This window comes from Sesamum indicum, linkage group LG1 (assembly GCF_000512975.1).
Source record: "Sesamum indicum cultivar Zhongzhi No. 13 linkage group LG1, S_indicum_v1.0, whole genome shotgun sequence".
Taxonomy (NCBI): domain Eukaryota; kingdom Viridiplantae; phylum Streptophyta; class Magnoliopsida; order Lamiales; family Pedaliaceae; genus Sesamum; species Sesamum indicum.
In genome coordinates, this window is record NC_026145.1 from 6,143,105 (window position 1) to 6,215,193 (window position 72,089).

General features: G+C 34.8%; 3 protein-coding genes and 1 non-coding gene across 4 annotated transcripts in view; 1 reads left to right on the plus strand and 3 right to left on the minus strand.

Annotated features, from left to right (window-relative positions):
• Nucleotides 25,827–27,877, plus strand: LOC105157346 (bifunctional dTDP-4-dehydrorhamnose 3,5-epimerase/dTDP-4-dehydrorhamnose reductase). Its single transcript, XM_011073753.2, has 2 exons — nucleotides 25,827–26,348; nucleotides 27,218–27,877. The coding sequence occupies exons 1-2, from the start codon at nucleotides 25,899–25,901 to the stop codon at nucleotides 27,668–27,670; spliced, it is 903 nt and encodes a 300-aa protein (XP_011072055.1). The 5' UTR covers nucleotides 25,827–25,898; the 3' UTR covers nucleotides 27,671–27,877.
• LOC105157353 (hydroxymethylglutaryl-CoA synthase) lies at nucleotides 29,699–34,674 on the minus strand. Its single transcript, XM_011073765.2, has 12 exons — nucleotides 34,294–34,674; nucleotides 33,642–33,748; nucleotides 32,885–33,017; nucleotides 32,355–32,498; nucleotides 31,874–32,032; nucleotides 31,630–31,703; nucleotides 31,473–31,548; nucleotides 31,301–31,356; nucleotides 31,131–31,218; nucleotides 30,857–30,997; nucleotides 30,608–30,757; nucleotides 29,699–30,122 (listed from the first exon to the last, which is right to left on the minus strand). Exons 1-12 carry the CDS (start codon nucleotides 34,366–34,368, stop codon nucleotides 29,931–29,933), a joined length of 1,395 nt encoding a protein of 464 aa, XP_011072067.1. The 5' UTR covers nucleotides 34,369–34,674; the 3' UTR covers nucleotides 29,699–29,930.
• Nucleotides 71,048–71,128, minus strand: TRNAL-AAG. Its single transcript has one exon. It is a non-coding gene; the product is annotated as a tRNA-Leu (tRNA).
• The window catches only part of LOC105157364 (protein HOTHEAD), a gene marked incomplete in the record, with an annotated part of 6,844 nt that continues 5,878 nt past the window's right edge, over nucleotides 71,124–72,089 (minus strand). The window contains 2 exon segments of the mRNA XM_011073776.2: nucleotides 71,124–71,300; nucleotides 71,987–72,089. The exon segment at nucleotides 71,987–72,089 is cut by the window's right edge and continues 463 nt beyond it. Of these exon segments, the coding sequence (XP_011072078.2) occupies nucleotides 71,246–71,300; nucleotides 71,987–72,089 (158 nt within the window).

The following is a 72,089-nucleotide window of genomic DNA, read 5'->3' on the forward strand; positions in this document are numbered from 1 at the left end:
CCACACTAATTTTTTTATAAAGTCAAAAATGTCTTCATAATAAAATAACCAACTTATTCAATTTTTCAGAAGTCATATTAATTGATAAAAGTATTATGTATGTATTTATTTATTTCTTTTTATTAATATATTGTATTGGTTTTTATATATTACTCTTATTTATAATATATTTTAAAACTTAAAAAATTATTTATTATATATATATAGGAACGACGTGCCACAACTTCTAGTAATAAAACTACCTCTATATAGTGGTTCTAATAAAAATTAGACAAAATATCAATTTTTTTTTGGAATTGAATGAGTTATTATTAGTTATTTAGGAAAATGTCTAGAAAATCATAGATTCTTATATTTCTTAATTTAAATCATGGTTTGCTTATGTTACAATATTGTCGGTAGAACACATGGTCACTTTATATATTTTATCTTTTATGTGTGTTGATACCTTTATGTGTGCTACTTACATAATATTTCTCTAACCACAGATACAAAATATCCCAAATTTTCAAAACTACATTTTTTTTTATGTTTTATTTCATTCATCAATTCATCCTTATTTTAAGTATCGTGCAATTTACCTTCAATATGTCCAACACAGCATATAACTATTATTAAAAGTGTGTGCCGTTGAAACCAAAATTAAAGCTACTTTATCAAGAACAGAAAGCGTGCCAAAAACTACACGGAAAATCAACATAAATGCAGCTTACATCCCACCATAGTTTACTCATTGTATTGCACATTTGATTTTTTATTTCATTTCACTCTTCCAGAATAAGAACCAAACACATCCCTGTAATAAAACTAACCATCAAAAGAAAACACACAGCAATCCAATATAAATGCAGCCCACATCCCACCATTGCACAAAATATTCCACTATAAACTTTCTGCTTCCTTGCATACTCGTAAACTTAGTAACTTTAACTTGAAAAATAAATCTGGAGAATCTGAGTTGATCAAATGTCTGAACCACAATTTCTTCACACCGCTCTCCATCTGTAATTTGCACTTGCTTATGATTATTTAAGTAAAACTAATAAAATAAATTGTACCATATATTAAAACCCAACATGCATGTGGAATTATGTTGCTCTTAAATCATTAATTACCTTATCAGAAATCTCAAGCAGAAATAACACACTTCAATTTATAAATTTTTCCACTTCCTTGTCCAAAATGATGAATTGGGCACTGATCCTGCTCGAAATCTTCGATCTAGGATGAGCAACCTCACTGCAGACGATCGACTCCAATCAGGACCAAGTTTGGGATTCCTGAGAATAAACAAGCAAGGTGAGCTCGTCGGGCACGTCCCCGACAATGACCCTCCAACGCTCAAGTTAGGCTAATCGAGGAAAAAGTGTGCGACCCGGTAGGTAGCTCGAATGAATTCAGCATTAATTACTTCGAAATCTGGCATCAGGAGATATTTATAAGGCATAGTGGGGCGCTGTTGCTGAGGCCACGTGGCCTCATCCCGCTAGCTTGCGTCTACGATCGGACGGCTGCAATTGTCTGGATTTTCGAGCGGGCGGTAGTATCCGATTCGGGTACGCTCCGACCCGACCGGCAGAAAAGCGCGAATCCCGAGTGAAAGGACCGAAATAGCCTTAATGAAGGGCATTTCGGGTATTTTCGCCGTATACCTAGCAGACACCACCACTGAAAATCTTAAACTCAATTGTGAGCTTATATCTAGAACAAAAAATAGATAAATCTTATACAATCCAAGAGCATTATAATTCTGGAATAATTGTGAAAACTCATCCATTTACACTATTTCTCCGCTCTAGCATATTAGGATTTGTCCCTATTTATTGTATATTAAATATTTTTTATTTTCTTTACGCCAAGTCATAAAAGATATGTGTTTAAAATTTATTAATAAAAAATTACAATGATTAAGAAAGCCTAAACGACAAGTTCGCCAGTTCACGGAAGATATGTATTTTTAATTAAATAACAAGTATATGTATGAATTTTATAAATTTTTAAATATAAAAATAAATTGACAATAAATAATCTAAAATTAAAGTTAAAGTAATAAATAAGCATAAAAATAGAAAATTGTGTTGAATATAAAATTAATTAAACTTAAACTTGTTTACTAACTAATTACCTAAAATAAGAACTACTTTTTCGAATATAGAAATACATACTTTAAAATAAATAAGGAACATGTGCTTCAAAAATAAATAAATAAGGTACATAATTACTAATAATAAATAAAAAATCATTTCATTTCATTAAGTCATAAAATAAAATTTAAAGAAGACTACACTAAAGCAAACATGTGTTTTAAGAATAAATACATAAAACTTATAGATAATTTTAAATTTTAAAACAGAATTAGTGTTTATAAATAATTCAAAGGTAGAATGAATGGAAAAAAAGAGACGACAAACGAGAGGGATTCATCAGTTTTGAAATACCTTGACAATATTCTTTATTGATACTTATTTTAATACAGTTTTTATTAAGTACAGAGAAAATTGTGAAGGTGGAAAGCGCATTTATCGTGCCAGTGTAGCGTAATTTATACTGGAGAAATCTTCAGCTAAAGATATTACAAATTTCATATTATTATATATAATAAATAATAACTGAATATATGTTATTGATATTTCGAAACAAATGAATTTTTATCTGTGCATCGCAATTTGTGCTGGAGAAATTTTTGGCGAAAGATATTATAGTTTTGTATTATTAGATAAAATGAATAATAACTAAATTTATATTAATGATATTTCGAATCAAAGGAATTTTAATTTGTTGGATAAATACATATATTCTGGATAAACATGTTCTTTTATATACTTAGAAAAAATAGATTATATTATTAAAAAAAAACCTGATTATATAAAAAGAATGATTAAAAATGAACACTTTAAGGTTTCCTTGTATACATTATTCGTGTTTCTCAAATACTTAATAAAATCATTTACCTTGATAAATATAAAGTGTACAAATATTTCAGTCGTCTAATATTATGAAACTCTTTGACGTCGGCTTTTTCATTGATGGCTTTACTTGATATCCCTTAGAAGAAGCAACAATGATTCCACCTGTTGTACTATTGCTGGTAATCCATTTATATGTGTCAATTTTCAGTGCATTGCTACATATACATGTAATTTGTCGTTCTTTTCCTGCAAATCACAAAATCACACATAATCATTGATAAAATCACAAAATTCAAGGAATAAAAAAGTAATCTCATTAAATCATTAAATGGAAGAAAACTACCAGATAAAATTAAATTAATAATATGATGTGTTCGTATTCAATCAATAAAATAAAAAAACAGGAATAATAAGAGAATTCTCAATGCTAGGGTAGATTCACAACTCTATGATTTGTTTTTGTAATTCATTTCTGCAGGCACATTATTTATAATGATACAAACGTCTTATTTTTTAAATTATTTTAAATTCAAATGACAAAGTAGTTAAGATTTGATATATATATAATGACTTGTGTTTTATACTATGTCACTTAACTTAAATCACTTAACTATCGAATATTATTGCTACACACAAAATATTATCACTATATGATAATAAAATATAAGTAACTTATTAACTTTTTTTCTCTCGGTAAAGATAAATTGCATTAAGAAAAAATCATAATGTACAGTTATATGACTGATATTGTATGCCATGAAATTTATCATAATCTATACAAGGCTATCGTACTAATTTTATTCGGCAACTCTACACTAAGTATACGTAATCTAATTTCGTCTAGAATAATCTTAGCCACTGCCGAAGGGTCTCGATCCAATTGCTGAAATTTCCTTCTATTGCGGTCCTGCCAAATGTGATATACTAGATATGCTAAAAGGTTGCGATAGGCGGCGTAACCACGTGCTTGCCCCTCCACTTTCGTGCAACAATCATCACATCAATCATCCATCCTCTGTTTGTCCATGAAAATAGGACCTCCCAGCATAAGATTCTAATACACTGTTTTGTGTAAGGGCACGAAAATAACAAATATTGGTGAGTCTCCAGTGTCTCCCTCGAGCAAAGAACACAATCCCTATTAAGATGTTGTAACCATGGACGTTCCATGGTGGATAGTCGTTCATGTAGAGCTAGTCATAAGATAAACGAATTCCTGGGAATTTTGAATGGGCCCATAAGGAGTGAATACCAACCTACCTTCGGGCCTGAAGAACGAAAAATGTCATACACCCTCTGATTGGTGTACGGGCCTCCCCTCAGAGTGATCGAGTCTTGTGTGCCTTGTAGTGGAGGCAAATTTTGGATGATGTCCAACATCATATTGTCCACCCGTGTGTGTGTGGGTGTGAGAGGCAATGGCCAATGCGATACTCCATTGTTAATAACCTCTTTAAGGAGCATGTCCGCCCATGTGCGGGTGTGATAGGGGTCATGTAGAAATATAGTCATTAAGATACTCATAGGATGCCAAGGATCCTGCCATATATATATTATTCCCCATTGTCGATCTTATAATGGATATGAGGCAGTAGTATATGTCATAGTCCAAGTAATTTGCGCCAACCCCATGCCCCGGAATTAGCCTCAACTGTCCATATAGATTTTTCATGAAGTCTCATGGTGCAAATCAATGTTACCCATATAGAACCGCTGGATCTGCTTACTATTCTCCAGATATGTCTACTCATAAGAGTTCGATTGAGGGCTGCTACATCCATGATTCCCTGTCCTCCTTCTTCCACCGGCGACACACTTGATTCCCAGAAACCTTCGGATATCTAGAGGTTGATGCACCTTTCCACAGGAACTGGTGGAATCGTTTCTCTATCTCCTTAATAATTCCTTTTGGCAAAATAAATGCCATAGCCCAATAAATTTTTAGTGACATGAGGACTGATTTAATGAGTTGAATTCTAGCTGCAAATGATAACTGAATGGAAGCCCAACCCTGCAATCTCTTATCAATCTTAATAAGAAAAGGATTACAATCAGAGATGGAAAGCCGAGAAGCCATAAGTGGTAATCCGAGATATGTAACTGGCAATTCTCCCTCCTGAAAATCGAGGATGCTTAGAATTGCATGTTTAAGCGGCTGAGCGGCTTTAGAGAAAATAACCTGGCTTTTAGCAGCATTAGTATGAAGACCAGATAAAGCAGAAAAGTCGTCCAAACCTTCTTTAAATACCCATATAGAGGACTCATCAGCACGACAGAAGAATAGCAAATCATCAGCAAATGATAGCTGGATGAGCCCTGTCTGCTCACATTGCCAATGATAAACAAATCCGCCTTGAACCTCAATTTTCTGTTGGATCATGAGGCCAAGAATTTCCATAACTAACACAAATAGATAAGGTCCCCTTGGGTTACAAGCATGTCCCCTTTTTTCCTCCGTTAACACATGCGTGGCCCTTGACCTCAAATGTTCTAGGTTGAGCTCCCTTTCTTGGCGAACACCACCTAATAAGGTCTCGAAATAGTGCACAAATTCCGCAACAATATCCTCCTGTTCGTTGGTCGTGTTATCATCAGGCATTTTTATTTGGTAGATCCGTTTTATTGCTCGTCGGGTGGCGACTTTGTGATTGAAGAACCTCGAGCATTGGTCACCCTCCTTCAGCTATTGCATTTTAGCCCGTTGCCGGAGCATGCTTTGCTCTAACTTCACAGCTTTCATGAGCACAATTTTACAACAGTGCTCTAATAACAACAATGTCTCATCATGTCTGTCGTGAGCAAGGAGTTCCTAGGTTGTAGCAAGGAATTCCTTGGCTTGTTGTACATTGAGAGAAAAATTCCCTTTTTGTTGCCGCATCAACCTAAAAATGGGCTTAAGAGCACGTAACTTTCTAGTAACCCCATACATACGAGTACCCTTGATTTCATGCATCCATACCGAGTTAACAACATCCAAAAATTGGGAAGATGATGCCAAGTAATTATCAAATCGGAAAGGACTTACGTAATTTAGTCGAGAGCCACCTTGCAACAATAGCGGAGAGTGATCAGAAGTAGCAGGGGCAAGGCACCTATAATACGCATTCGGCCACTTGTGTAACACCACATTGGCTAATACTCTGTCAAGTCTTTTCCTCAAGCTTCTACCATCTCTACTGCAATTATGCCAAGTAAATGTTTCTTCCTGCATAGGAAGTGTAATTAGACCCATCTCTATGACACATGATTGAAACTTCTCTATTACCTGCGTGATATCTCCCGAGGCACCACAGACCTCACTCATATCAAGTACCACATTAAAATCCCCCATCACAAACCACGCTTCCTCTGCAATTTCTTCTGATAGGTCACACAAATCACGCCACAACGTTCTCCTACTACTCACATCATTCATCCCATACACAATAGTAATCAAGTGTTGAACATGCATCATACAGTTAGTAACTCGGCAATGAATTAATTGGTCACTAACATTAAGAATTTCAACACCCACATCAGTTTCATTCCAAGTAAGCCAATACGATTGCTAATGGTACTATAATCAGTAAATCAGTTCCATCCTGGGTATATATTATTTTGAATATTTGCAATATTATGAACTGCTACACGAGTTTCCAGAATACCAAGAAATAATAATCTGTTTACCCGAATAAACTCCTTAACCGCCATTTGATGATCCCTACTGTTAAGTCCCCGTACATTCCATACACCTACTGGTATCATGAGCATCCCGTAGAAGGGCTGCATCTATTAGGGCCCTCAGGTTGCGCAACTGCACACATCTCATTATCAGTTAAAAGTGCAAAGGTATTATATAGAACTATCTCCTTACCCTTCCGACTTAGAGGTGACGTACTGCTCTCACCCCTTATTCTCGTCCTCCTTGTGATCCACCTACAGGGGAACACCTTATATCTTCTCTATCATTTAAAGCATTCCCACGGGAAGGAGGTGGTTCGACGTCATCAACCTCTTTCTCAATGACTTTTTCCTTCTGGGAACGTTGCACGAATATTTGAACATTTTGGGTCGATTTCTTGGTAGTTGGGCATGTTTTAGTATCATGACCTAAACTCATGCATGTACGGTACTTCAACGGTAACCATTCATACTCCACATCCACTTTACAAGGCACCTCAGATCCATCCTCCGTTGGCATAAGTAATACCAAGTGTTTCGGTAATTTGGAGGACACATCAAGCATTACACATACCCGAACGAAATCCAGTCTCGAACATGCGCGTGTGATAGCGTCCGGATATAAGGGTTTTCCCACGCCACTAGCGACTGCACTAAGTCCCTCGCTAGTCCAAAACTTAATCGGTAGATGCCGCAGTCGAATCCACACTGGAATCTTCGTATGTTTATGCTTACGTAGGGCCACCCTCAATAACTTCCTCCATTGCCGCCAATGTGTGAAATTGAAAGAAGTAAAACCCATTAGATGTAGCAATAACATCTTTCACTACATGCCATATAGATCGAACAAATTCATTAAGGTGATGAAAATACGATTTTTTACCCAGAAAGTAACCAACCGCAGTGTATTTCCATGGTCTTGAACCATCTCGTACCATATTCAACGTCGGACGAATTACCACTTCCTCATTTTGTGTGCAAGGTTCAATAAATTTCAATGTCCGACGATTGGAATTGTTGAATGCATCAGCAAATTTATCTATAAAAGACTCAGTTGTTTTCAAAGAGCGAAGGGGAACCGTATCGATAAATATCCCCGTATTTTGGTTGTCCATGCAAAGCTCAAAACTCCGGCCAAACTCCGATGAAATCACAGAAACCGGGGCTGTAAATTGCTGTTTTGGAGTGGCAATTCCCGACATATCAATCGGCCGAACATCAACAATTTCCATCGTCTCCGTCATGCCAAACTCATCGTTTATCTCTCCACGTCCATCCAGCAAACATGTCGGCTGATTTAGTGTACTGTGCAACAAGTTAACCATCGTTTCCGTCGACTTTTTGGCCCGAAATCCTTCATCAATACCTGCTGTATTTTTTACAGGAACCGCACACAGATGCTGATGTTTTGAGACAGATTCCGTTACCTGATTTTCCAATGGGTGATGCTGTACAATTTCCATGGTGATCCCTTGCCTTTCAGCAATCATCTCCAAGTTTTCAGTTGCCTGCATCACATTCTGCATCATATCATCTGAATTCTGCTGCAGCAATCTCGCTTCAGAAGTCCGGACCATAGAACTCGATTGCCTCCTAGCCGGCTCAAGATTTTCAGAAGAAGTTCCTGCGGCTAATAATCGTCGACAAGCTTTTCGCAAACTTCTCGCTAGAGGGTGGGTGGCGACGGGATTAATAACCGGCGGCGCTGGGGTACGGCCAATCTTGGCCTCCCGTCTACGTTTCAAATCTTCTAACGCATCCATGGCTACATCATCTCCTTCACCAACAACCCGATGTGCAAGATGGAGGAATTCACGCATATTGAAATCCTTCACACGCCGAATTTCTCCGTCACGATTCAATTCTCCGGCAATGGTCTCCACTAGTTCACCGATCACCGTCTGAACCCCCTCCACCGTAACCGCTTTGCAGCGTTCGCCTTCCTCTCGAACGGCCTCTCCTTGCCGTTCTCCATCTTCCACGTCATCATCTCCGCCATCCATCCCTTCGTCGGCATCTCCACTACCGGTTAGAGAATTATTTTTGTGTGTATGGAAAGGTGTGAAAGTATGTGAGAGAGAGGAGGGAGTTTCCTGAGAGTCCATCTTTTAGCAGCAACAATGTTAGTAACTTATTAACTTTTTAAAATATTCCCGTGTCTTTTAGAAATTTATTAAAAAAAGTTACACATTTATTTAACTTAATTGGTTAGGAATACAATATAAAATTCAAACTTACTTTCATATCTTTTAATATTTTTTTATCATTATCATATTAATTTAAATTCATTATTTCACAGCTTAAATTATACACATTTTTGTATTTGTCGTCTATAGAGATTTTTCCTACTCCGTGTTTGATTAGAATTTTTTTTGTAAAAATATTAATATTTTTTATTCTTTATTTAGAAAAACTTGATAGATAATATTGATAAGATTCTTTTTGATAAATTCAATATGTTTAATTTTTTTACCCAAGACGTTGTAGATAATATTGCTAAGATCTTTTTTGGATGAAATCTAATAGTTTTTTATATTTATCTAAAACATGTTTTAGCACCCAAAGTCAAGTGAGATCATTTGCGGGTTAATGAAGTAATTTTTTTTTTTTTCAAGTAGTAACTTTATTTCACCCATTAATTAACCTTAGATCCAACATGTTAGTCCTATCAATTGGTGGGCAATACCTAGATCCAAACTCATTTTGATAGTTATATGTACAAACTCATCCCTAATATTTTTTATATTAGATCCAAACACGAATACATACCTACTGTAATAATTATTTTGTGTATGAGTAGAGCCTATACCCTAAAGAACCCTTGGATAAAATTTTCATAATCAAAAACTACATTTTTATTCATCAATTTAAACTTATTGAATTTATAAACTTTTGCTAAATTAATACAATTATTTATACACTCAAATTTGAAATAAATTATTTGGTATATAATTAATTAATATTAATTCAGTTTATAGGTTTAACGCAAATTATCTCCTGTGATATCAAAAAATGGATAAATTACTCCCCTATGAAAAAAAAATACAAAATTACCTCTCCATATTTGTGAAAATAGAGCAATTTACCCCTCACGTAATTTCGTGTAGTGCACAAGATTTTTATTTGATTTTTAATTTTTAATTTATTTTTTTTAAAAATCGAATCTAAGTTGAATCAAAGGTCCAAATTCAATTTATAAATCAACAACTTAGGTCGTTATTAATTCAAAATCAACCGTCTAGATTTACAATTGTAAATTTACCTAATATATTTTACATAAACATTGATTTAAAATACATTATATGTAATGAATTTATATATAATTACAATTATATATATATAAATGTACATATATATAGAGAGAGAGAGAGAGAGAAAACTGACGACGACTGCAAGTTAGTGAAGGGGTTTGGGTGCGGGGACGGTGAGGTGGGGGAGGTGGTATGAGCACGCAATGGGGAAAGGTGTGGGGGAGGGAGGCGTGGCAAGGGGGAGTTGGAGAAGGAGGTTTGGGTACAGCGATGGGAAGTGGAAGGGGTAGTGGTTTGGGCGAGGCAACAACGACGCAACTAGTTTTGAAGGGGCGAGGTGACTGGTTTAGCAAGGCCGGCAACTGTTTTTTTTTTTTTTTGGGAGGGGAGGGTGGAGGCGACGCCAAGGTGTGAGTTGGGAAGGGGGAGGGGTGGCTATAGGCCTGGGAGTGGCGTGGTGGCGCAGGCGACGTTGGCTAGGGTGGAGGGAGGCAATGAGCGTAGAGGTTGAGTAGTGGACTGAGGGGGTAAAGGGCGTGGGCAGTGGTTTTCGATGAGGGGGATGGGGTTGGATTTCTCTTTTTTTTTAAAAAAAAAAATATGTACATTATTAATTTTATTCATAAAAAAATTATGTCTAGTCGCAAGAGGGCCGAGTGTACTACACACGCCCCTCTAAGAGGGTAAACTTCTTAATTTTAAAAAACATAAAAGTAATTTAATTTTTTTTTATTTCACAAGGGGGTATTTTGCAATTATCCATATTATAGGGAGATAGCTTATATTTTTTCCTTAATCTATATATATCGTAGTTGAATAAAATTTTCAAATGAATAGACATATTTAAATATAGAGGCTATTAAAATGAATATATCATATTATTAATAATAAAGAGTACTTTTGTTCATTCTCGTTTAATTTAAAAGATTAACTCAAAGATAAAGGGTATGTAAAAGTTTAGTTAGTTTAGGGGGTTAATTGATGAGGATTACGTACTTTAGCAATGTAAAACCTATTTAACCCTTTACAAATTATGAAACCTTGTGACGGTGTAACTGATAGAAAATAACGAGGATATATTTGGAATATCAAATGAAAACATACCAATAGGGAACCAGTACTTTATAAATAGTACAAATTTTATTTTTATTTTTTTCATTTGAAAAAAATGAAGGATAAATTACAGTTATTTCTTTTAAAATTTGTCATAATTTTGAATAGTCCATTGTTATTTTAAAAATTACAATACTCCATCAAATAAAAAATAATTATATAGCCCCTAGACGATGATGTGTGCATTACTACTTTACCATTTATGAAATTTATTAAAAAATAAAAATATGTATTCGAAAAAATATAAAAAAAAATTAAAAGTGGGTAAAATAAATAATCCATAGGGAATACTAGTACATAAGAGTACTTTAGAAAATGCTAAAAAATATATAAAATCATAATTCATCCAAAATGGAATTTTGGTTAGTTCACCAAAAAAAAAAATGATATATGGAAATCCAACGAAAGTAACGAAATGGTCTCGTTGTCAGAGGATCATTAAATGAGGGTTGTATTTGTAATTTTTTAAATAATAAGGAGTTATTTATAGTTATGCCAAATTTCAAAGAATGTGGTTGTAACTTACCTTAAAAAAAGAAATAGAAATAAAATAACGATGAATTACTGAAAACGGTAAATAACTTACAATAACGCATCTCTATACATTGAACAATTCATCAATATGACGAACAACGATAAAAAATTACAATAACTCACATAAAATGATAAAAGTACCACATATCCTATAGAACTCAAATCCATGAAATCAAACTTGCTCATGGGACCTCAAACTTAATCATAACCATGTTAATGAATGGAGTGGATAAGCCAGGGAAGTGCGACAGAAGCGCAAAAAAAATACGATTAAAGCGTGCAATATCTCGATAAAGGGGTGTACCCTTGATCTTTTATGGGCATTCAGTATACAAATAAAATAAATCATGGCCATAGAATCACAAGAAAAACAAAAGGATGAAAATATAAATATAAACTACCCTCGTTGTTTTTCTCGTAGGGCTACAAATGTTGATTCCTATCTCTGGATCCATTCACGGATAGATCTCAAGGATGAGACTCTCTAAAATCGTCTACACTCCAACTACAAGCATGTGGCCTTCTCTTGCTGGCAAGAATGACCACGAAAGAGTGGAGATCAAAACAACCGCTATCAATTAATGTATTTTAATCTTCTTACCATTTTTCTTTGATCTCTAAGACCACAAGAAGAACTTTGAGATGGGGAGAAGAGAGAAAACACAGAGAGACGAATTTTATAAAATGTAGAGAATAGTGTGTATTCTGTGTGTGGCTACGGTTTTATGTACATATATATATGACCCAGTCATACATCATACACAAGGAATCCTAACTCAAAACATCAAAAACCCTAACCGTACACCCTATTGCATTAAATTTCCTAAAGAAAAATCAGCCAACACTCCCCAAAAACATCCTCCTTAGACTTAGCCAAGGTCTAACCAAGGCCTTAAGCTTGTATTTAATGGACCGAGCTTAATTAATTAAGATTAAATCAAGCCCACCACTACAAAAAAGGCGGAATTTGGCACGGCCAGACCAACCATTCCAGAACCCGTTCCATCTTCGAACAGTCTTTGGAACACTTCAGGAGCGAATATTGAAACATGACATCAGGTGCAACATTTTTTTTGGGTTAATAAATTTGGAATGGTCAAACCGTTGCAAGAAGAGTTCCAAAACAACAATTACTAAATCCGTTCCAAAGTTCGTGCCAAGATAGTAATGAAAAAAAGTTGGAACACAGTTTGAAACATTATATTAGATTTAGGAATGGTCACAACCTAACTGTTCCTAATTATTGCAATATATGCTAGATTATCCCGAGTTGATTGCCAGCCTATGTTACTGAGGATTGATCAGCGTATTATGAGATGGGAAGGTATGGCTTTGTCTTATGCAAGACGTATCCAGATCATCAAATATGCCCTCACGGTATTGAGTGTATATTAGGCTTCAGCATTTATTCTGCCCAGGGGAGTTGTCCGTGAAATTGGGAAGCGAGTGAGAGCCTTTCTGTGGAAAGGTACGACGAACAGTGGTTATGCCAAGTAGCGTGGCGAGATGTATGTAGACCAATTGAGGAAATAGTTCAGGGCTTACGTAACTTTGCAACCTTAAACTGAGGATTAATGTGCAAAAAGCTTTGTGATGTGATCCGGTGTAATAGGACGTCCATTTGGGTGGAATGGCTTAACCAGGGATGATTAAGAGAGACGTCCATTTGGAAAGTATTAGACCATGGGGGTTCGTGGGGATGGAGGAAGCTCCTTCGATACCTCCTTATTAAGGTCGATGGTGGAATATCATATTGGAGATGGGTCTTCTGTCTATCTTTGGCAGGATCTGTGGCATGAGCTTGGCCTTTAATTCACCGATTTTCACGAGGGTCGCGTTTACTGGGTAGGCGTTCTGGAGAAACTCAGCCGCATTATTCAGGATGGGTAATGGCACCGGCCCATCAATCCGCGTTATGTTGAGTATTTGGAAATCCTACAGGCGCTACCTACAATCCATGGAGGGAATGATTCTATTATATGGCGTTATAAGTATTGTCTACCTATTGTAGTATCTATTTTTCGATATCTGGACCCCACCAAGACCTAAGGTAGCCTGGTCTTCACTACTTTCGGGTCCCTTTAAGATTTTGAGATATAACTTCATGCTATGGCTCGCCATCCTGGAGAAGCTTTCCATGGCTAATAACCATGGCTCTCTTACCTTGGTAAATGTGTCTTATGTGTTGATGGAGCGGCTGAAACCCACAATCATTTAATCTTTAGATGTAGTTACTCTCGCATGTGCTCACAAGCTATAAGACGATTAGTATGATTTGCCTGGCCTAACCGCACTTGGCCACTCGATATTGCTTAGGCAACAACTAAATGGAGGGAAAAATATGTCATTAACATGGCATATCGGACACTATTGGCTTCTTGTGTGTATCATATCTGGCGAAAGCGCAACATGAGGTGATTTGAGCATTCCGAATGCACGGCAAACACACTTGCCTTGATTATTATGGAGGATGTTAGTCAGAGGATACTTAGTGTTGATTTATCTCGCTCTGTTAGCTCTTGCACGTTATACAGATTATGGCTATCCTTTGGCCTATCGATGGAGAAACCATACATTGAGCACTATTGTACTGTACGACTATATCTTTACTTAATGAAATTTAAATTTACCAAAAAAAAAACTGTTGCAATATATTCCAAAAATGACAGTTTGAAAATGTATTCCAAAAATGAGGTACAATTTGGAATGATTCTTGTACACTCTTAATCAAATATGCCAAAAACCATTCAAAATTATAAGTTTATTTAAGAGGCTATGTGTTTCTAAAACCGTCCAATACTTGGTGCAAATTAGAACGATTTTTTTTTATTTTTATTTTTTTTGTGCTATTGAGACCATTCGAAATGATATACAACGTTTATATTTCAATGGTCTAGATGACCGTTCCAAAAATATTTCAAGTTCCATACGAAAGTCTAAATTAACGGTTATTTTTTAACGGCTAGATATGTGTTCCTATACCCGTTCCAAAGACCGTTCCAAATTTTTCTATATAAATGTATTCCTCTCTTTCCATTTAGTCTCACTATTTACTTCTATTTTTTTTTTATTTTCTCTCTAGTTTCTCAATTTTTCTCGAACTTTTTTAATCTCTCACTATCCTACTAATATTTTTGTACTCTTTCGTGAATTTTATCTCAAATTTTCATTGATATTTAGAGTTATTTTGATCAGGTAACAACTTTAATTCTTTATCTGTCAATTGATTATATCTATTGTAATTTTGTTAATTAATTAAATTTAATGTTATAATAATATATATATATATATATATATGTGTGTGTGTGTGTCTGTGTAGGACTAATCATCATGTTCAGACAGTTGAGGAGATGGATGTATGAGAAGAACCTTCCAAATAGGGTGAGTCTTACTCCGGAGTTTCAGGATGGTGTTGCTAGACTTATAGAATGGGTAAAATCTCAACATGCATATATGGATGGTGAGAAAATTAAGTGTCCTTTTTGAAAGTGCGAAAATGAAGTTTTCAAAATCACAGATCCTGTTTATGAAAGGTTGGCAGATCGGTTTCACGATGTATCTGGGCTGGCAGATCGGTTTCACGATGTAGTGCATACTGCCGAGAAAGAATATCACAGTCGAGGGTCATATTTCTCAGCATATATATGATCGAATATCGCATTGGGTTGATCGTATATTGCTACACGACCACATCCTGCCCCAGGATTACTATAGTACGAAGAAATTGATAAGAGACTTAGGTTTACCCGTTGGGAAGATTGATGCGTGTAACAATGGTTGCATGTTGTACTGGAAGGACAACTTTGATTTGGACTACTGCAAGTTTTGTGGAGAAGCTTGGTACAAGCCGACTAGGGAATAAAATCCTAATTACAAGAAGACGCCATATGCCATTCTTAGGTACTCGCTGATTGCCTCTCGCCTGCAAAGGATGTATGCTTCAGAAGTGACTGCCGAGCAAATGACATGGCATGTTCATCAGACGAAGGAGGGATCCATGGTAATGTTAGACTGGGTTTGTGCACAAATGAGTTCGCACCGCACGGGCAGTACGTTCATAGGTACTAGTGTTGGCCCGTTATACTTACCCCGTACAATCTCCCCCCGAAAATGTGTATGAGTTCTAAGTATATGTTCCTGACGATGGTGATCCCAAGTCTTACCAATCCAAGATGACTCATCGATGTTTACCTGGAGCTGTTAATCGAGGAGTTGCAGAATTTGTGACATGTGGGTGTACTGATGCGCGACAGTACGAAGAACGAGTCATTCCCAATGCACGCAACATTGATGTGGACTGTGAACGACCTACCCACTTATGGGATGGCATCTGGATAGAGTTCCGCTGGTGTTATGGGTCATCCAGTTTTTATGGAAGACACATGTGCATTCTACCTGCAGAATGGTAGGAAGGTATGCTACTTTGACTACCACAGACAATTCCTCCCCCCGAACCATCCGTACCGTGGGAACAAGAAAGCATTCACTAAGAATCGAGTAGAATGGAAGGTGTGCCGGCCAAGATTGATTGGAGAACAGGTCCGTGAATGGGTTGAAGAGTTTAGTCCTGCAGTTGAGATGTTGTTGTCACTCCCGGACGGGTACGGTACAAAGTATAAGTAGACCAAAAAAAACATCTTCTGGGAGTTTGATTACTGGTCGACCCATCTGATATGACATAATCTTGATGTCATGCATATTGAGAAAAATATGTTTGATAATATATTTAATACCATTATGGATATAAAAGAAAAACAAAGTATACTCTAAATGCACGGAAGGACCTCAAGATCATATGTAATGGACCAGAGGTTAAGGTGGACGATAGAAGGCCAAACGTGATGCCCACGGCCATATATACCCTAACCCAAGAGCAGAAGAGGAGGATATGTGAATGGATTAGCCATCTGAAATTTCTTGATGTCTATGCATCTAATTTGTTCCGTTGTGTTGACATGAAGGAACTGAGGCTTCATGGCATGAAGAGTCAAGATTGTCACATATCATCCAGAATTTGATACCGATTGCCTTTCATGAAATGCTTCCTAAGCCGCTGTGGAGTGCATTGACAGAGGTCAGCCTTTTATTGTAGATTCCATGTTCGGCGACGCTCAATGTGAAAAAGGTACAAGAATTGGAGGATAGTGTCGCAACCATCTTGTACAACCTTGAAAAAATATTTCTACCAGCTTTCTTCGACTTGATGGAGCACCTAATTGTCCGTCTGCCATATGAAGCGTGCGTGGGAGGGCCTGTGTAATACAGGTGGATGTATCCATTTGAGAGGTGATTGTTACACGAGTTATTCTAGTTTTTAAAATAGTTGTAGTGTCATTATGTTTCAATAAATATTCGGTTATCAGATTTCTTCAAGGTTTGAAAATTAAGGTAAAAAACAAAACACAAGCCGAGGCGTCAATTGTAGAGGCTTACCTTGTAGAAGAAATCAGTCTCTTTACTTCTCACTACTTTGAACCCCAGATTCCTTATAAACGAAACAGGCCACGCAGAAATAACGACACTAGTATCCAACAGTCTGTTTTCAACTACTCTAGTCGAGGTAGTGGTGCATCAAAAGAAGAGATATCTTAGTGGATCAAAACACCACATAATTGAGACATATATATTGACCAACTGTGAAGTAGTCACGCCACACTACGAGTAAGTGTAAATTTTATCTATATACTGTATTCACATTATTATTTTGGACTTTTAACCTATGTATAATTGATTTGTATGTGAATAGGTCCTTTTTTAATGAACTTTACATGCACCGTCATGCATATGACGCTATTATTGATGAGCTAGTAGCTACTCAATTCAAGAATTGGTTCAAACGTCGTGTAAGTTGTGTGTTTTTAATTGTGTCAACTGTAATTTGTCAATAAATGGTTTCTCTAATATTCTCAACAAAGGTTAAATCCGAATTGAATTACACGGACAACGAGCTTTTGAAGTTGCACTATTGGGGTCCTATAGTTGAGGTCACAATATTCCCGTGCTACTTTGTAAATGGCTACAATTTCCATACTGAGGTGCACAAGGCAAGTCACCTATGAACTGCAGGGCGTGTGTTAAAAGCTCATCATGTACAGACATGCTACGACTTCTATAGGAATCTCGAAAAGATAATCACTTGGATTATCCACTTATTCCGAACATGCAGATTGTTTTGTATAAATGCCGTTAGGTCGATCCCTTGAATGGTATGAAGGTACATCCTCGTCATCACCTCGTTGATGTAAACTTCAAGAAAGTATACCAAAAGGATGAACCTTCATCCTGGCACAGCAAGCAGTACAAGTCTACTACATGGAGTACTCTAGCATGAAGAGAGACAAAATGGACTGGATGGTTGTCTGCAAAACAAGAGCCAGAAGAGTCATCGATGACACACGGTGGACCGAAGTTGCGTTTCAAGAGGATGAGTCAATACCTACTCCACAAGTTGCAACGGACAATCATAATTATGACTTGCATTATTCAAATAGTATTCAATTAGTCGTTGGTCTTTCTGTTGATAATCAAGAAAGAATAGGTACATCCTGATCGGTGGATTGTGAATCTGATGACGGTTCTGACGAATATAGCTTTGACGAGGAATACGAAACTGAAGAAAACAGTAATTATGATTGATATTAATTAGCGTTTCTGTATCAAGTGTTTGCACCCGTATTTTTAAAAATAGTAGAAGTATAATTTATGCAATTTAAAGAAGTATAATTTTCAAGCTTATTTTTATTTTAAACAAAACACAATATTTTCTAATTATGAACGGTCAAAAATTCAAAAATCGTTCCTACGTGTTCCTATTTGTAATGGATACTTAAAAAAAAAAAAAAAAAAAAGAGGAAAAACCAAAACTTAGGAACGGTCAATTAATTTTGACCATTCCTAAAACTGTTCCAACAAATTTAATTACGCGCCAAAAGGAAAACTGGATGAAAATTAATTTAGAAATGTTTTCTATTTTTCACCATTCCAAAAGTTGAAATTTAAAAAAATCGTTCCTAAATGTGTCGATATATCTGGTCCTAAGATGATTAATTTTTCACGTCCCTAAATCTGATCCAGTGACCGTCCCTAAAAATGTCTCTACATCCGAGACCCTGATTAATCCTAAATTTAAATGTATAACAATACTTACCATATGTGAATATATCTAGCAGTCTGATCTAAAATCAAATGGTCTGATGAGCAGTTGCATCATTTTTAACATCGATAATTGTGTATTAGATACGATATCTTGGTATCCATATAATAAAAATGTCTGAAACATCATCAAATGTAGTTTTTATCGATTTAATAATATCTAACGGTCTGATTACGCGATCCAATACAACAGTATAAGATGTTATTTACATCTATGTAAGACTAACAATTCTGTACATACAAATATACTTGATCTTTTCAATATTCATCAATTTTATTCGTAACATTATGGCCTTAATTACTTGATGCTCTACTTTTTTCTGACCATTAATATATCTGGGACGGTTTTTTGGATTTTTTGATTTTTTTGGGAAAATAATTTTTAGACACAATTAGGAACAATTTGTAATTATTAGGAACGGTCTAGTTAAGATTATACAAAAACAACATCATTTTGTTTCATTTGGAACGATTTTTTGGAACAGTTATGATATAGGAATGGTTTTTCAATAAATGTCCGTCAATAAAAACGTCGTCATTTTGATCACTAGGAACGGACTTAGAAACGGTTGTTTTAAAAATGACCGTTCCAAAGCCCGTTCCAAAAATCAATATATATAAAACACTTTGCATATTTGTTTTCTTTCTTCCTCCCTCTTCCTCCCTCTTTCCTTGCGCGACCGTTGGCCTTCTTCAACCGCTACCATCTTCTACCACCGTAGGAATGAGGTAAGTCCCTCCTTCCTCCTCTCTACCTCCCCCTGCACCATTTTTTCTTCTTCTTTTTTCAACATTTTTCTTCATTTTTTCACCCATTTTTTCTTACAAAAATTTTCCCCAATTTCGTTTAAAAAATAAACTCCCAATTTTTGTTTAAAAAAATAGCCATTTTTTATAAAATTTTAACGGTTTTTCATGCACGAGTATTACAAAGTCCGTTCCAAAAATTCATTGATAAAAATAAATTATCCGCTCCAAAAACTGTCTCTAACCATTCCAATTCCAAAATTAAAAATTTTTTGGACAAATTCGACATTAGGAACGATTTTGCAATGACCGTTACAGTTACCATTCCAAGTTGGAATAATTTTTTGTAAACTCCTAAATTTTTGTAACACCGACTGTAAGGACAAATTGCTATCCATTCCAAAATCATTCCAAATTCTGCTCCAAATAAGTTTTGTGTTCTGAAAATCGTTTCAAAACCCATTCCATATTTCGTGTTTTTTTGTAGTGCACATCTAATGGACTTAAATCAAATCTAATTGAATTTATAAGCCCAATATTAAAATATTCTTTAATGCAATTAAAGGATCCAAGACTTTTATTATCAACTTCAATTTATAAATCGGACCAAACCCAATAAAATTAATCTAATTAATTTTAATAGTTAACTTAAAATTTTAATTAATCTAATTAATTAAATTTCAAGCCATTCATTCAATGAATTGGTCTAAATAAATGATCCAATTATTTATTCTCTCTAATAATTAATTTAATTTAATTAAATTAACCCGAATCTTCTAGAATTAATTCCAAATTAATTGCATCCCATTATAATGGTAGAGTGTGACTCTATAGGTTCACGCTTAGCTAGAACTGGACGTGTGTGCCCAATATAATTAGTTAAATCTAGTTTAATTAATTATTTTCTATTATCCCATAATCGAAATTAGCTTGTTACCATGGATAACCGTCTACCAACTGTCCATGGCATTATAGACTAGGTGAATAGTGGTGTGAACATTTAGGCTTCGAATCTGTACGAATACAGTCCTACTGTCAATCATCTCGGGGCCTTAGTCTAAGACATGGAATTGGGTGATGGTTCCCATCATTAACTAGGCAACTATACTTGAAACTCGAACACGTTTACTCTACTGATTCGATTTAAAAAATCTATCCCTCATCGATCAATCACTATGACCAAAACTTTAATTAGGCCAAAAAGTTGAATTATCCCTTAGTAATATGAGAAAAGTTGAAATTTATAAAGTTTCAATTATGATATTATTTCCACTTTAATTAGTTGGTTAGCAATATAATATCCAATTAGGGGATTAAACCTGGATTCACAAGATAGATGATCAACAACTCTTCCTTATGGGATACTTCCATAGTCGAAAATTATATATATTAAAATAGAAAAGGGATGATTATATTTACACCATGATTTATGATTAGGTTTACACAAACAACTCTTATGATTTTTGGAATAATGACACCTATATTCACCCAAAATATTAACATGATTTATATAAAATCAACCCTATTTTTAGAAAATTACAAGAATACCCTCCAAAAACATCAACATTATTACACAAAATACCTATATTTTTTGTTGTTAGGGTGGCTTCTTTAATCATGCTAAAGGTAATTTATGTAAATAAATCATAAGTTATGAGGTATAAATGTAATTATCCTTTAAAAATAGGGGTATTTTCAATAGTCGAAAACATAAAAAGTCCTCAAAAGAGGCAATCCAATAATTCAAGTACAAAACTTTTTTATGGAAAATTTCGTATTCGAACCTGGGGTGTGTGCTGGGTGCGTTCTTCCATTTTATGATTTGACTCTTTTTCTATATACTAGCTGAACGTGGCACTAACCATGCACGTACATAAAAAAAAATAATTAAATAATGTGTGTGGCACACCCAACTGAGTGTTCATAATTAAATAAAAAACTTTAAAAAATATTTTTTATGTTAAAATTATATTTTGCTTTAATTAAAGAAATTAAAAACATTTTTAAAAAATAAGAAAGTTTGAAGAAGTTAAAAAGTTAGCTAAAGTTGCAAAGAGTGAACTATTTCACGGTTATGAGAAGTGGGAAAAAATTAAATAAAATTGATGAAATAATCCTACCCTAAACCAAAAAAAAAAAAAAAAAGACCAAAAAAATAAAATATTAAAAGGGTGCTCTCATTTAATCTTAAAGCATAGATATATACTAAAATTAAAAAAAAAATCAATATTATGCAACACAACTTTAGGTAGTGCAGTCACATTCCGACAGTTGTGCTCATGATTATGAACAAATTTAACATCCGTTGACTGATTTCACGTGTTTAATGTAACATGTTTTAAACTTTTTTCCTTATATATATATATATGTAATATTGTAAATGAACAAATTATTTTTTATATGATAAGAATAACAAGTTATCCCCTATGCTTTTTAAAATGAAGCAATTCACCATCCTAATAAATTGCTTCAATTTAAAAAACATAGGGGCAAATTGCTCTTTTTTTATTGGGATAATTTGCTTATTTGCAATATCACATAGGAGTTGCCTGCATTTTTTGTCATAAATATTCGGGAAAAGTATTACTTTAGTCCGTTAAGTATGCCTAATTTTAATTTTAATCTGATAACTATGTCTATTTTTGTTTAAGTCCAGTAACTTATGAAATTGCTTACTTTTAGTCCTCTGGCAGATTTTAGGATAATTTTACCCCTATGCAACTTTTGAAAGGCAGTTTTAGTTCATATGCACTCATAGGGGTAAAATTATCCGAAAATCTGCCAAAGGACTAAAAGTAAGCAATTTCGTAAGTTACTGGACCTAAATAAAAATAGACATAGTTATCGAATTAAAATTAAAATTAGGCATATTTAACGGACTAAAATGATACTTTTCCCTAAATATTCATTATTCATATGTTCTTTGATTTGACGCTTGTATTGATTATTTAAGTGTGTACTATGTTTTATGATTGAGGAAGAAATTTTAAACATACCTTAATGAAGATCGGCTGTTGCAATCACTATTAGCCGTCTTTAATTACCAACGATCTCATATGACTTTATATTAAATGGCTTTAAATCCAACATAATATTAAGTCAATATAGGAGTTGAAAATTTAAATTAAATTTATAAGTTCAAATACAATATTACATTTAAATTTAAAAAATTAAAAAAAAATATTCTGAAAATGCTATATTAGTCGATTAATTATTTTTTCTTAGTTATGTACTACACAAATTAGAGCCAGACTTATATTACGTTTCGATCTGAAATTTCTACTGAAAAAAGATTATAAAGTTAAAAAATAAAAATTGTGTCATGAAATGCCATAATTTATTATGATTTTAAATATTATCAAAAAAGATAAATAAAAATTTTAAAAAATGGTAAAATACGACGAGCTTCAATAATTTTGACATAATTATAAATACCCTTTGTTTGAAAAATTACAATGCGTTCCTGGTGTTTGATGACATTATGTAATTCTTGGATGAGGGTATGGAATTGTCAACTTTACCCTATACTGTATTTTTTATATTTAAAAAAATAAAAATTTATTAAAAAAAGGAATTTGAAAAATTGTGAAAATATTATATACTTGATCCATAAAAAATTTTTAATCCGTCCTCCACAATGGTATTTTGGTCAATTCACCATAAAAATGGATGAAACCTAACAACGACTCATTGACTGCGCTAATTGTTAGTTAGACGGCCATTAAATTAAAAATATACTAATAAATTTTCAAATAATAAAAAAATATTTATAATTATATTAAATATAATAATAAAAATAAATAAATAAAAAACGGTCAGCAAACCATCACTATCCAAACTTACCACCCTAAAGGTGAGAAGTGTGCAAGTGCAACTACCCTCTTTTTTGGAAGTTGGAGAGCAAAATGGACCTCAAATTCCACAGTCCCCACCCCCACACTCTTAGATCCAATCTAATCATATAAAATTTTTAAAAACTCATATTTCCACTCCATCTCCTGCTTTTGCCACTCCATTTCTTTGTCTATTGACTATACTGACCTCTGCTAAAATCTTTAATGGTTTTTGTGAAAGGTTTCGTAATTTTTCAAAAAAAAAAAATTATTTAATTTTGGGCATATTTTTCTTTTTAGTTTATATATTTAGTTGTAAATGTTTTGAAAAATTACTAAGAAAAAAAATTAAATAAATGGTTTTAGGTCTGAATTGGAAGAAGTCGAGTTTAATTTGATTTGATCAATTTAAAATAGCTATTAACATATCGTTCAAACGAATATTATGTTCTTATAGATTTTTTTTTCTTTTTATTAAAAAAGAAAATCTAGACTTAGTAATTGGACGAATTATTTGAAATTACGATTCCTCCTTGAGGAAAAAAACGAACAAAAAACAAGTGTAGTTATTTAAGTAACTAATTATTGTTGACGACAATGTCTGATGCTGTTAATGATGCTTAGTTTAGTTGACGAAATTGAGGCCCTATAATCAAGAGGTCATGAGCTCGAGGCCCTCCAATAGTGTGGATTTGATCTACTGTAATAGTAGTTGTTGGATAATTTTATATTTTTTATAATTACGCTTGACATATAATGATTATTTTAATTAAAATTTATAATGTAATTGTAATTGATACACTCAAAAAAACAATTTTTGATTCTTGCATTGTTGTTTTGTATATTTGAATCTAGTCTTAATTACTAGTTAAATATTGAATCGAATTCTAGAAAGACCCAAAATTTCACAAAGGATAAATTACATTTCGTCATTTGAATTATGCCTGTTTTTAGATTTTGTCGTTTGAATTTTTTTTTTCTATGTCAACTTATCATCTCAACTTTGTAAGATCTACACTTTTCCCTATACGATCTTTTCTTTAACAATTTTTCTACCTAAAAAAACATCATATGCTATACGTATGGGGAAAATATCACATCACATCACTTTTAAATATCACATTTACACTGCATGTGATTTTTTTTCGACAAAAACTTTGTTAAAAAATAGTTATAAATAGTAAAATTCAAAATTTCGTAAAGTTGAGATGGTAAAATTGACACAAAAAATTTAGATTCCAAAATATAAAAACAACTATAATTCGAGTGACAAAATGTAATTAACCCTTTCACAAATTTAAATTCTCTTGCATCGAATTCGATCAACCACTCGAATCTATACATTTTCCAAACTTTTCAGCTTTTTTATAAAGTCGAATCATTTTACACTATCCAATACATTCAAATAAAAATATCAATTTAATATATTAATATTTTTAAATAAACAAATATATCAACTAAAAATAATAAAATATAACACCTCTATTAAAAATAAATTATATACCCACCACTCCAACCTAAGACCCATTTTTCTCTTTTCATTTATGTCGACTTACATAATTTCTACCACATTTAATTTTTTTCTTTTTATGTATTTTGTCTCTCATATTTTTTTCTTCTTCTCCAAATTATATTTTTTCATCTCCATCCCACTAAGTGAAAATTTAATAATTTCATTGAAATAATTAAAAATTATAATAAACTTTTATAATTTTATCGATAAATACACTTTGCCCTCTCGATAATTTAATAATTGTAATATTCACTCCCTAAAATTAATTAATTGGATAAAATTACCCCTCATGAACGATTATATAATTCTCTGTATATTTCAGTATTTTTACACATTAAATCATCGTCAAATTATTTTCTAACTAAAAACGTATTTTTCAACTAACATACACAAAAATATTTAATAAATGGATTCTAAATAAAATCAAAGTAATAGGTTAATATAATTGATACACAACACATATATCATATATATTTTGGAAAATAACTTGACAATATAGTTAGCCCAAAATTGAACACTTTTAGAAAAAAAAAATGAATAAATATATTTTGCTATTTTTTCAAAAGAAACTATATTTAAATAATATATAATTCCTTATTTTTATCCAAAAAAAATAAATAGTTATTTTTCTTACCAAATTAATAATAACTCTTTACATTAAAGTGTTTTGCGTATTTATTGCATCCATTCGTCACTTAACTTTTAGTCTATAAAATTTGAACTATTAACTATATTAATTATATTTTATTTTTATTATAAGTAAAATGTATTTTCTTTAATTAAATATATATAATTGAATTTCAAATGCAAAATTAAAAAAAAAATCCTTTATACTATATATGTATATATATAAATATGGATAATTTTGTCCAAATATTTAGCCGTAGCGAGTAGACGTTACAGTTATCAGTTTTAGGAGGGTGAATGTTACCTCGAGGATTATTGGGAGAGAGTGTATATGGTCTATTTTGAAATTTGTGAGGGTGATTTGGTCAATTCAGGTATGAAGAAGAGTGCAGGGGACAAAAAAAGTTGTGCATACATTAAAATAAAGAAATTACATTCAGATCCGAGAAAAGAAAGAAAGAAAGAAAGAGAGCTCATTGTTATATACTGCAGCAATTACACCCACTACTCCTCATTTCTCCCACACACACACACACACAACACACACTGAATTTCTACTATGGGCGCCACAGAAAACGGGTCAGCCGCTCAACCTCTCAAGTTCTTGATCTATGGTCGAACAGGATGGATTGGCGGGCTGCTCGGCAAGCTCTGTGAGGCCCAGAAAATCGACTACGTATACGGGTCGGGCCGGCTCCAGAACCGGGCTTCACTGGAGGCCGACATCGAATCGGCCCAGCCGACGCATGTTTTCAATGCCGCAGGGGTGACGGGCCGCCCCAACGTCGATTGGTGCGAGTCTCACAAGGTGGAGACCATCCGCACGAATGTTGTCGGCACGCTGACGCTTGCCGACGTATGTAGGGAGAAGGGTCTAGTGTTGATTAACTATGCCACGGGGTGTATTTTTGAGTACGATGCTGCGCATCCTCTGGGGTCGGGTATCGGGTTCAAGGAAGAGGACACGCCCAACTTCATCGGATCCTTTTACTCCAAGACCAAAGCAATGGTGGGTTTTCTTTAATCTTATCATTTGTGTGAGTGTGGTGGTAATAGTGGTAGATCTTTGTTTGTTTAGTGTTTGTTGATTTGTGTCAAAGTCTACTTTGTAGTATTTAATGTTGTTGATGATGACAATGATGTGATTTAGTGTTATTGGTTTGAAGAGTTTGAAATTGAGTATAATGTGTGCTTATTTTTCATTGTATATTTTGTGAAGTATCTTTCTGTAGAGGAAATGGTAAATGAAGGCGTCGAAATCTTTACCTACTTAATTAAGAGCTTGTGGAAGTATACGGGAAGGAATGTTAGTAAAAAGTTTTATTGCCTGTCGATGATTTGTCGTTGGTTGTGCATCTAGATTACAAATCTTGCAAACATGATAGTGAAGTTTGTTCTTTGTTATTGCGACGCTTCAACGACTCGAGAATATTTGCGGTAATTAACTATGCTAATTGTGATTTAGTGATTCATCATTCCTAGCAATGTGAGATCTTATGTAATGGCTGTTAATATGATGTGAAGAAATAAAATTTGCATGTATGTAGCAGCATTTTCTCTTCAGAATTTGTATCTGAGATGCTTTAAGGAGTCAATCAAGTTAAATGTTCCTTTTTTGTGCAACTGTTAATATTAGTCAAGATCACCCTTTTGCTGTTCATGTGCTTGCCTAGCTGCATGTAGGTTCGTTTAGTGGGCTTTTGCTACTACCTATGAGGTTAGTTCCTCTATTGGAAGTATCCGTGAATTGCTAGATGGTTTGGTGGTGGGTTGGTTTTCTGTGTAGACAAGGCGAAAGGAAGTGGTGTTGTGTTCATGTACTACATTTCTCGTTTGGTGAGTCCTCATCTGTACTTTTTTCTACTGTCGTGTTGTCAGGTTGAGGATTTACTAAAGAACTATGAGAATGTCTGCACGTTGCGAGTCAGGATGCCCATCTCATCCGATCTTTCCAATCCGCGTAATTTCATCACAAAGATAGCGAGGTATGAAAAGGTGGTCAACATACCCAACTCCATGACAATCCTAGATGAACTTCTTCCCATATCCATTGAGATGGCTAAGAGAAATCTCACTGGAATTTGGAACTTCACAAATCCGGGAGTCGTCAGCCATAACGAGATTTTAGAGATGTATCGTGAATATATAGACCCAAACTTCACTTGGACAAACTTCACTCTTGAGGAGCAGGCTAAGGTGATAATTGCCCCAAGGAGTAACAACGAGCTCGATGCCACCAAACTAAAGCAAGAATTTCCTGAACTCTTGTCCATCAAGGATTCTCTCATTGAGCACGTCTTCAAGCCCAACCGAAAGACCCCTGTAGCCTAAAAATATCAGAGGTTTGGATTAGTTTCACCAGCTGTTACGGTTTCTTGTCTTCCTTCATGTGGACCGTCTCATTTTCTCTCACGCAATTCTGTTCCAATATTACATGCATGATTTCCTTTTTTTTTTTGTGTACTGAATGTTGTATTGTATTAATTGCAACATTGAATAAATGAGATAGAAATGTTACATTACTGTGTTTACAGCCCACCTCAATCCTTTTCATATCCATTTATCATTTCATTTTGAACGAACTTGAGAGTTTGCTGCACATACTAAGGGTTGTCCTAATATATGTTAATGGAACGTGGAATGTTGCCTGAAGTCTTTCTGTCTGAAAAGTTTATTCTCTTTAACATGGTTATGACTTATGAGGTTTCTAACTGACTGAATTTCTTGGCCAGTTTTATTCACTTTTTTCTCCTTTTATGGCACTGCTGTACATGTGATGCCAACTTTGTAGTTCAATTGATTCACTAAGATGCAATACTCATTTATCAGACATTGCAGTTTTTTAGGATTGTATGTATAATTTTTTTAAAAATATGGGTAATCTGTGTAAATGATGTTGACACTTTTGGTGAATGTGTGTAATTCTCAAAAGTCATGGGTAATTTTTGTAAATAAATCATAAGTTAGGAGTATACATGTAATTATCCTTAAATAGATCTAACAATTCAGAACGAATAATGCCTACCAAATCTCATCTAATTATCTCCCGTATCTCCTAATTTTAATTCCAGCAAACACATGGTAAGTACAGTTAAGAAAGAATGACGGATCACAAATATAATTAACTTTTTTGTTATAGTAAAAGTGTAATTATATTTATCATGTAATTTATTCGATCAAACAAAATCCAATTTGGATGAGCATTTTCCACTCTGTGGTAGATAGTTGCTCCAAAAACATTGATTATATAAGTTTCGGTAAATTATATGAGATTAAGATCTAATTACACTAACACTCCTAATATTTTATAAAATTATAGTACACCCAGTATTTTGTTTGTATCTCAGGAAGCATAATTGTAAGTAGGGGTTTTCGGTTCGGTCAATTGAAAATTCGATTCATCGTTTTCATAAATCGAAAATCAAATCAATTCGGTATTTTACCTGAAAAAATTGATTTTTTTTAAATGTATATATATATATATATAACAATCTATTCATTTAATTTAAATTCAAATTTAATAGTACAACTACAGTATTCAATATTCAAATAATACATATAGCGAATTGAATTAAAGTTCTGCCATCGAGCATCGACCATCAACTAACACCTAAGAAACAAAATAAAAAAAAATTATAAAACAAACGACAAATAAAATTATAAGAGTGTATGGAAAAAAAAATCACTATTTACGACTTATGTGATACACAATATAACCCTGACTGTGATTCTTGTGGTGTGATTGTGATTCTTGTGGTTGTTGAGATGTGTTTGAAATCCCTTCATCCTCCAATCTTTCTTTTTTCATTTGACATTTGAATACACTACAAATAACAAATAAAAAGTAACAATTTATTTTAAAACAATTGAAAACCAATTTTTTTTAAAAAAAAAACAAAAATCAAACCAAATTTTTCAGTTCGATTTTCGATTCCGTTCGGTTCAACCGGTTTAATCGAACTGTGAACACCTCTAACTGTAAGTTCTATTTTCCCCTTAAATTGTTATTATTATATTTAAATTATAACTAAAATTAAGTTTTGTATCCTACCAACCTTTTCATTTTCCTCACCAAAATTAAGTTGGAATGGATTCCTTGCGGCTATTGCACTAAGTGAATCTACCCGTCACTGATCAAATATTACCCAAAATAGCCACAACTAAGTGAATTTAACCATCACCGATTAAATATTACCGAAATTGATTACCGCAGCTCCACCAATGGAGTGATAAGTGATAAGTAATGTCTAGCATTATGGACTTGTCACTGCCATCCAATCATTCCCTGTAGAGGCCTAGATTTGTCCCGTCTGAAGGCTATGCTGATCAACAAACACTACACCATCATTGTAATAAGAATTGTGGGACTTTGTCGGGCCGAGATGCTCAACAATTTCATTACGATTTAGGATAAAGGGCTATGCAGCCATGATTTCTTTTACAACATTCTTCTGTTCGACATACAGAAAACCAAAATGAGAAATTCTTACAGACTGCAGACAAGAATTATCCGCCGGAAAGAACTTGAAGCTTATGCTAGACAATGAAAAACATAGTTATTTTCACAGCACTGTCATGGTGGAGACCAACTTCAATGACCATTTGCGAGAGTACCGTTCTCATTACCCTTCTTGGCATAGAATCTTCGGTACTTGGAATCCACTTCGGTTAGATAGTATGTGCCGGCTGCTAGAAGACTACAGTCCTTGCTTGTCACGAAGTCCTTTCCTCCATACCTATGCTCCATCAGCTTCATTGTTTCGATGAATTTTTCTGGAGGGAACTGTAGAGAAGAACATTTGAAATGGTCATTTTTACCGAAGAAATGAATCCAACTAGTATGTTGTGGAATCCAAACAGAAGTATCAAACTACTTGATACTCAAGTCAAGGTCGATACATAAAAGCTTGTTCGAGGTTTAATCGGTTGAGTATAACAAAAGAACATGAACACAATTTTTTGTTCCGTAGGCTTTGAAGCTCAGCTCAAGCTCAACTCATTAGCGAGAGAATCAAACTGAACTCATGTTCGACTCAATTAAAGCTGATTCAAGTTTGATTGAATTAGTACTCGAACAAGTTCACATAATCTTTGAAGACCAACAAAAAATTCATACAAGCTTGAACAATTAGTATGTTCGTTTCGCCTCGATTGATTTACACCTCTAAACAGCATAACTCTAAACTTTTATTTATTTCGTTTTTGCTTAGTGGCAGTAAATATTTATTATCAACTGAAGAAGAAAATGGGGAACAAAAACCGATGTACCTCATGCCTTGACTTCAACTTCTCGGAAACATTCATTATGGTTGCAATGTTCGACAGGCTAAAAGGATGCTGACCCTCGTTTAGACGAAGAGAAAACATGGTGGCTGTCAAACCACTTCCATACGAAAACAATATCACCCTCTGTCCAGCCTGAAGGAAGCGGGAAAATACCGTTCAGAAAACCGGAATCCTTAGACTCGTCAACGTTAATAAAGCCAAAAACTGAAATGACAAGGTATAGAATTTTACCAAAGTGCTGTTTTTATTGTGAAGAAGGGATGCAAATGCAGCGTAGAGTGAGGCGGTGTACATGTTCCCGACTTGTTTTGGTATCAGGGTAGATGGCTGCACCTTTGCATCATATAGTGGCTTCGCAACTTGTTGGGATGCCTGTAGATTCAAATAAATTAGTCCATATACTGATGGATATAGACTATAACGATTATCAAAAAATTGGCAAATCGACGTGTTATCAGCATTAAAGAAGTTACTATGGATGAACAAAAATATTTCAAAAAGTAACCTTCTCAAGGTCGCGACTTTGGTAGCTCTCATCGATGGTTAGTGATGAAAAAGGAGCCAACTTTTCTTTAGCAGCCTCATCAATGGAGCTGTAGTAAATACCAGAAAAGACAAATTTAGTGGAAACACTTTTTAACACTCTAGTACTGTAACAATGAAGAGAATACTCACCTAGCACCGCTCAAAAAGTCATTGAATAAGAGTCTTGAGAAGCTTTTCTGTACAAGCTGCAAGTTGCAAGGACAATGTTAACAAAAATCTGACATCAAATATTTAAAGTGGAGATAGCGGAACACTCAAATACAATAATATCTGTGAGGTGCTCCTGTTCCACGCTAATTACCTTGTTGTATGGAGAATGAAATACGAAGTAGTCAGCATCAGCAACTGAAAACTGCTTTCCTTCTAGCTTCTCATACCTATCCCATGAAAAAGAGTATGAAAACCCAATGGTAAAGTTTAGAGAGACAAAAGGTAGTTGTTTCCCAAGAGGAGCTTACTTGTGACATAGGCTTTTGTAACAAGAATCGAGTGCCATGAGGTAACAAGTCTGAGAAAGCTTGCCATCAACAACCTAAACGCCACAAATATACCACGTAAGTAGCAATATATAACATGTCCGAAACTCTAGATCTTGATTGTAGCTATTAATGAAACGTTAAGCATATGCTCCACTTGATCTAGGGCTTCGTGGCATTTGTAAGAAACAACAAAGACGGAAATCTAATGGGTTAAGAGGATTACTGGATATTCACTGGCAAGATCAGGCTTGTAAAAATCATAAACGTGAGCCATGTGACTGCTCCTGAGCTTGCTTTCGAAAGCAATAGGAGCATTTGGCCCTATTAGCATAGCAACAGCTGCAGCTCCCCCAGTAGGCCTAGCTGGTCCTTCGGCATAGACCTGGAAAATGAAGCTAGTTAGGGAGGAATCAGATACGGAAAGAAGCTTTTGTAGAATTTTAATTAACTCTCACTTTAATGAACGCAAGACTAAAGACTTCCATCAAGAAATTCAGAAATTAGGCGTGTATTATACTTTAATTAAATCAAGACAAAAGAAAGATCCAGCTTGATCAACAGAAAGAAGACAGATTACATGCTCCAACTTCCCGTGCAGCTCAGAAAGTAAAGTTCCAAAATGTATGAATGAGGAAAGTTCGCTTACGTCATGTTTCCACAGAACATTAATTACAAGAAAAGAAGTATATAAAATGATGTCATACCGCACTGTCGGTGCAGACAACGAGCCCATATCGTCCATCCCATGAACTACTTTCCACCCAATTGACACAGTTAAATAGTGCAGCAGTACCTCCATAGCACGCATTGGTTGAGTCAACACCTTCTATGTCGGTATTTCCATGTTTCTGGTTATTCACAAAAAGAAGAATAATTATCTGTTACAATGTTTAATTAAATTTTCGAAAACAGCCGATAAGCTGGTGTGATAGCCATCAATGTAACATATGTGAATTTATGTCACAATAAAGAAGCTCTTGCGTCACTCTGAATATTACATAACAGAGTGATTTGCACTTGAGCGAGATAAGTAAACGAAATAAGCATGCCTACTGGAGAGAACCAATCATAATTTCAAGACTTAGCAAAAACAAGTGTACAGTGAATTCTACTATGAGTTAATCATATTACGACAATCATTGCTAAATAAAGCTTCGGGATAAAACCCACTACAGACAGAAATGGACAATAAGCCCAGAAGAGCTGAGAAAAAAAAATGCAAACACCACAATACCTCAAAGATTGGCATCAAGAATGTCTTAATGGATTTGCTCTTATCAAGTACAGTTTCGCTTCCAACTTCCAGACGACCAATCTGTTTGGGATCAACCCCATACTTCTCAAGAAGCGAAGTGACAGCTGTCATACTGAAAATCAAAGAGTTAACAATTGCTCGGGGGGTGAAAAAAGGAAAGAAACTTGTAAGCACTTACTATATACATTATGAGTAAAGATAAATTGAGTAACTACAATGAAATGAAAGGTAGGGGTATTAGTTTTAGGATTTCACGTAGCATCACAGCCTTAAAACAACATCTATAGAAACGGAGAAGCGGCCCGAAACCACACAGGAGTATTTACACTGTAGAGTAAATACAAAGCATGCAATTGATAAAAATCTCATGGACTAATGACTAAAATAAATAGGACAGATTATCTTCCAAAGTTCAGAAAAATGAAGTTCATATTGGCAGAAACCTTGCGGGTCTATATCACCTAACTCAAAGGACTTATTTCAGATCATTTTAAAAAGTTTTAGATAGTCAAATTATGGATCAGATATCAAAAACAGACAATTTAACTGAGCAATTATACAAAAATTTTGTGCAGACAAAAGATTCCAACAATCTCTGCAGATAACTACATCAATAGGCTTGACATGCAATCCACCAAACCTCTGCAGTGTTAAAGATTCTTTAATCTCCCCTTTCCTCTGGCTTTTCCGGAGAATCTACAAACATTTACAGTAAAAGAGTATCAAGTGAATTTACCTCATGGAAATGACATCTTCAACCTCAGTACAGAAGGCCATGCAGTCTTGGCCCAGCCCAATTGTGTACTTCCCTTTGCTTGCTCCATCATGTGCCTCCAACACTTCCTGCAGCACAAATTCAGCATCCATTGAGAAAGAGAAAATTCCAAATGAACAGACACATAAATCTAAAACATTTCACTGTAAAAACCAACAGCAAATTGTACTAAAAGGTGCTAAAATATGCTTCCTTTGAATTGCAACAAAAGCAGAATACGTAAAAGAAAGAAGATTTTTGCGAACTGAATCTGAGATAAATTAAAAGAAAAAAACCCATAAATCAGAAAGAAGCTAAACTACAAATTGAGCGCTCATACAGAGTCAAGGTTCCATGCAACAGAACATCAAAATCATTAGGTGGGTCCATTCTACAAAATTCTATAACCCAGAAAAAAAACAAAAATCAAACACGTAAATTCAGAAAACCCATCAAAATTCTTGGTTTTCTTTTCCTTTCTACACCATTCCTCTTTCTCACAGAATTTATCCAAAAACCCAGATGGACAAACGACCAAAAACAACGAAACAGAAAAGAGCTAAAGCAGCACGAAAAGCCAACTTCCTGCACACGTGGGCTCGACGTTTCGGTTCAACTCATGTAAAACGTTTACCTGCTGAATACAAGTGGGAGGGAAGTAGATTTCCATTGCGAGAATCCCCACATTCTTGGGTTGTGAAGAAGCCATCTCTTCTCTTCTCTTCCTACTTTCTTCTTTCACCTCCACTTCACTCCAAGAAATGCTGGAAAGGGAGATCGATCGAGAAACAGAGTTCTCTTCTCAAACCTCAAACCAGGCTCTCTCCCTTTAATCTCCGCAAACCAGGAAAAAAATTGAAGAAATTCTTAGAAGCGAGGTGCGATTGAAGCAAAAAAACAGAGAGAGTATGGGAAAAATTGGCTGGCTGGATGTCCTCCTTATGCCGTTGGAGTTGGTTTATTTATAGGGAGAAAAGAAAGAATCATTTCCTCGTTTTTTTTGTTTCCATCCATAGCCCCCAAATGCAGACTCTCCGAATTTACCTCCCCACTTACATTCACCAACCAAAAATCTCAAAACTACCTCAAATTTTTAGGGTAATTACACTCCGGTCCATATAAGTATGGGTTATGTGTCATCCACCTCTGAGACGGTGTCGGGTGAATTTATAAGCTCTTTAAAAAATCTTATAAGACGCAAAGTGTTGATAATCTTTTATTTTTTTAAAAAATAATGAGCTTATAAAAATTAAAAAATAAAATACTTATAAGTTGCTTTAAAAGAAATATTGAGTTTCAGACTTATTTCAAAAAATTTAAAATTTGATTTTTTTTATTTTAAATTTATTATAGATTTATTTTTAGTGGCGTATCATAAATTTTATAATTTTATTTTATATGAATACTTCGATAGCTTATTTTAAAGTAAGATTAGTATTTTTTATAAGCTCAAAACATTCTATAAGATATATGACTATATAAAACCTTATAGACAAGTATCTATTACTAGTTATCATGTCTTATTAATACTTCTTAATTGCTTATCTTTATTGTTGGGCTTCGTGGTCCTTGTACAATTGTCGTTCCTGAATCAATCACATATTTGGTAATGGACTTTTTTATCTAACCGTCAATTTGATAGAGTTGTGATATCGAGTATATTTTTTTGTAATAATAATAATTAAATTTTATTACAGTGGTTCGGAATTCTATAATCATGCCCTAGACTAATGCCTAAGTTCCTTGGGGAGAGTCCAAAGATTTGGGCTTGAGATTTTATACGAGAGGTCCTATGTTCAAATTTGGGTATCGGCGTGAGTTGGGTGTACGAGCACGCCGTCGGTGTTGCATTTTTTGGTTTTGGTGGACAAGATGATGGAAAGAATTATCAACATATCAACTTATTTTGAGTGGGACTAAAAGAAATCTGTTTTGCAATGAATATTCGATTCGAATCATAGCTATTTTTGAGTGGACGATCAATGCAACGATCCTGTTTGAGTGTGACCGTAAGAGTTTCGCATCACTGTGAAATATTCCATCTATACTTTAATTACTACCCAAAATATAAGCTCGTCACACAGGCCCATCGAGATGCAAAATGAATCAAAATAACACCTCACAATCAAATCATAAGTCCACTATCATAAGCGACCTCGTGTTTAAATCGATTAAATCTCGTCATTTAACTTATAAAAGCATACGTCATTGTATATTAGGTTATCGGATTTCGAGTACATAAATTTTTTTTATTGAGATGTAATCTTGTGAAAGTGATACAATTTATATTGGTTGCATATCCAACGTTATCTCTTTATACTAAACTAGTAATTGGAACATATTCGATCCATGTATTTAAATTCTATATCTATTTAATTAAATTAAAACAGATAAAATCAAATAAACTTTAAATATGTGCAAAATAAAAATATTGATAGAAAATTAATTTCAAATAGACCCTGAATAATAAGTATACTTAAACATATATAATCCACACATATTACCAACCAATAAAAACTATAGACCCCTCACACTTAATTAACAATAAAAACGTCTATAAATTTAGATTGCACGTTAACTACGTGTGATATTCATCAAGTTTCGGTACAATTTTGTCAATTTTTTAGAGGTTGATTAAGTCTAACAACCTAACTCATTTAATTTGATTTTCCTGTATCTATATTCAGTAATTTATTTACAAATTTTATTTATTTTTTAAGAAAAAATTTAAGTAAATAAAAAATTATCTTAATGTAAATATTTTTTTTATCAATATATAAATAAAAGACGGGCAATAAATTCAGTAATCTTTTTCTTTAAATGTGACTATAATACAAAATATGAACAAAAAAATCTTTATACTCAGGGTCACTATAAGAAAATAGTTTAATAGCTACAATAAAAATTCAGCGTCAAACTAATTTATAAGTAAAATTCTCGTTGTTAATCTATATTATTTAGCACAAAAAATTTGCTTGTAAATGTATTCAGCAATGAAAAGTTATCCAGTAATGAATTTACCAAGGAATTGTTTAAAAATATATATTAAATAATATAGATTAACAACGAAAAATTTACTTGATAATTAGCTCTTCATTGATTTTAATATAAAAAGATTTTGTAAAATATTGATTCATTTTCTTGTAGTGGGTTTAGGATTAAAGAATTTATATGCAAAAATTAAATATATAAAATTATTGAATTCACTTTTGAAAAATTAATAAATTGTTGTATTTATTCAAATATGACGCTCAAAATCAATTTCACAAATAAAAATTGACTCGAACATTAGGAAGGAGGGACTAATAAATTGATGCACTTCTGCCAAAATTAAATAATGATGTGACAAATAAATTTGATCCGACTCGATTCTGTTCGACTTTGATCAACGTCCATGATCTAAGCCACGTCACCTCCCCAGATCTGATATAGGGCCTGAGGATAAAAACAGATAGGTTAAGCTAGTTGGGTTCATCCCCGACGACGACCCTCCGATGCTTAAGTGAATTGGCGGTCCAAGAAAAATTGCGCGATCTTAATTTATAGCTTAAGATAATGAATCTCGAGTTACCTCCTTTCAGTAGGCTTGGGGTATTTATAGGACCTAACCAAGTCCCACAACCCGACACGTGCCGTCTTCTAGAGCCCTCATGCATCGACTAAGCATTACCTCGTCGCTCCACCTGTCCGGATCAGTTTACGAGTCGGGCTCGAGCAACGACCCGACTGTCAACACTCTGACCCGATTCGACCAGCGACCTCACTTGCGACCTTGGATGAAATGTCTATCTTACTTTTAATAAAAGATTTTTCTTTTGTACTTTGGCAATAAAATCTTCATCATAATTTCCCAACTTTTTTCAAGTGTAATTAATTACCTTGGGAGAAGTCGAACAACTTCACCTATCGAGATTGTGTGGTTGCCTCGAGTTTCGTGATTCCACTGTCACCCTAGGGTTTCTCTAGGAGTCGAACAGTTGCTTTCTTTAGATCAAACGGTCGCGTTGATTCGTAGGGTGACACGTGTCGCTGATCTCCTCGATTTGTGAGGCGACACGTGTTGTCTATCCGAAGGCTCTACTCAAGCGCGCTTTTCCAAACCACCTCCTATATATACCCCCCATTTTAAAAAAATTTCTACCGACTCCACCTCCTGCTGAGATCGCTGCATGTGCCCTCTCAACCTCTATAAGGTACCATGTCTTCCTCTAACTCTTCTAATTCTAATTCTTTTCTGCTTCTGCGACTTCTCCTGTAAAGGGTGCGACCCATGTTCCTGCAGAGGGTCCATCCAGGGCTAAGTCTAGTTCTAGGTCTAGGTTAAGGTCGAATCGCCCAGTGGTATCATCAGACGACCAAATCCCTAGGCATGTTAAGTTCCAAATGATGTTAGATCGCAACGCTTGGGCCGATATAGTGAGCAATGTAAAACTACAAATTCATCACACAAAGGAAAAATACTTTATTCCCAATGATTTTGAGGTCATTATTCCCCGTTCATTTGATTGCATGCATATGCCTACTAGAGGATTTTGTTCGCTATCACTCCATCATTTTGATGCTGGACTACGATTACCCTTAGCTCCACCTGTAGCTAACATTCTTAAGGTTTGCAATTAAACCTTATACAGTTGTCCCCCAACTATATCAACCATATCATCCTTTTTCTTGTAATAATACAAGTTCACATATTCGACCCGTCTTTTGATAATTTTTGGTCCTTGTATTCCTTCACCACCTCTAAGAGATCGGGAGATAGAGGATTTTTCTATCTCTCTGCTCGAAAGGATTGTAGATTCCTAAATACCCTTAAGTCCAATGTAGGTCCTTGGAAACAAAAGTTTGTATTTGTGCGACTCCCTCCGGGTCAAAAGTGGCCTTTCAAATGCGAATGGAGTATAGATAAATCAGAGCCAGTTAATGAGGGAGGGGGGCTGGAAGGAGATCAAATAAACATCCTCACTTCTACTCGGTACGACCCTAAGAAACTTCTAATAAAAGAAGTGCTTTCGCTCGCGCATCTCTCTCCAACACCCCTCCACATTAGGGGTTCACTAGGTGAACATTTTCTCTTCTTATCTCCTTGAATTCTTTATCTCCAATTTTCTACCTTTTCTTGTTCGCAGATAATCGTGTCATGCAAGCTCGCACAGCCCAACCAGCGCGAACAGAGAGAGCAGATTGCAGCTGCTTAGGCCACTCTTCTTCGACCTGAGCCAGATACGTATGCGACCCCCACCCTGGAAATCCTAAGAGCTGCCACCCTAATTGAAGTCGTAAGTGGAGAAACTCGTTCTCGCAACCCAGCAGTAAGGAACCCTTCCCCCGGCATCGACATAATGGGCTCCAAGGATGACACTCCGCAAAGGGAGGTCGAAGCTACGGACACAAGTGGGTCGAGGAAACAAAAGCATCGCAGCAAAAGCTCATCTCGATCCAAGCACAATAGATCGCGATCATCACAGCAATCAAAAGAAGAGGCTGCAGCTACAGCGCGAGCAGAAGAAGAAAAGAACTTGGCTCTACTAAAAGAAATCACAGAGTGGTGAAAGATCAATCGTAACGAGGTGCGGAATGACAACCACCTAACTGTTAAGTTAAGGGGTGAAATTCCCGACTGGAAGATCTCCGACCTTAGCAATGTGCTGAACACGCATGCAGGCCAGGATTCTTGGGAGATTTTCAACGCGGGCTGCTTACCCCGCGACCAAGCAGCCCTTCTAACGACCCCACATACTCTACTTGAGGAACACGACACCCATTCTTTGGTGCAGGTATCTTCCTTGTCCTCCTAATGGTTCTTTTTCATTTTGTATTCGTGCTAATTCATCTCCTTCCAAACAACAGCTTTTATGCGAGCCCTCTCCCTGAAGTGCACAGGCTTTCGTAGGAGACATGTGATGACAGATACAAGAATCATGATATGAAGGCGAAGGTTGTAGACCTCAGTGGACAGAAGGAAAGCTGGGAGAATGAACAAGCGGCCTTGGAAGTTCGCAACAAAGAACTTGAAGAGCTGCTGTCTTCTGAGGTCACGAAGGCTCGCGAGGTAGCACTGTTAGAGGGCAAAGAAATAGGCTTTTTAGCTGGGCATGCCGCTGGAAAGATCCAAGGGGCCATAGAGGGTCGTGAAGAGTTCCTCAACTCCGAGAAATTCGCTGCTCGAGTTCGTGATACCTGACTTCAAAGTGCTCGTGACTTTTTCAAGGCCCCCACCTTCTAGGTTGCATTAGAGATCAAAGCAACGACCTTGCTGAGTGATGGCTTCGAAAAGTGCTGGGCCCAGACCAACAAGCTGCAAGGGTTCGCGAAAGGATTTGATCAGACTCGTCTCGATCCCACTCTGGACGAAAATCTTGAGGCCTACGTCCCAGGGGAGGAGCCCGCTATTAAAAATGATGAATTCGCAAGTCTGCTTGAGTACATAGAAAGCTTAGACAATTAGGTTTTTGAATTTTCTATTCTGATTTTTGACGATGTAGATCGAATGTCTTCTTGCTTGAACTTTTGTTAGACGGTTTTCGATCTATTAGAAGACTTGTGGCTTTTCGCAAATGTTCCCGTGATTGACTTAGCCTATATACGGTGTTCCTTTCGAAATCAACTTACTACTTGTTAAGACTTTATATCCAAGTTCTACGACCTTTCTCAGATCGCATGATCTTTCATAGATTTTACGATCTTTCACAAATCGAATAATTCTTTTACAGATTCTACGATCTTTCTCAAATCGAATGATCTTTCACAGATCCTACAGTCTTTAGTTGATCAGGTGATCTTTTCTAGATCCTATGATCTCTTTAGATCAAATGGTCTCTCACATATTTGTTATCCTTCACATATTAAACTATGCTTCGCAAATTAAATAATATGTAATTTACGAGTACTTAAAAATTATTGCAACACTATATTACAATATAAACATGATCTTTTCCAAATACATCTTCACATCCAACCTTTTTTAGGTTCAAAATGTTTATGACGTTTCACAGGTTCCATCAAAAAGAAAACCATACTCCTAAACCAATTTACATTACGCGGCCTTTTTCAGGCTCATGATTAAGTGTAAAATTTCTTGAGGTTCCTGGTCCCGGGAGATCTTCACCTTGCATATCTTGAAGCTGATAGGTGCCCCTACTCTTGAACTCTACCACTTTGTATGGTCCATCCCATCCTGGGTCGAGCTTGCCCACATACTTCGAGACCTCTACCTTCTTTAGCGCTAGATCTCCTACCTGCAGCTGTCTTGGCTTGAGTTTTTTGCTTTAATTCTTCACATCAAACCTTTGTGGTGGAGCATCCTTGCATACGCAACATCCCATTTTTCCTCTACCGCCAGCAGATCGAAATTTCATTTCTCAAGATTAGTTGTTGGATCGTAAGTTGCTACTAGCTCGGATTCTTCTCCTATCTCTATAGGAATGAAAGCTTCAGAACCAAAACTAGGAAAAATGGAGTCTCAGCTATCGATGATTGCAGGGTCGTTCGATATGCCCACAGTACTCCTAGCAACTCATCCACCCATGATCCTTTTGAACTTAATCTAGACTTTAGGTATTGAAGGGATTGTTTTATTTGTAACTTCAGTTTTCCCATTAGCCTGTGGGTGATCCACAGCTGTGAAATTTTGCTGAATTTTTAATTCTTTACACTATGATATGATCCTTTTCCCCTGAAACTGTGTACCATTGTCCGAGATTATGATTTTTGGAATCCCAAATCTACATATGATGTTTTTCCAGATGAAATTAATCATTCCTCCCTCTGAAATTTTCGCAACAGCCTCTGCTTCTGCCCACTTAGAGAAATACTCAACCGCAACAATAATAAACTTCTTCTGTGCTCGTGCCCGGGAAAAAGGTCCCAAAATATCTATCCCCCACTAGTCGAACGAGCACGTGACTTTAACAGGTTCCATCGGGGTTGCAGGTTCATGTATTTGAGATGCAAATTTTTGACAGATTTCGCATTTCCAAACAAATTTCTTAGTATCCTTCACCATGGTGGGCCAAAAGAAACCCTGTCTTATCGCCTTTTGAGCTAGAGATCGACCGCCAGAATGATTCCCACATCCTTCATAGATCTCCCTCATGACATAATTAGCTCTTTCGCCATCTAAACACTTCAATAACGGTCCTTCTACCGTTTGCTTATATAACTATGTATCAATCAGCATGAAGCGAGCTGTTTTACATTTTAGTCTCCTCGCATGCATAAGGTCGCTAAGTAGAATTCCATCCTTCAAGTACTTTACTATTTCCTCCTTCCACGTAGATGGTTCCTCTATTGTATTCACCTCCACCTCCTCTACGATCGTTGATTTATCCCTGACCATCCAGTGATCTACCAATCTCAGATTCCTGAAAGAATGGCTCCAAATTTCGACAAAGAGTCTGCTTTATCATTCTCGCATCTGGGAATTTGATGAACCAAACATTTGTTAAACCGTGCCATCAACGACCTAGCCTTCTTGTGATATAATACCATAGTTCTTTCTTCGGTCTCGTGAGTCCCTTCAATCTGCAGTGCCTCAAGCTGTGAGTCGGTGTATACTTCCAAGACTTTTGCTCCATCCTCTCTTGCTAATTCTAGTCCCAAGATTAAAGCCTCGTATTCAGCTTCATTATTAGTTGTCAGGAACGATAGCCTTGCCGCTACCTCAATTTCTATTCTAGCAGGTCCTTGAATCAAAATTCCTGCCCCACCATTGCTACCGTTGGAAGATCCGTCCACATGTAACATCCATTTTTCTGTCTCCTGACTTAGTTCACCTGAGAGCTCAATCATAAAATCTGCTAACACCTGTGTCTTCTCAGTCGTCCTTGCATGATATTCTATGTCATACTCTCCTAACTCAACCGCCTACTTCACTAATCTCCCTGACACTTCCAATCACGCCAATACATTTCTCAGCGGATGATTCGTCAGGACTACTACACGATGCGATTGAAAGTATGGTCGCAATTTTCAAGCAGTTACCACCAGCGCGAGTGTCATCTTTTCGATCTCAACATACCTTTTTCCAGCCCCTTGTAGCATCTTGCTCACATAATATACCGAATTCTGCACACCTTCACTTTCCCTGACTAAAATTGAACTCATCGTGTTCTCGGAAACAACTAAGTATTGGTATGGTGTCTCATTTTCCTTTGGGTTAGCTAGTAATAGTGGCGAACGCAAATAAATTTTCAGATCTTGGAAAGCCTGCTCACATTCTTCGGTCCACTTAAATTCATTGACCTTCCTCAATACCTTAAAGAAATGTAAATTTCGATCCGTCGATCTGGAAATAGCGATTAAAAGACGCGAGCTTACCCATGAGTTTTTGGACCTCCTTGATCGTTGTTGGCGACTTTAATTTCAGGATTGCCTCTATTTTCTCTGGTTCGCTTCTATGCCTTGTTCGCTAACCATGAACCCCAGGATTTTCCACTAGCTGCCCTGAAAGTACACTTGGCTGGGTTCAACTTCATCCCGCAACTTCTTATTATCATGAAATCCTGTTCAAGATACAGCAGGTGATCATTTAATCTCGAACTCTTCACCAGCATATCATCCACATAAACTTCCATTCATATCCTGATCTGTTCCTTGAACATCTTGTTCAGCAATCTTTGATATGTAGCACCTGCATTTTTCAAATCGAAGGGCATTACGTTATAACAATATATTCCACATTCAGTCACAAATGACGTTTTGTTTCTATTCGCCTCTACCATAAGATTTGGTGATATCCCTGGTAGGCGTCCATCATTGAAAATAACTCATATCCTGCCGTTGAGCCCACCAGAACGTCAATTCGGGGCAATGGGTAAGGGTCTTTCGGACAAGCCCGATCCAGATAAGTGAAATCAATACACGTACGCCATTACTTGATGGCTTAGGGACCACTACCACATTTCGCTTTCAGTAGTTTGTCCACTTCCACTTTTATGATCTGATTCTCCTTCCGAACTGAATGTTCTCTTCTTCTGTTGTACCGGTCGCGCGATTGGATCAATATTTAAGCGATGCACTATCATTTTTGGATCTATCACTTTAAAGTCTAATGGGCTCTAAGCAAATATATCAGTGTTACTTTTCAACAATGCTATCACCACGGTTTCAAGATGTTCGCTCATTTGTGATCCAATCCTAGTCGTTCTAGTGGGATCTCCCTGCACCAATTCCACCACTTTATGCCTCTCTACCGGTTGGATTCTGTCAAGCTTTCTTGCTTCAGTCTTACTAGCTTCGCCCGAATCTTCTAACTTGCGCTTTTTATCATTACAATCGTTCTTCTTCAAAGATAAATTATAATATTTTCGTGCCTCTTTCTGATCACATACGACCTCACCTACTCCACCTTTGGTAAGGAACTTCATTTTGAGATGGTACGTCGAGATAATTACCCGGAAAGAATTAAACCCTGGTCTCCCCAAAATAGCATTATATGCAAAGGGAGTTTCCACAACCAGGAATTTCACCATCAACATTTTCTGCTTAGGTTCTTCTCCTAACGACACTGGCAACTCGATAGTTCCTAGCGATTCCATCTTTGTACCTCCAAAACCCACCAATGGTGTTCGCACGGTTTCTAACTCTGCATTATCCAGACCTATCTTAACTAGCACGTCCTTGAAAATAATATCAGTTGAGCTTTCGTTATCTACCAGTCCTTTATGAATAGTGAAATTTACAAGATCCATCTTAACCACCCTAGGGTCATTTTGCGACCCGACCCTTACATCGGCATCTTTACTTCAGAACACTATTTCTTCCTCATTTTCCACACTCATCACAAATTGACCCCTATGTTCTATTCTTTCTCTATCACTTCTCTTTCTTGTTCTTCTTGAATCTCCTCCTTTGGGACCACCCGCGATAGTATGAATTACACCTTTCGTCGGTGCATTATCTCGCGTGTTTGGTTCCTTTCTTTCATTTCTTTCTCTATCCTGTCCTCCTTCCCTACTCCTTGATCCACTTTTACGAGCTTCTCTGTCTATCTCACGAGCTGGTAAAATTTGATCTTTGAAATATCCTTGACGAACCAATCTTTCAATCTCGTCCTTTAGCTTAAAGCAATCTTCCGTATCATGACCTTGCTCTTTATGGAATCTGCAGTACTTACTAGAGTACTTTTTCACGGGTGTGAACAGTGTATGTCGAGGCCATTTTAAGACATCTATTTTTTCTACCATCAACAAGGCCTTAGCTCGGGTCATATTAAGCGGGGTGTACTTGTGATACTTCGGTTAATAAGGTAGATCTCTTGCTTTGTCAAATTTTTACTTCCTATCTCCTTCACCTCTCAAGCGATCTCGATCTCGACCTCTATCCGCATTGCCTTGCCATTGTCCATCTTTCATCGCGTTCATTTCATCTTCATCGATATATTTCTATGCCAAGCGCATCAATTGCTCCACGTCCATCGGCGGATCTCTTGCTAATGCCAAGGCAAACAGCCCCTTCTTCAGACCATGGATCAGAATACTAACCATCATGTCTATTCTCAAATCCTGTACCTCCAAGGTTTCATTGTTGAACCTTCCCATGAAATTTTTCAACGTCTCATTATCCTTCTATCTGATGGCGAATAAGTAGGTAGCAGATCTCTTTTGCTTTCTTTTGCTTGCGAAATGAAAGGTGGATTTCTGTACCAACTGTTTGTGTTGACTCTATGCTACTGGGCGGTAGACTGGTAAAACACTCCTGAGCCTTTCCCGTGAGTGTGGTGACAAACAGCTTTGCATTAATGGAACTAGATTGTCCATACAGGTTCATCACTAAATCAAAAGCAACAACATGCTCCTGCGGATCCTTAGTCCCATCATATTTTGGAAGATCAGGCATCCTGAAGTTTGTATTTACCACCTCCTTTAATATTTTATTACAGAATGGGGAATTTTTTTTGTGTGACACTAATTCTTCACTTCTTTTCAATTCGTCGATCTGTTTTCCCAACATTCGAATCTGCTTTCCCACACTATCAACTTCAGCTCGCAAGATTACAAGTTCTCATCGCAGACTTCCACATTAACTACTCCACCCCACCTCTGAAGAAGCTGTTATACGTCTTGTTTCTAGACCTCTCCTACTTATGTCTTTCGATATTCTCTCTACCTCCCTTTCTTTAACTATTCTTCTCCTTGTCGTCTCCTTCTCCGCAGGTGTAGTAGCTTTCCGCTCATATGCAATGATAACATTCCTTCCCGCCTCTTCCATCATTCGCTGTAACTTTGTTTGCGTTAATTGAATCATTCTCTCATCTGTTCTTGGTGCACCCTCAATTTCTGGCACATTTCCTCTTAAATTTTCTTCTATATCTACTTTTTGCTATATCCTCAAATTCCCACAGATGGCGCCAAACTGATCCGACTCGATTGTGTGCGACTTTGATTAATGACCACGATCTAAGCCACGTCACCTCCCAAAATCTGATATAGGGCCTGAGGATAAAAACAGATAGGTTAAGTTAGTCGGGTTCGTCTCCGACGACGACCCTCCAATGCTTGAGTTAATTAGCGGTCGAAGAAAAATAGTGTGATCTCAATCTATAGCTTAAGATAAGGAATCTCGAGTTACTTCCTTTCAATATGGCTTGGGGTATTTATCGGACCTAACCAAGTCCCACAACCCGACACATGCCGTCTCCTGGAGCCCTCATGCATTGACTAAGCATTGCCTCGTTGCTGCACCTGTCCGGATCAGTTTACGGGTCAGGCTCGAGCAACCCGACCTAGCTATCAACACCCTAACCTAATTCGACCAGCGACCTCACTTGCGACCTTGGATGAAATGTCCATCTTACCCTTAATAAAAGATTTTTCTTTTGTACTTTGGCAATAAAATGCTCATCAAAATTATGTCCTTTTGTATAATATTTCAGGTATTCTTTTAGTGGTAATAAATAATTATTCGTATAATATAATGAATTATTTTAATTAGTATTACCAATTCGGAAATTGACTTTACCTTAAATATTACAATTCCATAAAATTTTTCCACTAGATTGGGAATATTAAATAATCAATTTTATTAAAGGGATTATAAATTAAAGTGGCAAGGCCTATCTTGTGTAATATGCTATAGTTTTATTAAGATGAATTTTTTATATATTCTCAAACACTAAAAAGAAATAAATTAATTCTTATGTTATACATAGTTACGCTTTAAAACTATGGTAAATTAATACTAGTTACAACCGTCCAAAATTACATGAAAATTTAAATTTTAATTACGATTAATTAATATTTATAATAATTTTATTTATAACCAGAACATTTATCGTAGTACTTATGACCAAAATATTTATCATGACTTTTAGCTCTTGTCGATATTTTGGCGTCGATTGTAAAATCAATGGCTAATAGTTGTTGTGCATTCGCCACAGTATTTCACTTGGGTAAATTACAGCTACCTCTTTTGAAATTTATCATATTTATTAATATTCCCTCATTATTTATAAAATTACAAATATTTTTTAAATTTTAATATTTATCCAGCAACAAGCTCATTTCATTAGCTTTTGTTAGGTTTTCATCTAATTTTTGTGGTAAGTTGGTCAAATACTAGAAGAACTATAACATTTAACTACAGTTACTTGTCACGGTTAATAACAAACAGTGATAGCAAATAGTTATTGACAACGGCCATGCAACGGTTGTTGGACGCTATGATTTTTGCGAAGGTGGCTAAAGTATTTGTCATGGCTAAAAACCATAGAAAATATTTTCATCATGGCTCTTAGTCGTGTCAACTAATTTTTCATGGTGGAAAAGCTAGTTTTTGCATCAATTTTGTTTAACCGTTGTTAATAGTAGTCATTTACTATGATTTTAGTCATAATCGTTAATATTGTAGCCAATTGTAATTTTTTCTCTAATGAAAGTACTATTTTAAATTATGAATTATAATTTTATATATTTGCTAAATTTTTCTAAAATATTTTTAGTGACTAATACGCAGAGGGACGAATGTGATTTTACCCGTCCTCAAATTTCTTTATATTTTTTTAAATTAACAAGAGTAAAATATGAATTTTCACCTCATCATTTAAGATAATTAGTTTATATTTGAGGGGTATTTATAATTTTTTAAACAATGAGAGAGTAAATAAAATTATATCAAATCTCAATGAAGATTTTTGTAATTTACAAATTTCACTTTTAACCATAATACTTAACTATAATAGAAAATCATATCCTTTATAATAAAATCAATTTTTTCTTCTTTTAGGAATAAAAAAAAGAATTATGTAATTGCATAAATATATCAACAATTAAGTAATTTAATATAATTATTAACAATCAATTAATTACTTTAATAATTACATTAATTACAAATATAGGGTGAGATAAGTACCAATATTTACATTTAATAAGAGTAAATTCTTAAATCATATATTTAAATGATAGATGAGTAATTACATTGAAATTAGAAAAAAACTTATGTTCTTTTTTTACTAAATAGACACCCAAATCTGACCACTCTGACTAATTGTAATTGGTCAATTCGAAAATATATTTTAAAACTATGGCAAATGTTTTGATTATAACTAAAAATCATAGCGAATATTAATTAATTGTGGCAAAAATTTAAATTTTTATTTTAATTTTATTTAACTGTGGTTAATAGTATTGATTACCACGGTTTAAAACCGTGGTCACTTATAGTGTAGCGAAAACTCAATTTCTTTGTAGTGAAATTTTATAAGTATGAATTTTTCGATTTAAGTCCATGTAAAAATATAAGTACTTATTTTACTTAAATAAATTTCATTTACTTTTTAAGAGATAATATTCTTTTTTCTTAAATTCCAAAAACACTTATTTGAATTTCACACTATATGAAATAATATGGACGAAGAAAAAATTATGGAAGTAAATAATAAAAAATAAAAAATAATTATGGCCAAAAATAAAAAATTACAGTAAGTATTAATTGGTCAAGACTGTGGAACGACTATTTAATTGTTCTCTATAAAAGTGGTGTTAAAATATTAGTTCATAATTAATATCCACAATAAATGTTTTAATCATAATTAAAATCATGATAAAAATTAATTAATTGTGGTAAAAAAGTTAATTTTTTATATTGATTTTATTTGTTTATAGTAAATATATAGTAGGGATAATTACAGTTCCCTCACACATAGAGCCCCTACGGTTTCTATAATTACTTTTAGTACCCTTAAAGTTTGTATCCGTCAAATAAATAGGTCACTCAGTTAGTCTAAATTCACTGAATTTGTTTATATTAATAAAAAATTGAATGAAAATCGACATTTACCTTCGATTGACTTATTATCGACTTAATGCAGATCAAATAATTATTTTCTAACTAAACTACCTTTATAACGATAAATATATACCTCATCACATGCATTAATATGTGAAGATGTATAAGAATAATTTGGTTATAAAAAGATTTATAATCAATAATAAGCCAATGAGGGGTAAATATGAAATTTTTATTTATTTTTTTTGTAAAATCAACATACTCGGTGAATTTTAACTAATGGATAGACTTATTTGTTAGATGAGAGAAAATTTCAGAGATACTAGATATAATTTTTCAAACCACATGGGTCTACGTGTATTTACATCAAACTTTGGGGGAGAAAATTGTAATTATTCCTAAATAGTATTGATTTATCACAGTTTTTAAGCGGTGATAACTACTTATACGTTTTATAGTACTGAACCAAGTGTCTGTAAATAATTATTCTCCTACTATTTTTTAAATAATTTCTTAGAATCTTTATTATAAAATAAAGAAATAAAGATTTCGGGACACTAAAAAATCACTCTTTTCTTCAGAAAAATAACGTATAAATATTACTTTAATATATAAAATTTCGTAGGAAATAGTCAAGAGATGGCGAAGTCCAAATAGGCGAGCTAGCTAACAGTTAGTCAAAATGGTGCTGCTATTGTGAAAGTCAGCCCTACCAATTTTTTATTATTAATGAAAAAAATAAAACCAATTTGTTGTGGATTTGCTGATAATATCTCATTAAATAATTCAGTACAACTAAAACTTATTACTCAAATAAAGTCAAATTTATTAATTAAATTCTTAGACTTTATTTATGGATTTAACGCAATTTACCTTCTTGTCATATTACAAATAAGCAAATTACCCCGTTATGAAAAAATACTAACAATTTACTCTTCTTATATTCTTTACAATGAAGCAATTTATCTCCATGTCTAGAAAGGTAAATTGCTTCATCTTGAAAAATACGAAGGAGGGCTGCATTTTAAAAATACAGGAAAGTAAATTGCTATTTTTTTCATAGAGATAATTTGCTCATTTGCAACATCACAAGGGAATTATTTGCATTTTTTTCCTTTATTTTTTGAACCCTTTTGTATTTCTGATAGTCGGTCGAACCACTCTAGTTGTATTTAGAAAGTTTTGATTATTTAGATCGTATTCAACTAATCACATTGTGAGTATAATTTAAAAAAAAAAAAGTTTATGTTAAGTGGTCTGCATTTATTTTATAATTAATTTAAAATTAATTAAAATCAATACGAGCTAAGTATTTGACTCCATGCAATAGTTAGAGGGTGTTTGGCTGAGTTTACATATAAGATCTTATAATCTCATACATCTTATAATTTTTTTTTAAATTATAAAATATTAGATTTTATTTCAAAAAAATTATTAAAGTATTTGGATAAAATAGGATGATGGAGCTTATAAAACGTCGTCGACGGCAATCTTTTAATTAATATGGAAAAAAATCGAACCAACTTATTCGAATCTTGAAAATAAGCGCATAACATTTTATTTTTCAATCTTGTAAGTTCGATTTATAAAAAGTATATTAAATGCTCTACTATATCTTACAAGATATTTTAAAAAAATGGATAATTAAATTAACATCTTCTAAATATAGTCTGTTTACACAAATAATTCCAGACTTTTAAATAATTATACAGTACACTCATAAAAATGCCAATATTATTTACACCAACCGTCCTTTACTTCTTGAAAAATTACACATACATTCTAAAAAATATCAATATCATTACACAATCCACCCTATTTTTTTACAACGAGAATTGAATTTTATAATTATGAAAAAAACATTTATAATTTGTATAAACAAATCCTAAATGGGGATGGTTTGTTGGGCAGTACTATGTGGACCAATTGTTCTTAATTGGGCAACAAATTGTTGTTATGCGACGCAACAAAGGTTGGCTTCATTAAAAATGTAAGTGTGCTTTCCCACCTACTTTTGTGTAATATAAATACTCATCGTGAGACAATATTAATAAGGTAGGCCTATGCCATTTTAATATAGGAAAAAATTGCAATTTACCCCTTGTAATATGAAAAATAAATAAAAACAAAATAATAATTTATTATCCGTATTTTGGAAAATAAAGCAAATTATCCCTTTATTTAAATCATTGATAAATGGATAATTTGTTTTATTTTTTGAAATATAGGGGGATAATTTGCTAATTCTTTTTCTATAGGGGGGATATTTGCACATTTCACATATTATAGGGGGTAAATTGCACTTGACCCTTTTAATATTAGTCGGGTGCATTCCAAATTTTTATTACCTTTCAAGAATGGAAACCCCAAAATAAATAAAGAAAAAATTATTAGTTAGTCCTCATAATAATGTAAAAATAAATTACAGTCCCGATATCGCCTAAATATTCTAAGGACATATTCTACGTTAGTCCATGTAACAGTCGTATTCTATAGGACATGTTTTCTTTCCTCGTTATTAATGTCAAGATGCTGGCATGTGTATATAATCATTATTTGTTTTTTATAAAAAAAGGTAAATTAAATTAATAGCGTTCTCGGATGCTACGCTTGATTATACGAATATCTCAGATTATTTGTAAAATTACTGATATATTTTTTGAGAGGATATTTGCGTAATGTACTTTAAGGGGTGTTTATGTAGATATTATTATTAAATAGGGGGTGTATTTGTAATTACAACTATAAATTCAGGCAATATATTTGCAATTTTACGAAGGGCAATGGGGGTTGTGTAATTAGACCTAATTTTATGGGTTGTATCGATGTGGTTTTACTGTTTATAAAGTTACAAGTACGCCTATGTCGGAGATGTCGATGTAGATGTAATGTACCTTTGGGGTATTTATGTAAGTTTTATTCTCGGAGAAGGCATCGAACTAAATTACAATTAGAAAAGCAAGGGGTACTTATAATTTTACAAAAAGCATGGGATGTTTGTATAATTAAATGTAGGGTAAATTACAACCATTTTCTCTGAGATCTGACATAATTACTAATACCTCATTGTTGTTTGAAAAATTATAAATATCTCGTGATTTTAACGCCCGCCTAACAGTGAGCCTATTTCATTAGCTCCCATTAGATTTTCATCCAATTTTTTTGTTGAACTGACCAAAATACCCTTTTTCATAATAAATTAAAATTTTATATTTTTTAGAATTTTCTAAAATATTTTTATGAACTAATATTTTCTATGGAATATTTATTTTACCCGCCTTAATTTTTTTATATTTTTTTTCAAATAATTTATTTTGAAAAAAAATCAGCAAGGGTAAAACAGTAATGGTCATTTCACCGTCTAGGGGCTACATAGTTATTTTTCATTTGAATGGAGTATTTATAATTTTTTCAAACAACAAAAAGGCACCCGTAATTATGTCAATTCTTAAAGGAAGTAGCTATAATTTATTCTTAAATTTAACTCAGAAGATATAGATGTAATTTATCCTTAATAAAAAGACATTAATCATATCTTAAACTCCCTTTTGAATATTGAAATTACATTTTTCTCCCTCAGAATTTTAAAAATTATACTTGCACATGTTTTAAAAATAACCCATTTAAGGCAAATTTTCTGATGTCAATAAAAAATTTAAATGAATTTTTAATTTTGTCTTTTATTTAAAAATTCTTTTTATCATCTAAAATACGCTTAGTAATATATAATATGAAATTTATAGGGATGTAAATATAATATTATTTTATTACATAATTTTAAATATATTTACTATTAAAAGACATCAATTTTTTTTTCGATTAATAAATCATGTTATATCGATACAATATAAATTTTATTATTGGCATAATATAGTTTATATCAATTTGATGTATTTAAATTCGATCTACACAAAAAAGATCGCAACCCAACTACCTAAAGATAAATTAAATAATAGTTTGCAAATATGTATAAAAATTATATGAGTTGACTTTGACTTAGGAGCAAACCTTGAAATCCGAAGTTGTCCAACTTTTACTTGACCAAATATGTAACAAATAAAATATAGGGTGAATTACGATTTTTTTTTTATTTCGATGGTAATTATAAATATATTTTTATTATTTAAATTTTTTTTTTTTTAAAATCAACGTTAATTTAACAAATATTTCGGGCTATCGTAAAAACTATTTATTAAACGGGTATAAATATTAAAGGGTATTTATATTTTTACAAATAATAATAAAATAATTATAATTCTAGTAAATTATTGAAAAATATATTATAATTTATTATAAAATATATGGTTTGCGTATACGGACATGATTAATAATCATTGGTTATTTCATGGAAACCTCTGACTTTGAAGAAAACAATGATGGCATGTGAGTCATAAGTCCAACATATGAGCAAGAAAATTTGGTCACTCATCACTTGTCATTATTTTTTATTTTTTGGAAAAATAACAATTAGTTAGTTCTGATTTGAGGGGATCAAAGTTGAATTGTTTATTTGAATATTGTCAAAGTCAGGATTTGAAATGACAATGATGCTTAATTTAATTAGCGAAGTAGAAACTTTATAACTATAAGATTATGGATTTCAAACTCTATCAATGTATGGAATGTTATTCTATTTTAATAGTAGATATCGTTCTATTTTAATAGTGATTATTAGGAATAATTGTATTTACACCTCCTCATTCATTATGTTTTTACACAAATCACCCCTATTTTTTAAAAAATTACAAAAATCACCCCCAACAGTCTTTAAAATTCCAAAATGCCCTTATTGACTTGGTCAAAACTTTAATTTAATTTTTGAATAACAGAAATGCCTTGAAGGGTGTTTTGTAATTACTAGAGATAGAGAGGGTGTCAAAATAATGTTTACGAGGATGAATAATATGACGCCGTATATTTTTTTATTATTTATACTAATTATTAATTTAAATCTAGATTATTTATTAACTTTTATTTTATTGAATCTTTATATAAATTTACATCTCTTAATAATTAAATATTAAATTATTTAATTAATATATTAATAAAAATTAGTTACTGGCTTATAAATTCAAATTAAAAAATTATCACACTTGTATAAATTATTTTAAGTTCTTAAAATTAGAAGATTTATTTTTATTATTGTTTATAACTAAATTTAATTACAATTAATAAATTATACATATATGTATATATATTTATACAATATAAATGTATAAATATGTATATAATTAGACATAATAAAAAATTAACATTGTATTAATTTAAAGAATTATAATTAAATTATAAATGTAAAAGTGTATATTTTTGTACAATTGTAAAAAATACAAAAAGTTTACAATTAGTCCTGGCAATCCGGTACTAGCACATCTGATTGTGTTGAAGAATTTCTTTGTTGGGTTTGTTGTCGTGTACGCGTTTGCTCCCAAACCATCTCGTTGTGAATACGTGTTTGATTTCGACTAGGGCATGAAGAGATGCGAATAGTAGGATCGTGGACCAACTCAAATCCCGGTACATCCCAATAATCTTCGAAAGGCACATGTTCAAATGACTTAGAATATGTATTCTTATAAGCCATTATATCGTAATAATCCTTCACCATCGATGCAGCATTAATCATGTATGCAGCGCATACCTTTTGAATTGAGTCCATTTGCCGCAAGAACATTCTCGATTCGCAATTTTGACAACATGGGTGTTGACTCCATGTCCACTGTGACGTCTTGTAACAACTGAGGCGGACTGTTGGAACTGATGGTATTTGGTGATGGTTTGTTCAACAGAATTTTGATGCCAACGTGTGAACATCTTATGTGCAAAATCCGTCCATAGTTGGTTGTTGGCCAACATTACAAAACTTCACGCTAACCTCTCACGGAAATAATGGACACTTCACTGAAACGTCATCTCAACAATTGCTGTCAACGGTAGGCGGCGAGCGCCTTTCAATACTCCATTTATGCATTCGGACATATTTGTCGTCAGAATTCCGCATCGCCATCCACCATCATGAGATGCTGTCCATTTTTTCTTGTCGATCCTATCTAACCACTGAAACGCCTCTAGTTTCTGGCTCTTTATCTCCTCCATAATGCGATCTTTTCTGATCTGATATTCAGAGCAGCTTTCCAACAAAGATCCTTCAACACAACATTTTTGTGTTTACTGTTAAAATTGGAACACAAATGCCGCAAGCAATACCAGTGCATGCCGTTAGATGGCACGAAATCCGAACATTCACGTACAGCTCTGGTGATACCAGCATGGCGGTCAGAATAAGGCAGATACCCCATCGCCCCCGTATAATGTGTCTGCTCAATTGTCTAAGAAACCACTTCCAAGATAAATGTGATTCTTCATCGATAATTGTAAAAGCAAAAGGGAGTACCTGTTGATTTCCATCCATGGCAGCAGCAATCAATAATATGTTCGAGCGTGTACAAGAAATCCTACACCAAATAGGATTTTATGGAGTTTACAGGTGCGGACGCCTTCAATTGAATCAACACCTCATCACTACATTAGTGGAGAGGTAGCGATCGGAGACGCAGGGAAGCCACAATTACCCTACAAGATATCCAAATAATATGGACACTCCCAATAGACGGCGAGCCGGCGACTGGAATTGATCTCGACCGCACAACACAGCAATGGCAGGAATATTGCCTTACTTACTTAAGCTTTAGCCCGGATGCAAATGCGTTGAAGGGCTCAAGACTACAGACATCCGCAATTGCATCTCACTTGGCGGCGGTCGAGATCACTTATAACACTCTCCACGACCTCGTCGTCCAGTACGCCCGTGCTGTTGCATTACTTCTATTGGGGAGAATTCCTAAAGTAACTATGTATCATTACTATATCTCTCAAAATTAGAAGATATAGAAACAGCAAGGAACTATAGTTGGGGGAGTGTTGTTTTGGCATTTTTATATTGCGAATTATGCAATGCCAGCACAAAAGGCAAAGCGGCAATTGGTGGCACACTGCAAGTGCTACAGGTAAAATTTACTTAATAACTCTTACATAATTTTTTTGCTATAAATATTCATTAATAACACATATTTGTATTGTTCGTGCAGATTTGGGCATGGTCATGGATTACATCACTTTGTTCTGGACTTGGTGCCCAATGACTATTTATCGGCCAAGTTAAAATGGACAACAATCGCTGGCTCCCAACAGCACCATATGATGCTACTTGGAATTGTCAGCACACTTTCACCAGCACAGTATGGGGAACTGTCCGAGTCATACGAGAAATATTGCATGAGATGCAGGCGGATCAGGTAACTTATTTTTAATATTATATGTATATTTATACCGTGAATTAAATGCGTATTAATTTACATCTTTGTATTTATTACAGTTCATATGGCAGTCGTATGACATGGACTCGGATGTCATTATGGCTTACATCGATGAATTGAACTCCCAGTTGTGGAGGTCATCATGTCCATTGATATTCTACGCCATAGTTGAAATGCATCGTCCCGAACGGGTTATTCGCCAATTCGGAATGAGGCAAAATGTACCAGAATCGATGGGTACCCGGGATATGAGCCTCCATCAGATTTCTCGTAAAAAATCACACGGGCGCAGATTGGTACCTGCAAGACATACAATATATCACTAGATGGAAAAGACGATATGATACGGTTGTACATAGGCCACCCATTTCCAATAGAAGGTAAACAGAACGAGGTTATAGGGAATGGTACTACAACATAACAAGAAATTTCGTGTCGCCATCTACTGATAGACGTGTGGAAAGCAGGTACCAACCTGAAGAAGCACCTATGTTGCAAGTTGTGGTACGTTGTTATATAATATTACATATTTTCTTTTAGTTTTTTTCTTTAACAACACAAGGCTCATTATTTTTCTACACTTTTCAGGCAAATGAGGTGAATGCTCTTGAAACTTTATGTCGATCTAGACCACTAAATATTGAAGGATATAGTCAATTGGTGGATAGATTTGAACATGGATTACATATTATCAAAAATGCTATAAGCCAACAGCCACAACAAATTGTTTCTCCATCCGATGATGCTCCCACAACATCCCATAGGCAAAGAAGTTCTAGTCGAATGTCAACTGGTTCAGTTGAACATCATGATATTGGGGTGGATATAGCTGGTCCTTCTATAGTATATTCACCTCAAGATTATTACGTGCCTCAACCGCCTCAAGATTATTACATGCCTCAACCGTCTCAAGGTGATTGGTTTCAATCGACTCCATATATGCCAAACCAAACACAAGATTATTCTCTTGACCTTGATCTTGGTATTAATCAACCATATGCACAAGGATAAAATATTTCACCAATTCCATTTCCATCGTTTGGTGCATATCGTGACAATGTGGAGTCAAGTTCCGCAACAACATCAAGTCGGTTCAGTGGTGATGAAAATGAGGCGCAAAATGAGCCAGTGCAAAATGCGGGCGAGAAAATAAGAAGACCTTGGCGTCAATGCCACAGATGGAATTGTGGAACGGGTGGACATTTTTGACATTTGTAATTGTATAGTTTATTGTAATCTTTTACAATTGTATAAAATAAATACACTATCACGTTTGTACCCTTAATTGTAATTTTTTAAATTAATGCAATGTTAATTTTATAATTTTTTGGATTTTAATATGTTGTTAAAAATTAATTATATATAATTAAATTATACAAATTTATTTAAACGAAAAAAAGGAAAAATGCCAAGTAAGAATCACGACTTGCCCATTTTTTTAATTTTTTCGGATTAATTTATTGACGAGTTGTGATTTGTCATGTTTTTATTAATATATTAAATATAATTATAATAATATAATTTTTTTAATAATAAAAAATTAAATAACTCCAGACATATTTATATGTATATATTTATACATTTATATATATATAAATATATTGATGGCCAACGATGGCGGAGGACGGTGAAAGACTGAGCTCAAGTGGGGCGAGGTTGTAGGCCGCAATGGGGAGGTGGAAAGGAGGGCACATGTAGGAGTTGAGGGTGGGCATGATGATAGGATTGGGCATAATGATAGGGTGGGCATGGATGCTGCTGCGTCGCCAGTCCGTACGTTGTCAACGACAGAAACTGTTTCTGCTGCGCCACTGGTGATGTCTGTTGCTGCCATTGCGCCGCAGCAACCTCTTACGCTATCAGTGGTGGGTTTGCCTCCTGTGACGGCCGTTGTACATGTGCCGCTCTTGACGCAGATGGAACTTTTTGTCGGTAACATTCCCCTGCATTCTTGCTTGAATATTCCTAATGGTAATGACAAAATTGCAGATACATTCCATAATTCGACCCGTAAAACTTTGGAATATACTCCCCCATCGAAGCAAAATGGGGAGATTGTTATTCGTCCTACGTTGGAAACTATTCGAAATGGGTCACGTCGTTGGAATTCCACGGCGGTTGGATATTTCCTGGGTAAACGTCCTTATTTCCATCACCTTAAAGACTACGTTAAATCTATATGGCCATTGTTGATTGATGTTACAACAACTTCAAATGGGTTTTTCTTCTTCCGATTGAAGACGAGTGTGGCAATGGAGGAGATCATGAGGGGTTCCCATGGTTGTTCCAAGGGCAACCCATAGTTATGCAGAAGTGGGAGCCGGGCATGGTGATGCGAAAGTTGAAACACACACAAGTCCTGGTGTGGGTTAGAATTCGACACCTGCCGATGGAATTGTGGACTAATGAGGGATTGAGTATGGTGGCAAGTGGAATAGGATGGCCGCTCTATCAGGATGCGGTCACTAGAGCATACACGAGACTGGAGTTCGCTCGTGTGTGTGTGTTATGCTTGATGTTACTATGAAATTGCGAAAGCATCTTGTTGTCATGTCTCCGACCGAGGGGGGAAATCGCATGTAAAGTTGATGTAAAATATGAGTGGCTCCCTCCAAAATGAACCACTTGTATAAGCCTGGGACATGCAAAGAAGGATTGTGCGACAAATAAAGTTCCGAAGCCTCCGGTTTCGGTGTATGTTCAATGTGCTCGGCCTCAGACAACTGTGGCAGCCTCGGTTGCACCTATACCGTCTTTGCTTGCTCCGGAGGTTGAGGTGGCTATAGATGATAGCATGAGGGCCCCTAACACGGGAAATAGATGTGATAAAGGTAAGAAAATTGCGATGCATAATACTTTTGATGCGCTAACCTTCCTTGACATTGATACAGATGAAGTCACTCGGGGTCCTAATAGATGCAGTCCCTCATCTAGTAACCCATGTTGAATTTAGCTATTTGGAATGTACGGGGACTCAACAGGCGAGACCACCAACTTGCAATCTCCACCTTAGTTCAGGATTATCACTTACACTTTCTCAGCCTCTTGGAAACACAGGTCCTAGCGACTAATGCAGTACGTATCCAACTTGCTACCCTTTCTTGTTGGAAGTGCTTTACTGATTATGTGAGTTTTGGAAATCGAATATGGCTTGCATGGGACAATGATTTACTTGATGTCACTATTATGGATATTAGTGCCCAATATATCCACTTTCGCGTCCGTATGAGGAATGTGCATAATGTCTATACAATTACGATTTTCTATGGAACGAACGATATTAGTGCCCGTCGAGAGCTTTGTAGGAACTTATTACGCTTGCAGGGCAGTGTTCTGAGGAGATGTGGCTGGTAGGAGGTGATTTTAGTGTGGTGCGCGATTCTAGCGAAGTATGTGGCCAAGCGGGTGACAACCGACTAGCTAGTGATAAATTTAATGATTATATAGTACATACTGGCTTGCTCTCTTTGCCTATGCAAGGGGAATGGTTTACGTGGCACAACTGTAGTACTGATTCCCGTAGTTTATGGAAGCGATTGAATCGAATGCTAGTGAATGACATGTGGGTGATGAGATGGCCGAGGGCTTCCTACATAAGCCTCACACCACGTACTTCCGATCATTCCCCCCTTGTTCTCAGAGGGGACGCCCAACAACAGTTGGGAGGTATGTTTTATTTTGATAACTATTTTGCTTTATCCTTCCAGTTTATTCCTAGTGTGCAGAATATTTGGCGGCACCATATTGTGGGACTTCCAATGTACTCGGTTATGCATAAACTCAAAGCATTAAAGCCCGTGTTTCGACAGCAGCGCAGAAATAAGGGGAATTTGTCACGCAATGTACAGCTGGCCAAGGACTTTCTTGATACGGCTCAGCGGTTACTCAGCATGGATCGACATAATTCTCTGCTCTTGTCGCTTGAGCATTCTTGCAGATTGATATATGCACGAGTGGTGCAGCTTGAGCACGTTATACTTCAGCAGCGTGCCAAGATGCAATGGATGAAAGGAGAAGATCAATGCTCGTGAGTATTTTTCCTTAAAATTGTGCAGCGCCATACAAAACGCCGAATTTTCCAAATTGGTGATGGGCTTGGCCATACCCGTACGGATTACCAGGAGGTGATCTAGGAGTTTATTGGGTTCTATGGCAACTTGTTGGGAGGCGAGCGGAGTAGCAGGTTTCTAGACCTTCGGTACCTACGTTCGTGGGTACGCCACATTGTGACCAATGAAGAGGCTCGGGTGATGATGCGCCCAGTGTTAGATGATGAGGTTAAATTGACTATATTTGATATTGCAGCTGATAAAGCCCCTAGGCCAGATGGGTATACCTCTGGATTTTATTAAGCCGCATGGCCTATTGTGGGTGCTGAAGTGACGCAGGCTATTCGGGATTTCTTCACCAGTGGACGACTCTTGAGACAGGTGAATACTACGGTTCTAGCACTCATCCCCAAGGTACACAATCCTACACGTGTATCTGACTTTAGACTGATTGCTTGTTGTAATATTTTGTATAAAGTTATTACTAAAATCATTGTGCAAAGAATGAGTTTGGTGATAGATAAACTTATTAGTCCAGCGTAGACAGCCTTTGTTCTGGGTCGCTCTATTAGCGATAATATACTACTGGCGTAGGAGCTTTTTACAGGGTATAATCAATAGGGCTTGCCACATACGTAAGGCATATGATACAGTTGAATAGGATTTCCTCATTGCTACCTTGCAGCTCTTTGGATTTCCTGACAAGCTTATTCATTAGGTGGAATAATATATTACTACTACCTCGTTCTCTGTTGGGATTAATGGAAAACCACATGATTTCTTTGATAGTGCTCGGGGTCTTCATCAAGGAGACCCCATATCCCCATATCTATTTGTCTTGATTATAGAGGTTTTGAATCTTATTTTGCAGCAACTAATTGATCAAGACATGAGGTTTGTTTTTCACTGGAGATGCGAGCCGCTGAGATTGGTTTAGCTTAGATTTGCTGATGACCTATCGTTATTCTATCGGGCTGAGCCAGAGTCCGTACCAGTGCTCAAGCAGGGTACTTGATTTATTTGGGGATTTGTCCGGCCTTCGGGTCAACGACCAAAAGAGTAACATTATTATCTCATGGTCAGCTATGGGGATCCGGGGCTAATTGACCAACTCCACTTCCAAGAGGGACTTTTGTCAATGAAGTATTTGGGACTTCATTTTATCTCATCACGGCTCACTATTTCGAATTGCCGACCTTTATTGTTAAAACTGGATCAGCGCATCAAAGGATGGGAGGGCACGACTTTATCTTATGCAGGACGAGTACAGATTATTAAATCTGTTCTTACTGCCCTTAGTATCTATTGGGTATCCGCTTTTATTCTACCCAAAGGCATTATTCGAGAGATAGAAAAACGGTTGAGGACCTTTTTATGGAAGGGATCATCTGCTCGAGATTATGTAAAGGTGGTATGGGATTGTGTATGTCGTCCTATTGATGAAGGTGGTCAAGGGATTCAAGATATTGCTACTCTTAACCGCGCACTTATGGAACTCAAATTGTGGTAGATTATTCGCGCAATCGAGCTTCTATTTGGGTTGGTTGGATCTATCATGCACGCCTGAGAAAGGTTACTATCTGGATAGCCCCTGAGCGAGGGGGTTCTTGGGATTGGAGGAAACTCCTTCGCTTACAACCACTTCTCCAGCCTTTGTTCATTATTTCATAGGGGATAGAACTACTTTTCGCTATGGACGATCCTTGGCATGATCTTGATCCACTCATCCAATAGTTTCCGTAGGGCCCTCGACTTACAAACACTAGGGAGACGGACAAGGTTGCGGTTTTCCTTCTAGATGGGCAATGGTGTTGACCCTCTATCACTGACAGTCACACCCTACAGCTCTTGCATTCCCTTCCACTCATCCATGGAGGGGCTGATCGTATCCTTTGGCGGTCAAAAGATACACAACTAACAGTTGCTATGATGATTCGTTCACTACGGGGTGAAGGGCCCAAGGTAGGTTGGTCTTCAGTATTGTTGGGCCACTTCAAAACCCCTAAACATACTTTTGTGTCATGACTGGCGATCCTTGATAGACTCTCTACTATGGATAACCCTTGGTTGGCTCATCTTAATAGTTCCTGCGTACTTTGTTTTGATGATGCTGATGAGACCTATGATCATCTTTTTTTTCGCTGCACTTATTCGCGTGGCTGCTTGAGGGTGATTCGACGCACATTTCAGTTCGATTTGGTCAAATGGAGCTTAGGCTACTGACGTCTTATGGGCTGCTCGCAGATGGAGAGGCAAACACTATGTTTCTACGGCATTCCGCGCTCTTTTGGCCTCGTGTGTGTACCACATCTGGCGTGAGCGCAACATTAGGCGATTTGATGGAATACATAGAGATACACGCGCTATGAGTATGCTGATGGCTCGAGATGTGCAGCAGAGGATTCTTAGTGTAGAATTACCTACTGCTATTAGCACTTGTGCGCTTTACTGCTTATGGCGATTCCTTGGCCTGTCGAGGAAACCGCTTAGATTAATCAAGTTGTATTGTACTATTGTACTTTATTTACTTAATGAAAATTACCTTTACTGAAAAAAGAAGAAGGAATATTTTTTTAAAAGAAATAATTTAATAATTGAAAATATTTTTTTCTTAAATAAATTATTTATTTCACTAATTTTAATATAATTTACATAAATTATTTTGAATTAGAATTATTAATTGTAATAAAATTTAATTATAAATAAAAATAGAGGATAAATAATTTTTTAATTTTAATAATTTGTATAAGTGTAATAATTTTTAATTTAAACTTATAATCTAGTTGGTGGAGGTTATTGGAATAAGATATCCTTACTCTCAATTCCCTGGCAATTGTTGGTTGGAAACAATCAATGCCTCTACAAAATATTATTAAAATTAGAGTAAATTAATTTAACATTTCCTCACTTTTGATTCAATTATAAAAACACTCATTATTTGTACTATTTATAAAAGAGAAGCTTGAATTGTATTTAAAATGGCAGTTTTTTTAATGCATTTTTACCAATTTGCCCTTTTTTTTAATCAGTCATTTGCTTATTTCTTTACTCTAGCAAATGAAATTAATTGTTTGTGGAGGACAACAATGATAATTAACCATCTTATTGATAGTTCTCGTACCAATTTTACAAATTACAAACTACCAAATATGTCCTCTTGCCCTATCATCCACATTCTCACCACCAGTTTATTTTTTTTTTTTTCCTTTTCTTAGCAAACTTCCAACAAGTAAAAGTGATGATCTATTATTAATTGAAATAAATTAATTACAATTATTCCAAAAAATTGTTTGTGTTCTTCATCTTCGCCCGATACTGGGATGGTTTTGCTAGGCCGACTCCTAATTTTTGGATGCAAATTTTTTATTCTTTTCATTTATTTTTGGTTTATTTTCTCTTTGAAATTTCATACTTGAATAACAAATTTCTTGGGCTATGCATTGTTGCGAGGAATGAAGAACGAGGGCGGACGATTGCCAACTGCCAAAGTCGTCCAATAAGGCCTAGTTCAATTGGCAAAATAGAAGCCCCATGATTTTAGAGATTATGGGTTCGAACCCCATCTCATGCATGGGATGTTGTGTCTACTGAATAATAGGTGTGGTGTTTCCACTGAATATAGTGTGGTGTTTCCACTGAATAGTAAGTATTGTTTCTACCATAATAGTAGGTCTTGACTTATTTGATATTATCGATCAGAGTATGATAGTTGTAACGGTCTTTGTTAGATATTGATATATCCAATATGAATAATTATAATTAATTTATTTTAATTAATAATAATTCATCGCTCTTATTTCAAAAGATCATATCCGATGGTATAAATCAAACTTAAAATCATATTGTTCTTTTAGAATTATATTTATATTTACTTAATACTTCTTTTTCTATAAAATTGCAGTATTCTAAACAACTTCACTGGAAGTCGTGTGCAAAAATTCATGACATATTAAGAATTCCTCTTTCAATGTAGACAGAAGAAAAAGTCGTGGAAATTTTCTTTTATAATACATAGTATTTATAAAAAAAAATTCGGTAATAGTAAATTTCATTAAGTAAAGAAAAAGTACAAAGTATACAAATCAAATGGCAATTCAAGTAGGCCATGGTATCCACCATACTCTGTACAATGAGATATTACTAATGCTATTAGGTAGTTCAGCACTAAGTATACGGAGTCTAAGCTCATCAAGAATTGAGCAAGGGACACTGCAGCACGAACCAGCTGTTGGAAAAATATTTGGTTTCAAGTAATCGAAATGATGTTTTGAAATAGTACAATCGGATTTAGAAATCAAAAGCAATAAAGCCACGTTGGAACAAGTAATATAAAGCAATTAGAAACGCTATTTATGACAAGAAATTTAAATTGAAAACTTACAACGAGAATTTTATCGTAACAATTATCAGTCCAATTTGAAGTCGTTAATTTAACCGAATCACAGAATTACTGCTTGCCTTGAAGAAAATATACGCCCCGTATCAGCAGTGCACCAGGTTCAACGTAATTTCTCCCAGGATAATACGGTTACAGTTCTTTCGATTTTAGCACTTTACCGAAGAACACCTCGATCAAACACTCAAAAGCTTATCAAAACAAGAGATTCAAATACCAAAATTTGAAAGAAATTTAGATGCCAAGTGAAATAGGGCAACCGAGAGAGTGATTAGGGAGAATGTGAAGTGTTGTTTGTGGTGTGTTGCAAATGGTGAAGAGACAAGCCTATATGTAGGCTTCCAAAATCTAGCAATTAAACACAGCAATGAAAACAAATTTGATGGCCATGAATTCCCATCCAAAAAACTGAAAGCTAATTTTGAACAAAAATTGTTGTTTCATCTCATTCAATAGCAATTAGAGGCTGATTTTGAAAAACTGCTGCATTACATTCAATATTGAATTGAATGCTTTTCAAGGCAAATGAAATGGATGTTGGCAATGAGATAATGGCCATGATGAGGAGAAATAACAAGGACATTCACTACCTCTTCAATTCTGTGAGTTTATGCATTTGAAAAAATCAAATTCAACAATCCCCCACAAACTCATAGATTTGAACTCAAGTTTCCATGACTTGTTTTCAACAATGGTACCTTCCGGTTTGAAGCACTGTGTAAGTTATCTGACGTCAGTTATCACCAGGTCAAATGGAACTAAGCCTTGAATTTAAGCCTGTGAGTGTCCCAACGTCTGTCAGTAACAACAAGCCACCAGCTTTGTGTTGATCTTTAGGGTTGAAACTTAGGCCATGTGTCCTGATCATGTTCATGAATGCTTTCAGGAATAACCCAATTCCTTAGTTGCGGCCAAACAACGACATTCACTTAGTTGGGAGCATCTCGTCTTATAAAACTTGACCCCATTCAGAGATAAACTCTTACTATACTTGCAGTAGCAGCACCTTTCATAATTTCAGGGGACAGACTCTAGATACAAAGTATCAGTCTATTTGGTGCTCTGACATATCCTTACGACTTGTTGATACCACATTGAACCTTCTTGGTGCTCTGACATATCCTTACGACTTGTTGATACCACATTGAACCTTCTTTGTGGGATCTCCACTCAAAGGTTGGGTTGCCGTCGTAGATATATCACTCATGGGTTTTCAGTCCTATCCCCAATCTGGAGTTATGAACCTGTGATAGATTCAATCCTTTCGTCAAAGGATCAGCCACATTGTCCTTTGTTCCCACAAAGTCAATGCCTATTACTCTGTTTGACACTAATGTCCTTATAGACTTCAGTCTAACTTGGATGTGTCATTTGGTCTTTTGATTGTATTTACGACTCCTTACCTTTGCTATTCTGGTTTGGCTATCACAATGTACAACAATCGGTAGAAGAGGCTGACTTACAATGGGAAGTTGTGATAACAACCCAAATAGCCCTGCCTCGGTAACAATCATATCTAACGCACATAACTCGGCTTCAAACGTAAACCGGGTTATCAAAGTCTGTTTTGTAGGCTTCCAGGAGATTGCGCCCCCACCTAAGGTAAAAACATATCCTGAACACCTATTACTTCCGGAGTTTTTGGCTATCCAGCTAGCATTACTATATCCCTCAAGAACAGCAGGGAATCTGCCATAATGTATGGCCAGTGACACCGTGCCCTTTAAGTACCTTAATACTCTATTCAAAGCACCTCAATGGATTTTGTCAGGACAACTAGTGTATCTAGCCAGCTTAGAGACAGAAAAGAAGATATCTGGTCTCCTGCCATTTGCCAGATACTGTAAGCTCCCAATAATTTGGGAATACCTTAGCTGTGCAACCGAAACACCACTTTCATTTTTAAATAAAGCTACAGAAGGATCATATGGTGTTTTAGCAATTCTACTGTTTTGATAACCAAATTTCTCAATTATCTTCTCAACATAATGAGATTGAGAAATGGTTATTCCATCAGTTGACCGAGTCAACTTGATGCCAAGAATCACATTAGCCTCACCCATATCCTTCATTTCAAACTTGTTTTTCAAAAATGACTTGGTTTCGATAATAATATCTAAACTTGATCCTATTAACAGAATATCATCCACATACAGGCATAGAATTATCATTTTATCTCATTTAACCTTGCAGTATATACATTTATCATTCTCATTTATAGTGAAGCCGAACGCAAGAATAGTTTTATCAAACTTTTCATGCCACTGTTTGGGTGCTTGTTTAAGTCCATATAGAGACTTAACAAGTTTACAAACTTTATGCTCGTTACCATGAGCTACAAATCCCTCAGGCTGATCCATGTAAATTTCTTCCTCGAGTTCACCATACAAGAAGGCTGTTTTCACGTCCATCTGATGAATCGGGAGATTATACACAGAAGCAAGTGCTATGAGCACCCGGATTGTAGTCAATCGAGCTACCGGAGAATAGGTATCGAAATAATCTATTCCCTCCTTTTGTTTAAACCCTTTAGCTACAAATCTGGCTTTAAACTTATCTATGGTATCAGGTTTAAGTTTCCTTTTAAAGATCTACTTACATCCAATAGTAGTACACCCCGGAGGGAGATCGACTAGCACCCATGTTCCATTGGAAACAATAGAGTCCATCTCACTTTTGACAGCTTCTTTCCATTGCTTGGCTTCTGAAGAAGCCATAGCATCTTTGAAAGTGATCAGATCATCCTCGACGTTGTAAGTGACAAAGTCACTTTCAAAATCCTTGACAATCCGAGCTCTCTTACTCCGTCTAGGTTCATCTGACTCCTCATGAGTCTGATTACATTTGACATCTTTTCCACATGTTCAGGAATAGATGTGGAGGCAAGTGAATCATCAAGCGAAATATTTGAAGGTATTCTTATTTTTAAAGGAAATACATCTTCTAGAAATACAGCATCACGAAATTCGACTATTGTGTTGACCTCAATGCCTAGAATTTCTGATTTAATAACCAGAAATCTTAAGGCATAACTTGTCTCCACATAGCCCAAGAACACAGCATTGACAGTCTTAGGACCCAATTTCTTTCGTTTGTGTTTTGGGATCAGCACTTTTGCTAGGCACCCCCACACTCGAAAGTATTTGAGGCTTGGTTTCCTTCCTTTCCACAACTCGGAAGGAGTACTTGTATTGTGTTTCAGAGGGACTCTATTTAGAATATGGCAAGCTGTATTAAAAGCCTCTCCCCACAAATACTTTGGTAACCCAGAGGTTAATAGGAGACTGTTAATCATGTCTTTTAATATTCTACTCTTTCGTTCAGCCATTCCATTAGACGAAGGGGAATACGGAGGAGTCTCTTCATGAACAATGCCAAAAGTTTGACAATATTCATTGAACTTACTCGACTCATACTCTCCTCCTCTATCGGACCTTGGTCTTTTAAGTTTCTTACCAGTTTGGATTTCTGTTACATTTTTAAACAAAATAAATTTGTCTAAGGCTTTATCCTTATTTTTCATAAGAAATACATAACAATATCTACTGCAATCATCTACAAAGGTGATAAAGTATCGTTTATGGTCCCTGGTCAAAACTCCATTGAACTCACAAATATCAGTGTGAACTAAATCAAGTATCTCCGAATCCCTTTCAATTGACTGATAGGGCTTCCTAACTTGTTCAGCTTCTATACAAATTTGGCATTTGTGATTTCGTTTAATATTTTGACTAGGAATTAAATTTAAATTTATCATTTGTTTGATCGAATTTAAATTTAAATAACCTAACCTACTATGCCATAGAGACAAGCCTATATATAGACTTCCAAAATCCAGCAATTAAACACAGCAATGAAGACAAATTTGATGGCCATGAATTCCCATCCAAAAAACTGAAAGCTGATTTTGAACAAAAATTGTTGTTTCATCTCATTCATTAGAGGCTGATTTTGAAAAACTACTGCATTACATTCAATATTGAATTGAATGCTTTTCAAGGCAAATGAAAATGGATGTTGGCAATGAGATAATGGCCATGATGAGGAGAAATAACAAGGCCATTCACTACCTCTTCAATTCTGTGAGTTTCTGCATTTGAAAAAATCAAATTCAACACCAGTTGTTGATACCTCCATCGGTTCTGTTCTTACCAAATGTGATACACAAAGTATGTCAAAAGATTACGATAGGCAGCATTAATAACATGTTTTTCCCTCCATCTTCGTGCAGCAATCAATACATCAATGGTCCATCCTCTAGTGGTTCAAGAGAAGCAGACCTCAAGTCGCAACAGTTGAAGACACTGTTTAGCATAAGAGCAACAAAAGAACAGGTGCTGGTGAGTCTCAATAATGCCACTGAAACATAATACACACTCACCATGTGAGTATTTATAAATTTTATATTTGAATGTCATGTGATATTTTTATATCCTAATTTATAATTTGAGATATTTCTTTGATATCAAGTTATGATATATACATTAGTTGCAATAAATAATATTTAAGTTGAAACCACTACTCAAATATTTAGAAATACAACTTCATTTGATTTAGAATTAAAATAATTTTTGTATTTGTCTTGATTTATAGTTAAAAAATTCATACGAGCGGGAAACGCGTGCTATAGCGGCTAGTATTTTATAAAATTATTAGTTTACCCCTTAAGATTGTAATTTAAATGCAACTACACCCATTCTAATCGACCAAAATTTTACACAAATATTCATTAAAGGGTGTATCTGTAATTTTATTAAGGACAATAAATGCTTGTGCCTTATAGATTTAATCTTAAAAGATGTTAATGTAATTTACTTAAAAAAAATTAATATTTGTGTCCTTGGAGTAATGACTCCGGATTTGTTTTTCTTAAATAAAAAAGAAAAATATGTATTATCCCAAGTAATGATTTGCAGTAAATTTGCAAAGTTGTTTATATAGCGGTATTTTTATAATTTTCTTATAAATTGAAGGGTAAATTATAATGACCACCCCAAAGGATCGTCATAATTATAAATATTTTCTTCTTCTCTTGAAAAATTATAAATACTCTTGATGATTAATGAAATTATGAAATTCTTGTATGAACGTATTAAATTATCAATTGTGCCTTTACTGTATTTTTTTTAAAAAAAAAAAATTGTAAGAAAATCGGACGGAGTGGATGAAAAATTATAAAAAAAAAAATTATCCACTTAATCAATAAAAAAATCAGAAAATTTAATAAAATAAATAAAATTATAATTCTTAATCCATAAGGGTATTTTGGTCAGTTCAACACAAAAAATGAATGAATAGACTAACGAAATGGGGTAATTGTTAGACAACTTTAAAATTAACGGATATTAATAATTTTTCAAATAATGAGAGAGTATTTATAATTATACTAAATCTTAAGGAAGACAATTTTAGTTTACCCTAAATGTAAACAAATAAGCCCCTTGTTACATTAATTAGGGGTGTTCCTTCGAAAATCAATCAAATCGAATTTTTGCTTTGTATTGAATATCGAATCAAAAATATAATTTGGTATTCAATTATTTTTTAAAAAAAATTGGTAAATTCGATCGGTTTAGGTTTTGTGATTGGGTACACCAAACCAACTGAATTATTAAATTTTTTAAATATATATTTTATATTATAATTTTAATAACATATCAATTATATTATAAATATATTATATTGTAAGTAATATATACACGTAGAATATCTGTGGTTTGAGAAAATTACATTTAGCACTCCTGAAATTTGCTTCTATCTAACAAATAAGTTATCAATTAATCAAAATTCATCGAATATGCTGATATTAACAAAAAAAAATCGAATAGAAATTTATATTTACCCCTAATTGACTTATTATTGATATATTACATGTTAAATAAATATTTTTATTTCAGATCAAAGTAATTCTATTTGCCAGATGAAAACAAACCTTAGGGGTACTAAATGTAATTTTTTAAATTATAAAACATTTATGTATAAGTACATCAAATCCCAGGAGATGGGAATATAATTATCTTTTTTTTTTTTTTTTGAACTTTTTAGAAATTATTTAGACGTATTATGCTTCATAAATCTACAATTTTCTACATCCTACCCAAAGAAAAAAAATATATTTATATGAATTATTGCAGCGACGGAATGATTGATAAAAAGTATAATTAAATGTAAAATTAATTATACTTAGTTCCTTTTAAAATGTGAAATTATATTTACACTTCCTCTTAAAATTTACTATTTATATCTAATTTTATTTTATTAGAATTTGAATAAAAAATAATGACGTATTGCATAAATAGTTTTAGTATGTTTCAAATATGTGTGGGACCACTGAAATCGTAGGGATGATGATGAGCTAGATAGTGGTAACTCATCTTGAGGAAAAAAGAAATAAAAAACACAATATGTTGTTGAGAGTGGGATTTGAACCCACGCCCTTTCGGACCAGAACCTTAATCTGGCGCCTTAGACCAACTCGGCCATCTCAACTCTGTCAACGTTTTTCAAATATTATTAATATGTAACTACTATTCCATACACATACACTTCAACAAGTCACAGTATATCTGAGATTTCATTACCCAAAAATAAAACAAAATATTACAATTAATTTCTCCTCGACCTCTCAAGTCGCTCCGAGAGAATTCTCACTCCCATGTACCTGTAACACATCAACACCCAAAAAAGAAATCTTAGAAATTGATTTCACAAATTATTAAATTACAAATTCATCCCTAATATTTGAATAATTACACTAACACCCAACTTTTTTTATCACATTAAAGATTGGATTTTTGTTCTAAATTCTGTTTTATATGCTATATATACACAATACGTGCATTAAGATTAAGACATTTATTTTATTAAGAGAAGATTTTATGCACGGAGTTTGTATATATAATATGGAATAGGAAATGCAGTAGAAGTTCGATGTGATCAAAGACTGAATTGATGTAATTATTCACACAGCATAGTTGATTCCTTCACAAATATATACATATCATTTAGGAAAAATTGCGTTTTTAGTTTCATATATTGGGGTCTTTTTCCATTTAGTCATATTTATTACGATTTTTTATTACTTCCCATAAATTTGAACTTTTTTTTAGTTCTCGCGTGACTTTTCCGTCCAATAATTAACAGAGAAGTCACAAGCCTTTAGTTTAAACACGTGCTAGACTAACGACCCGATGACTTTTTCGTTACGGAAAAGTCATATGAGAATTGAAAATTAAAAAAAAAAAAAATTATGAGATATAATGTGAGAAAATGATAATAAATTATACTGAAATTGATGATGAACCTAATTTTATAGGGACTGAAAATGCGAATTTTCATAGAATTTACCTTCCGAGCATCATGACGGTGGCCTGAGGATTCGTTCCGGGCGAGTAATGAAATGTGGAGCCATCGACCACCCTGAGTGCATCGACGCCACGAACTCTGTACT

Bases quoted from the DNA above. Each gene is read 5' to 3' on its own strand.
- LOC105157346 (XM_011073753.2), top strand. From the start codon at position 25,899: ATGGGCGCCACAGAAAACGGGTCAGCCGCTCAACCTCTCAAGTTCTTG. The intron at 26,349-27,217 runs GTGGGTTTTCTT...TCGTGTTGTCAG, and splicing joins ACTCCAAGACCAAAGCAATG to GTTGAGGATTTACTAAAGAA.
- LOC105157353 (XM_011073765.2), bottom strand. From the start codon at position 34,368: ATGGCTTCTTCACAACCCAAGAATGTGGGGATTCTCGCAATGGAAATC. The intron at 33,018-33,641 runs GTAAATTCACTT...TTTGATTTTCAG, and splicing joins GAAGATGTCATTTCCATGAG to TATGACAGCTGTCACTTCGC. The intron at 31,219-31,300 runs GTGAGTATTCTC...TATTTACTACAG, and splicing joins GACTTTTTGAGCGGTGCTAG to CTCCATTGATGAGGCTGCTA.